Source organism: Crocodylus siamensis, chromosome 6 (genome assembly GCF_052110815.1).
Source record: "Crocodylus siamensis isolate JL-2025a chromosome 6, ASM5211081v1, whole genome shotgun sequence".
Lineage (NCBI taxonomy): Eukaryota > Metazoa > Chordata > Crocodylia > Crocodylidae > Crocodylus > Crocodylus siamensis.
Window position 1 is genome coordinate 32668269 of NC_143400.1, and position 66331 is coordinate 32734599.

Here is a 66331-nt window from a genome sequence, read left to right on the forward strand (position 1 = left end):
AAGTGGCAGCAGCCCAGGAAAGCAGGTTCTGCCAAAGAAAAGCAGCAAGCCTGATTGCTGCCCCACCCCCACCACTCCCCAGAGCTTGCCTAAGCTGTGTGGAGGAGGCCTGGTGCTTCCCCCTGCAGCTGTGCTGCCCCTAGAAGTGCTCAAGCTGGGTGCCTGCAGGCACGTGCTGCAGGCGTGGGAGGCTGCTGCTGTTGCGGATGGAAGTACCAGCACACCCCGATTCCCCTCGCCCCGCAGCCCAGGGACTGCTTTGCCCGCTAGCAGCTCACCCTCCCCTCCCCAACAGAGGGGCGGGTTAGTCAGTGGGGTGTGTGATTAAACCCACCACTTCAATTTAGGCCCCCCATTTTCTCTACACACAGCATGTGACACTTTACTACAGAGCTAATTAGTCTACTCCGCAGTAAAGCACAAGTGAAGATGCATCCACTGACTGATGCACCTATGTTGCAAAATATTGCGGTTCATTTCTCGGGAGGCACGCGAAAAGAATCTCAGACACACACTTATTAGCAGCACAAAAGGTGTATTTGCAAATAGGGTCGGAGCAGAGTCAAAGGACTCAGATTACTCCGCTGCCCTGAGGAAATTCTCAGCTGGCATTTTATTTTTTTTTTCTTGGGCACGTGTGCAGAAACAGGAACTCTTACAGCTTATTTCTGGTTCATACAAACATGTATGTGATCACGTCACTTCATTTATTGTATGTATATTATAATTAATTACTTAAGAATGCGGGGTGGATAGGTGAATATGCATCAGCTAATTGCGCATGCTCAGAAAGTTCTTTAGGTCACCAAAAGTTTAAATCCCCCCCCCTTCCAAGGACACAGTCAGTTGAATTCCAGCTTCTGTAATCTGCATGAGAAGAACTAGGGGGAGGGGGAAGGATTGTGGGGGAGGGAGCGATTTAGCATAAGAAAAAACTGTAACAAGGCTAGCTAAGAAAGAAAAGTCCTTGGCAGTGTTTTTTTCTTATTAGGTACGAGATGCAAACTGTGCAGTTTTAACAACACTCTATTTTTAACAATATTATAACAATACTCTATTTACTGTGCATTTCTAACACCTATATGACATTTATAGTAAACTATAATCTAAACCTGCATAATGAGGGCTGGACAGGCAATGGAGTATGAATGCCAGGCAAAGAGGGTTTCAGTCACTCAGAATAGATGTTGGCATGCTAGCTCTCTCTAGTTCTGCACATTCTCTGTGAACAAAAACCTCCAACCACTGGAGCTGTCAGTTTATCCCTTTTCCCTAAGCATTAATTTGGAGAAAGCAAATAAGAAGAGAACCCTGAGCCACTTTGTTGTGCAACTTCCTTAGGGAACTGTCATTGTCTCCCTTTCGGCCCCCAGTCCCTTCTGATCTCAAGAAGTTTTAAAAAGACCTTTTCAATCCTGATCCTATCAGATGGCATTTGCAACATAAAGACAAGGAAGGAAGGTTTGCTAAATCTGTTTATGTAGAGACACGATGAGAAACATGTTAGTGGGGTTTTGTGCCTAGTATTAGGATTGGATAAATATATGGAAGGGATTTATATGATTGTGTTGCCTCTAAAACCAAGAAAACAGTTTCCGAAACACAGGATTGGGGGACTAGACTAGACCCCCAATCTGTATGTGTTTTTACTGGAATAGAAGGAGTTCATATCTGTGTGGGTTGTGTTAATGTTTAGTGGATTGGATTAACTGATTGATACGTCTATGCTAATAGCATTCACTCTTGTTAAGATCAGGAATTAGAAGGTATTTTTATTGAAAACTGAAATTCCATTACTTGATCACAAAACCAGGCTAGCTCAAATACAGTGTGTGACTTAAACTAGGAAATACTGGGAGAAATTCTTTGGTCTTTCAAATCTTCTGTTTTTTAAACCTGATAATCTGGAGTGTAAATCTCTTTGAGACAAGATCAGCCTTATATCTAGTTTGTGTACTTTCAGTCAATGTGGATCCAATATAGAGTAAGTACAGCAGATGATAGTTTCATGAGAAAAGAAAAGCATAAATGTTACTTTTATTTATTTTTCACTACTTAACTAGGAGAGAAGGCATCAGAAGAATTCTCATATTCCTTTAAAACAGAGAATCACTTTTATCTCTTCTGTTATTTGATTAGATTTAGTATATTTCACAGATATGTTTCAGATGCAAAGCTGGGCTCTCACAGAAGGCTTATGACATCCCTGGTTTTCCACAAATGATTTTATGCAGTAAGATTCAAGAATTTAACTGTAAAGGAAATGGTTGGTATGAGAGTTAAAGTGCATAACATGGTGCATCAGTTTAGGATTGAATTTTTAAGTCAACACAGAAAGAACAGTACTGGAACTGCTTTCCAACAGAGGCAAAAACATCATGAGTTTTAGAATGGTGCTTAATCAGTTTATGAAGTAATTGATATGTCATGTGGTTGCCTACAACAACAAGGGACTGGCAGTGTTGTGTGTGCTCAATGGTACTAAGGGGTCAGAGATTAGGCATCCCTTTCTCTGGTGCTCTTTTAAAGCTGGATTGCCTGGGCACAAGAAGGAGGTGTGTAAGAGAAAGCAGAGCCAAGGAAAAGGAGCAAGGTAGAGGGTCTATGACACAATGAGGTGGCTATGGGACTGTAGGAGAGAAGGTCATCTATCTAGATCATTGTTCCCAGCAAGGCACAAGTTTCCCTCCTTCACTTTTTGTAGTGAGTCTCTTAGTGGCTCAGCTTCAACCAGCTTGTTGGAGAAGGGAGAGGGTTATGTCTGACCTTCAGTGTGGTGCCTGGTCAGCTGTGCTGAGAAGTAAATGCAGCCTGGTTTAAGCCCCTGAAACCTTTCAGTTTCGTAGGCTAATGTCCCAGCCTGAACTGTGGTCAGAGTGCTGAGGGAATGGGAAACCCTGGTCTTCTAGTTGAGGGGGCACCTCGAACCTAAGACCACCAGTATCTCAAGGGAGTACCCTAGAAATTGGGCAAAAGAAGGACCCACTCGCCTTTTTCCCTTCCTGAGGCTAATCCTAGTAGTCTGCAGTTCTGGCAATGAACTAGGTCACTACTCAATCAATGCTAATATGTAGATGTTCACCTGCACAGAATACATATCCAGCAACAGTGACCACTTTGATGACCGTAAAATAATACAGTGCTATCATATGGTGCATTTGTGCAAGGTAGCCAGCTCCATTTAGTATATGCTAAATGTGTCCAAATAAAGAATTAGTGCAGAATAGTTAGTATGTTATAAATTCACATTCTAGTTGGACTTCCCCAGGCAGAGAAGCCTGTACCATCAGATCTTAGCATGAGATACCATGTTGACTGGTTGATTAAAAAAAAATATATATTTTTTGATTAAGAAAGTACTTCCTTAAATTTCACCAAAAAATGTAGAACATATATCTTTCATAGCTGACTATTTTTGGTAGGTTAGTCTTTCATAACAGTGTTTATAGATTGTGTTTGTATCTTTCTTGTCTGCAGATTTCTTAATCTCTTCAGAACTGCTACTTGGACGGGATGGGTACAGCTAACCAGACTTGTGTGAAGGAGATACTATTGCTAGGATTTTCAGATTTCCAAGAAATGCAGACCCTGCTCTTTGTTCTGGTGTCCATATCCTATGTGGCAGCCCTCACAGGGAACATGCTAATAGTATTCCTTATTCTCAGGGACCCTGCCCTTCACACCCCCATGTACTTCTTCCTCGGGAATTTATCCTTTCTGGAGGTCTGCTATACTTCTGTAATCCTCCCCAAGATGCTGATGGATCTACTGTCAGAGACCCCAACAATCACATTAATGGGCTGTGGGTTTCAGATGTTTTTCTTCAATATCTTGGCTTCTGCAGAATGTTTCCTCCTTTCTGTCATGGCGTATGATCGGTATGTTGCCATATGCAAGCCTCTACAATACACCCTTATAATGACTCGTAGAATCTGTGCTGAAATGTCTGCCTTTTCATGGAATATTAGCATTGTCATGGCTATTTGGCAATTTTATTCAATATTTACAAAGCCCTTTTGTGGGTCAAATCAAATTAGCCATTTCTTCTGTGACATTGTTCTTGTGATGCGGCTGCCTTCTACAGATACCTACATGAATGAAGTTTCTGTTATCATTCTTGCTGTGCCTAATGTAATGGTCCCATTCCTGCTCATCCTCTTGTCCTACATCTTCATCATATCCACTATTCTCAAGATGCCCTCAGTCAAAGGCAGGCGCAAAGCCTTCTCTACCTGCTCTTCACACCTTATCATGGTTTCTCTTTTCTATGGAACAGGAACAGTTGTTTATTTGCACCCTGGTTCAACCCATACTCAGGGGAATGCCCGGTTCTTTGCCTTGGTGTACACGGTGATGACACCCGTATGCAATCCCATTATTTACAGCCTACGGAACAAGGAAATTAAAAGTGCCTTCAAAAAATCAATAGGCAGGGAAATGTGTCCTCATATAAGGTCTTTAAAAGGATTCTGATAGTGAAACATAAAATAGTGTGATTTTAGGAGAGTACAGGGATCGAAAATGTTGAATTCTTATTTTCTCTGTAATAGAAAATATACAGTTGCTTGCAATTCCCTATATTTTTTGTTCTTACTGAAGGGAAATTAAGGAGTAACTTCAGGGTTAATTGTCTTGACACACACAGCAGTGTCAATGTATGAAACAGGTACCCAGGTTTCAAGTTAAATATCTCCTTGGCAGCTGGCAGGCTTCATGGCCTCAGCAGGGGCTAGCAGGTCTGCAGTTTTCACCCTGCTGCACCTTAACAGACACACTGTCACCCATGTCATGAGGTTTGCTTGTCTTCATCTTGAGGTACAGTTTCCCCCAAACCCCTGCACCTATCTCCTTGAAACTTGGCAGGCTTTGTGGCCTCGCCAGGGGCTACCATCCGTGAAGTTTTCACTGCACTATGGCTTAACACACACATGGACATGAGTTTTGCTTTCAGGAATTTGAGGTGTAGTTACACCAAACCCCCAACATCTATCACCTTGAAAATTGGAACGTGTCATGCCCTCAGCAGAAGCTACCATCTCAGCAGGTTTCATCATAATCGGCCAAATGACAATACCGTTATAGATACTTCATTGATTCCACCCTCAAAATATCGAGGGTGGAATTGTATCATGCTTCTAATGCTCCAAAGTATGAAAATAGCATTTTACTGTAACCTACCATACATGCTGAATCCTGTTTGCGTGCCTGAATTTCTTAGGTGTCACCCTCTTAGCCTAAAAAATTATCTCCAGCCTAAATTCACCATCGCATGCTCAGAAATAATACAAGGAGGCCACCAAAACACCAGAATCCATTTAACTTCCCCATTTCCTTCTTCACTTTCTTAAAGAAGGGCACTATATTTGCCTTTGTCCAGGACCTCCCCTGATCACGACAAGTTTTCAAAGATAATGATCAGTGGGTCTGCAGTCACATCAGCCAATCCCTCAGCACCATCAGATGCACTGCATCTGACCCCATGGACTTGTATACATACAGCTTTTCCAAATAGTCCCTACCCTATTCTTTCACCACTGGGCATGGCTTAACTTACCTTCTCCCCAAACTGTGCTGCTCAGTGCAGTAGTCTGGAGCTGACCTCACATGGGAAGATTGAGGTAAAATGGCATTGAGTACATCAGCCTTTTCCTTCTCATCTGTCACTAGGTTGTCTCCCCCATTCAGTAAGGAGGACACACTGTCCCTTATATACTTGTAGAAACCTTTCTTGCTACCCTTCATGTTCCTTGCTAGTTGCAACTCCAATTGCACTTTGACCTTCCTGACTTCATGCCCAAGCAATGCTCTTATACTCCTCCCAAGTTGTTTGTCCAAGCTTCCACTGCTTGTAAGGTCCCTTTTTGTGTTTAAGCTTATTGAAGAGCTCTTTGCTAAGCCAAGCTGGTCACCTGCCACATTTGCTATTCTTCCTGCACATTTGTTCTTGAACCCTCAGTAAGGTTTCTTTCAAGTACAGCCAGCTCTCCTGGACTCCCCTCTCCCATAGACTGGTTTCCCAGGGGATCCTGCCCATCAGTTTCCTGAAGGAGTCAAAGTCTGTTTTTCTGTAATCCACATTGCCATCCATTTCTACATCCCCCACAAATTTTTCCCTCTTTGTGAGCAGTAGGTAAAGAAGATGACAGCCCTTTCTTTGTCTCTCCAACACTTGCACCAGGAAGTTGTTGTCTCCAGAAACTTTCTGGATTGCCTGTGCACTCCTGTATTGTCTGCTCAGAAGATGTCAGGGTGATTGAAGTTCCCCATAAGAACCAGGGCCGCTGATCTGTAAACTTCTGTTGGTTGTCTGAAGAAAGCTTCATGTACCTCATGAAATGGCAGCCACTTTCCTAGTATTGGGTACAAAAAGGTGCCTCTTCTCTCAGAAGCTCAGAAGGTTTTAATGATACAAGTCTTTACAGACTGCCAACCTCCAAAAAAATCCCCCCAAAAAACAAATTTTTACTTATTTTTGAGCTGCAGAGCCCCCCTTCAAGGAGTACAGTACATTTCCTCACCTTCTCACTGCCTCCCTACTTCCACCATCACAGGTTTAGGCATGGTGACTGCAGGACCACAGCCAATCACATTAGCACCTGGGAGGGTGAGTTTATGGGGCTTCATCATACCGAACCCCCTCCATGTAGGGTGCCAGGAGAGTTGGCTGGCCTGGCTGCATGCCCTTTGACTCTCTGGGCATTCTGGTCTATGTCCAAGGCCTTCCAGGGCCAGGAGACTTCTTCATCCCTTAGGGCAGTCATCTTATGCTTCTCCTGTATTGCCCCACATCTCTGACAATGAAAAACATGGCCAAAAGGCTGTGGAGGAAATGAACCATTTCATGCCTATTTGCCCATTCTTGTAGTGGAAGGTCCTGAGCATCTTGACCACTGTCTCAAAGATGTTGGAAATCATGCATACGCAGGCCAGGCCCAGCCACCGGCATTAGTGCAGGCCATTAGAGGGACAAAGGGAGCCCCTGAATCTCCCTCTTTCTCATTGGCACCAGCCTTCAACCATAGCCAACAACGGAAGTTCCCGATGGCAACAGAACATATCGAACCTCTGTCTTCCCTTAAGGACCCCCACATCCGGACCTAGGAAGAGAAGAGAACCACCTGGAACTCCTGTTCAGTGAATAACTGATTACTATGTTTTTCATCATAATGATACATTTCAGGCTTCTAATCTGTTAGTATGTGACAGGTTTAACTACTCACCCCATTTTGGACATATGCTTCAAATAGTTGGTAATTGTAAAGGCGTTTAAATGTTTTCATATCAGTCATCAGAAAATTGGTTAATCAAGTTTTAGCCAAGTCTGCTGAAATGTCCCTCAGGAACCCAGGAAAAAAAGAAGAAAAATATATTAATTCACAGCTACCCAGAGCAGCTTGAAAGAGCATGACCTCTAGGGTTCTTCTGAAAGACTGTAGGGTTCAATATTGTTAGCTGGGGGCAATGTAGAGACCCCTAAGTCCACTGTGCTCTCAGGTTCCCTCTGGAGACAGGAGCCTGCTGACTTGTGTCTCCCCTTATCTGAGTTTGACCCACAAAAGCTGGTATGACCCGCAAAAGGCTAGTGGGAGCTGGTGCAACCCACAGGTGGGTAGGGGGGCAGGTATGACCTATAAGTGGGGTGGAACGCAGACATGACCTGTGTTGGCGTAGGAGGCATGGGTAGGGTGGGGTGGGGTGAGGTGAGGCGGGGGTGTCCCCAGCACACACACACCACCATACCCCCTACCCCCCCCCCCATAATGGTACTTTCTTGCTTGGACCCAGCAGCAGTGAATGCTGATAAAAGCAGCTGCACCTAGAGCAGTTGTAGGATGGTGGTTGAGAGGGCTAGCTGGGGTGGGGAGCAAGGGGTGGGGTAGGGTGGGGGTGGTCAGAAAGAGCTCAGTTCAGGGGAAGCGGGGAGTGAAAAGAGCAGCCCTGGGGCTGGGCCCAGTGGCTGGCTTTTCCCAGCCGTGGCTTAGTTAGGGAAAGCCTACAGAAGTTCCATGCACCGGTTTGACCTAAAACAAATAAACCTGGATATATGTAGCATCAGATATATCTTAAACCGGGTTCTGCAATTTTTAGACTAGTTTGTGTGCATGGAACTTCTGTACAGTTACAGGTCTAGACTGATTGCTGGCCACTGTGACCATGTCTCTAAGTGTAAGGTCGGCGCCAAGACAAGCTAAGCTTCAATTGGGTGGCCATTTTTAATCAGATTTAATCTTCCAAATGTCTGTATTTATCCCAGCTGTTTTTCACTGCTTTGCCTGGCATCCCATGATCAGATACCTGATGAAGAATGGCTTACATCTGAAAATTTGTCTAACTTTAAAAAGAATGAGAGGAGAATAAAATGTGAAAATGCCTAGTTTTGATTGAAAATTGTTGAAATATCTTTTGGTTCTTTCTGGAATCTAAATTGCATTGCTTTTATTTATTGATCTGACCTTAAAACTACACCATTATACTGTTCAATACTTAGCAATTCATTGAGATTGTTCCCATTATATCAGCCACTGAGGATGTTTGCAATAAGAGAAGATACATATTATGTTTGCTATCATTTTGCAGAAGGTACAGGTGGCTGAAATGTCCTGGGTTGCACAATCAGGGTCAGGGAGGCCTTCATGTAGATAAACACAGTTTTCCTGTGCTTTCAGTGGATCACTAGCATGCAGTTCATATGACTCAGGATGTAAACTCTACTTTGGCTTGCAGAGTCCCACAGCATTTAGATGGCTCCATGGTTAGGGCTTCAGTTACCTGGGAGGAACATGTCCTTCTATCCATTCCAACAGGGAATTTAAGCTTTAGGAAAATGCCTACTTTGAGCTGACTGTATAAGACATTTCCATCTTAGTGGCATTTATGACCTGAGCAGATAAAACACGCTCAGCCAAAAGCATACATTTTCTCCTCCATATACAGCCTACCAGTTACAGTATTTGCCCAGGAGGTGGGAGGCCTGAGTACCCATCCTAGCATAAAGGATTTTGAGTCTACAACTTTCACTTTATAGAAAAATGTCTGGCTACCAAGCAGGAGGACGCACGTGGAGGCCAAAGGGCAGCCAAGAGGGAAACAATGTCATAGAGCTAGGAAAGAAGCCACCAGTCTAAGCTACAGAATCAGGAGCCCTTTGTTTATCCTCTTCCTTTTGTCAGGAGGCTTTCCCTCCTGGATGTTTAATGTCCTAGGCACATTTTTGGGTCTGAGAAGTGCAATAGATTCTTTCCTTGAGTGACCACACTGCCACAAGTTATAAGCCCATAGATGACCTCATATGTCTGAGCAAAGAGACATAGTTGGTAGGCCTGTGCAAAGTGGCTACTTTTCACTTTCGATTCAGATTTGGCTGATTTAGGGAATAGTGATTCCATTTTGTGATTCAAGTTGCTGATCTGAATCTGTTTGGCTGAACTTGATTCAGAGGTTCGGCTACTGCCAAATCTCCAAATCTCTGAATCAGCCAGGCTCTCCCAGTCAGGCAATGGTTGCCCCACCAAGCCCAGCTCCTGGCACTATGATAAAAAAAAGCCCTGGCTCGCCAGGTGTTGCCAGGTGGGGAGGGCGGTCCCCATTTTCCCCCACTGCCCCTCGCTGGGTGGGGGACTCTGCATGAACACCCTGACTCTCTCCCCTCTGTCCCAGCCCCTTCATGGCTGCCATGCCCACCCCAGCTTTACCCCTGGTGGCCTCAGGGACCCTTTCTGAGGGATAGGAACAGGGCTGGTGACCCCTCTGAAGGAAGAGAAGGAGGGACAGAGATGAATGAGAAGGAACAGGAAGGGATGGGACAAAAGGAGGGACAGCAAGGAGGGACAGGGAGGGATGGGACAAAGGGAGGAGGGACACTTGGTTACTCTCAAGTCTCTGCTTTTGTATTCTCCTTCCCCTTTATGACTCCTGATGACACTTCATTCATGGCTATGTCTGGTTGGTTGTCTCTCTGTGGTCACACATGAATTTAGCCTTCTGGGCCTTCTCCTAATATGGTCTGGTCCCCCAAAACTGGAACTCAGACCCCGTGCTTCTCTGGGCCATGGTACCATTGTCACTTATCTTGTGTTATGGGACAGTATGGTACATACTTCTTTGGATCCCAGGCTCTGTGTCCTTGTGTTAACATGAGATCACTGCCTTCAAGGCAGACACATTGTCTATGGCATGCCCCCCTCAGTTCTCAGGCTCTTTCCATCTGCTGGCCTTGTCATGCTAGACAGCCCATTTATTTTCAGAGCCATTAGTAGCTGCGATTGTATCTTCCAAGCTCTTTAGAAATCCATTTAACCCCTGCTGCCCATCTTGAACCCATAGAATGCATATATCGATACCTATCAGCCAATCCCCCGCAAAACAGACCTTTAAATACCATTTCTAAGCCAACAGATAGCATCCCCCCAGAATGTTATGTAAATGCGTTTGTGTGTAGATAATATATTAAGCACTGGTGTGGTGGAAAGAATGAATGATGTATAAATAAATACGTATAAATAAACTAAATTCCTATATATAGGATAGATCCTAGGCTATCACTAACCCTATGAAATATAAGCGTAAACTAATATAAAAAGTAGTTATAAAATAAAAGCACCAAGTTCTCAGAAATCCCTGTTGCTGCAGTTGCAAGCAGGGAATCTGTTGAAGATCAGGGCTTCCAGCCATCGTGCTCTGACGCAGAGGTGCTGGAGAACACCAGCAGCTCAGAAGCTGACCCCCAAGGCAGAAAGCAGGGGAGCTGAAAAACTGCTGCCTTTTATGCATTTTCTCTGGCCCTCCCCCAGAACACTGCGATTGGAAGGGACCTCAGAGAATGCTGAAAGCTCACTGGCCAGCCACACATGTCAGTCATGCAAGCACTCCTTCCCCCCTCCCCCCCACAGGGAATCCAGTATAGGCAAGTCGAATATTCGACTCACACTGTTAATATTCGGCTTCCGGTATTCTATTTGAGAGCTATTCAACGAGCTGCTATTTGACTCGACTTTCACTTTTCAAGGTTGAATATGTCAAATATTTGCGCAGCCCTAGAGGCTATTGAGAAATACAAAGACATGCACAAAAAAAATCACCAGATCCATTGTGCCTCCTAAATAAATTTATGTTGTTTCTAATATAGTCTAGGCATAGTGTTATCCTGCTCTGAAGAAGGAGAGTGGTATTCTCATGGCAGGTTGCATCTTTCATAACAAAGCCATGCCATATATAATTCCTCAGGGTAAGGATGTGGACATGGCCAAGAAAGTAGAGGCGTTAACCCCAGAGGAGGTGGAGGAAGAGGTGAGTTTCAAGAATGGGCACACTCGAAACACAAGCTCTAAGGAATTGAATAAGGTGGGTGAGAAGAAAGTAAAAGGGTGACACATCACTGAGGTCCATCTGCTGTGGCTCATGTAGAAGGGAATAGTGAGGGTGAAAGGGGAAAGAGTAGTGGAGGATAATCCAAGCCATACTGATCCCAAATAAGTTAAAGGAGTGAGTGGAAACTGCCTAGAGAAACTCTGCTTGGAGACATGTATGAATGAAGGGCAAGAAGAAAGCCCCACTGTCACTGAGGGGCCTCCTGGCCAAGGCTTCCTTCCTGGTCAGGTCGATGGCTACCTTTGGTAGGTCCAGGAAGAAGCTGACAAGGAGATCCCAGGATTTGGTGGAGCCACAGATGGGAAGTGCATAAACCAAAACTTGTGGGGAGTAGTGCAGCCAGAACTGCAGCAGGAGGTTCCTGAAGAGGAGCTAAAGGGGCTGACACTGGCACATTCAAGATTAGTGTACACCAGAGTTTCCCTCTGCTGACATGGAGGGGAAAGGTCTTAAAACGCACCTGATACACATCCATGGAGTCGGAACCACCGGCTGAGGGCCCCAGTGGCTCATGGGATAAGGGAGGAAGGATTCTTGCTCACTGTCCCTGCTTGGGGCTCTCATTGTTAACCTTCGACCTCCACTTTCAGTCCTGTTTTTTCTTTTCATTGTCCAAAATATGACGCTGTTGCATGCTTAATAGCTCCCTCTAACGAAAAAGGGAGCTAGCAGTTTGTGTGTGGGCCTAGAAACGGAGTCATTTTGGAGCTACATTGCCCTCTTTCTGAGCTTTTGCCCTCTGGGCTGCAGAAATTTTAAGGGACCTCATAGATTTTTCTTCCTATCCACCTCTCTTACAGTAACAGGGCTTGAGTTTAAATTCCTAGGTGCCGATTTTTATTTTTGCCAGGGTGGGACCTAAGAAGATGGACATGTTGAAAGTTTTATGCATTATAGGTGAAAGCCCTCTTCCTTATGCGGGACATGGACCTCAGGCCTCTATGTCTTTGGCAGCTCTGCTCGAATCCCATCTAGCTCCATCCTCTTTGGAACCCCGCTTCAGGTGGTTGAAGGCTAAGTTGAATTTTTAAGATTTTCATTTATATTTTGCTATGCATTTAATTAGATTTGTTAGTGAAGTGAAATGATAAATGTGAACATTTAAAAATTCTTCATTATAAATATGAGATAAATTGAATGCCAAGTACCCCACACCAGATGCTGCTGGTATATTTATATGTATATCTAGAATATATATAAATATCTATATACACCCCCTCCATATACACACACACATATTCATACACACACACACACCCCTACAGTGATCCTAGTGTGGTTGTGCACTTAATATGACATAATCCCTTTACAGTCACAGGAACCTCCAAGTTTCAGAGCATCAAATTCTGCCCTGAACCATTTTAGGGTATCATGGGTTTCACATTTACTAGGGCTGTGCGAGGCTTTGGACAAAGCTTTGGCTCTGCAGAAGCTTCGGAGACTTTGGGATCCAAAGCAGCACATCCAGGTCGAAGCACTGGCCTCGTTCTGCTTCCGGAAGGGGTTTGGAGCCGCCTCAGAGTCACCTCCGAGATCCGGCCCTAGAGTATAATGGGGAAACAATAAAATACCTATAACTTTGTACATTTTTTTCCTATTTGGATGAAATTTTCAGGGTTCGTATACTATTCAGAAAGGATGAAGCCTGCCAAGATTCAAGAAGATCGGTACAGGGATTTGGTGGGAAAAGAATCCCAAATTCTTGAAAGCAAAACTTATGTAACATCTAGGTGTTGCAGCATAGTGGGGTGAAAGCTGTAGGAGTGGTAGCCCATGCTAGGACCATGAAGCCTGACAAATTTCAAGAAGAGTGGAGCAGGGGTTTTGGGGCAAATGTACCCCAAATTCTTGAAAGCAAAACTCCTGTCACGTCCATGTGTTACAATACAAGGGGGGTGGACATAACTGCCGGGGTGGTAGCTCTTACTAAGGCCACCAAGTCTACCAAGTTTTAAGAAGATTGGTGCAGGAGTTTGGGGGGAAATGAACTGAAGTTATCCAGTTGTACATTCATGTATTTGAGGGGAAAGCAACACCAAACTAAATCTTTTCTTTCCTCTAAATATCTATATCCAGTACCCAGGTAACCTCTCTTGAAAGGTACTAAAGAAGGTAGAATGAAAAGAAAATATAAGAAGCATGTATGGAAAGAAGAACAGAAGGTGCAGGGAAAATAAATAGAAACAATAAATAGTAAAACAAAAATATATTGTCACTCCCTTATTTTCTTCTTATTGTTATTATCATCATTATTGTAGAGACATAGCAATGGGACCTAGCCATACAGATTACATTAGTATTTGTTAGCACTAGAAAGCTGCTCTTGGAAGGAGACACTCAAAAAGAATCTTTCCAAGAATATCCACAAACCTCACCTAGTGGCTGTTACTGAACTGATGGAACTGAAGATTGAGAGCACCAGTGTTGACTTTTTCTGGAAGGACTCCTCCCTTTTTCAGCAAATGCTTGTGTCATGGCAAGGTTACACTAATATCATTACACTAATTTTAGAACGAGTATAACTGTCATGAAAAACAATCATCTGTATCAGAGCAGGGGCTGGACCTGCATAAATGTCCTAGTTAGAAAGGTGGAGCTGAGCTTGAGACATGTACAGGGAATCCCTCCCTTTATTCAAGCATTCCTCCTTTTCCCGAGCACTCTCCAGAAGGCACCTTTCACCTCTTTATTTCTCAAAGTATAAATGATAGGGTTTAGTGTGGGAGTGAGGAATGTGTATAACAAAGAAAGAAACTTGATTGTATCTGGAGAGTAGTCTGCCTTGGGGTTCAGATATATAACACAGCCAGAGACATAGAATAATATCACCACAATAAGGTGCGAAGAGCAGGTGGAGAAGGCTTTCTTTCTACCCTCATGTGAGGCAATCTTCAGGAGAGTGGAGACAATGCGTACATATGACATGAAGATCAGCACAAAGGGGAAGGCAATAAAAATCATAGCCAACAAGAATACACAAAGCTCAATGAGGGAAGTGTCCCCACAGGCCAGCTTCAGCAGTGGGGGGATGTCACAGAAGTAATGGTTGATTGTAGTGGATCTGCAGAAGGGTAAAGTAAACACCATGCTTGTGAGACCAAAGGTCACAACTATCCCACTGAGCCAGGATGCTGCAGCGAGTGCATTGCATGTCTTCTTGTTCAGAAGTACAGGGTAATGCAGGGGATTGCAGATAGCGACATTACGATCATAAGCCATTGCAGCCAGGAGAAAGCACTCTGAGCCTCCAAAAGAAAAGGAGAAATAGGTTTGTGTAGCACAGCCAAGGAAAGACGTTCTTTTGTCCTCTGTAAGGAGACTGGCCAACATTTTAGGGATGTTTACAGTTGTGTAGCAGATCTCCAGGAAGGACAGGTTCCCGAGGAAGAAATACATGGGGGTCTGCAAGGCAGCATCCACATGGGTAAGGAAAATGATGAGAAGGTTTCCAGCTAAGGTGAACAAATAAGTAGACAAGAACACAGAAAAAAGCAAGTACTGGAGACGTGGAAAGTTGGAAAAACCTAGGAGAATGAATTCACTCAACGCAGAGTGGTTTCCTTCTGGTGTTCTTTCCATTTTTCTTATCTAGAATACAGGAAGTAGGAATCAAACAAAGACATCAGGAAAGAATCAAGCAAACAATGAGGAACATCAGTGAAAGTTCTTTTTTCCCCATTGCTTTTCTTTTCTCTTATACTGAAATGATATCTTTAGCAGCAGTTAAGTATCATCCACATGAATGGGAAATACCGGCAGTACTCGGACATCTGACACAATTGGTTCCTGAAAGTTCGTTCTTTAAGTCGAAACGTAACTCGGAACCAATTTTCCCATAGACAACAATGTTATAAATGGGGGATTGGTTTCTCAACCAATGCCCAATACACTATTTTCACTATACAGCACCCCTGTATTACAGATAACAGCATGCTGAGCTATTCTATGACTGGCAACACATCTGGCCACCTCAGATTTCCCCCCTGACGAGAGCAAGTACCCACTAAGACTTGTGTGGACTGCAGATATCTACTGGCAGTCTCTAGGACAGGGAATGAACACATATGTCTAGAAAAATAACAAGGAATTCTAAGGGTTCTCTTGCAGCATGTGAACTGCATTTGTAGCTCTGAGTAGTGTCATGACTCTGGCACTTACTGTTAAAAATCAGAGGTGGCCAGAACATTTATGCTTAAAAGACATTTTGCCAAATTAATGGACTTTGGAAAGTTGTCATGTATGGTACTGACCTCACTCTAGGGAGCTTTGATGATCAGAAAGGGAAAGAGAATCAGTGGGAAGCAGTCTCAATATAGGGAGACCTGAGGTGTCTTTTAACTAGCCCGGTCCCTGGGAGCAGTATGCCCAAGCCAGGACAAATCTCAGCATAGGCATATTTACGCAGTTTCCCAGGCAGGCTTTGCAGCTTGACCTGACCTCCTGGATGCTGCAAGCACACTGACAGAATTTCCCTGCATACCTTGAAGATGGTTACACATGCATCACTAGCTGCAGTCATTTCAGGGGTAGCAGTGAAGACACACATACTCAGAGACAGGTATACACTGAATTTAGGATCTGAGGGGCTTTCTTTCTGAAAATAATCATTTGGAGATCGATTCACTATGCAGAGGTTTCAGTATGTTTCCATGGAGAGCAGATCAAACAACTATTAAGGGGATGATGAAATCTGCTTTTGCAATAGAATTTTCAGCTTCTGCATACCGCTACTGCAGACCAGAGTAGCAAGTCCAACTTTGTGTAAATAAAGGCAACTCCAAAAATAATGTCACATGCCTTGTTTTGGGGTTTTTGGGGGGGTTTTTTGGCATTTCAGACCATAGTTTCATAGTTTCTAGGTTCGGAAGGGACCTGAATAGATCATCTAGTCTGACCCCCTGCCATGGCAGGAAAGGGTACTGGGGTCAAATGACCCCAGCAAGGTGTACATCTAAAGTCCCTAATAATGCAATTCCACGATCAACAAGTGGGATGCAAAAGAACACAAGACAGAATGTAATTGTACTTACAGAAATATTGGAGTATTGTCTCCTACAGCTTCAGTTTCTTTAAATTCCCCATGAAGCAGAGAATCCACTCTTGTGTAGAGAACATCTTTGCAGACTCCATGTGGAGCCTCCGTTCATTTGTGGAGCTGGCAGTAAATGTTTATTTGTATCTCCTTAGAGGGATGATCTTATTAGTATTTCTCAGTGTTAATCTTTACTAAACAAGTAAGCATGGCAGCTGAAAAATAATTATGTTTGTTTAATCCAATGGGTGAAACCACGAACTAGATGCATACTTTAGTTTCTTATTGATTGTTATTTATCATGCCAAAGTAAGCTAATTGAATTTGTTTCTATTTGTGTGTAAGAAATAAGAACATAAAACTTACTAGAGGTACATCAGAGTGGGGTGGACTCTCTGCCATATCCAGCCCTCTCTGATCCTATATAGGCAACCTAACAATATTTCAAGAATGTGTGTGTGTGTGTGGGGGGGGGTGAGGTTAAATATAAATCACAGGTGAGGTATGAAGGAAGATTGTCCCAGGGTTAATCATTTAAATTTCCCTGCATGTTCCACAGTCAAGGTTAAAGTTATGTTGCTGGTAAAACAATGGTGGGTTTCCTTTTTGTAAATCCTGAAGTGTTTGATTTTGAGGATTAGAAAATGATGCCTTTTGGATCACCATTTCCTATAAACCTTTATTGGTATTTATAAAATATTTTAGGAGGTAAAACAAAACAAATTGGTTAACAAAAAAAAATTTCCTATAGTTTTCCTTTTTAAAAAAAATCTGCAAAGTATTTAATGGTGCCTACAGATGTTCAGGGCTCTGCACAGCCCCCTAACTCTCCCCCCCAACCCAACAGATGTTCATCCTGGCTGGAGTACAGGCAGTCCTTGGACTTAAGACATGGTTTTCAGGAATCAATTGTGCTGATTTGTAAACACTTGTTCAAGGTGACTTTGATGGACTTTTTGAAAGATGTTGTAACTTGGAACCAATTTTCTCATAAGAAACAATGTTATAAATAGGGGATTGGTTCCTGAACCAAGTCCTGATACCCTATTTTCACTAAAAATAACCCCAAATTTTGTACTCAATCAATTATTGATGACTAATATGCTACACTAATGTAGTTATATTGTCAATACCAATCATATTGATTTGTAAAGTCATGTTTGAGGTGACTTCGATGGACTTTTTGAAAGGCTCTTGGTTGGACTTTTTGAAGGGTTCTTGGCTGGACTCTTCTCTGGAGTCTTGGCTGTAGGTTTTTCTGGAGTCTTGTCTGCTTTCTTCAAGAACGTGTCCAAGGAAGTTGGACAGATGTTCTCCAGGGAGATGAGCAATGCAGCCAACTTGTTTGCTGGTGTGGCATCACATCGGATCAAGTGTTGTGAAGTTGAAACTAATGTCAGAAAGTTGAAATGGTGTGAATCTGTAAACATTGTAAGTGCAAAACATTGTAACTTGCAGCATTGTAAATCAAGGACTGGCTGTATTGGGGTGAGCCAGGGACATTGGAGGAGGGCTCCATTCCCTCACCCCACACCCGGGCCTCTTGACAGTGGCAGCACAGAGCTCCCAGCTTTTCTTGCATAGCCAGATCTGCACAGGGCCACTTTTAGCTCATACTCAATGTTTTTTACATCCAATTGTGTTGCTGTTAAGCCAAAAATGTATATCTGTTTTACCCCAGCTGTTAATCATATGGCATAAACTAGTCCATTAAAAATGAAGAATAGTTTAACCTCAGCTGGAAGCCAGCCTTAAGACACAAGACACAGATACATGTTGTACTTGGAATTTAGGCAGGTCCAAATTGTCCTGAAACCCATACCTCTGAAATAAGGATTGAGACTGTCTCCCAACACTTTCTATGTCTCTTGAAACTGGTCAAACCAGGTTATTCAGCCTATTGAGAGAACAGAGAGAATTCAGTAGGTCACCTTTTCCATCTCTGTACTCTGAGACAGGATGAAACCATCCCTGATGAACAGTTCATGTAACCCCAGAAAAGGCAATTAGTTGGTCCAAAGGGCCACTTAGGGAGCTTCAGTGGCTTTAGTGGGCTGGGGCAGCCCCTCCCAACACTTTACCCCCCCCAGGTCTCCAAAATTCCCTAAGTTTCCCCCACATGTGACTAAGTGGCTGGTGTGGGGCCATGGGCAGGTGGGAAGCATCTTGGAGGAGGGTGGGTTGGCAGCTCCAGAGCTGGGGATAGGGATCATGATAGTGATTGCGATGACAGTACAAGGCAGGGGCTGCGGCAGAATCATGTTTTGCTGCCTTATCAAATCTACTACTTATATCTTGCTCCCTAGAGGGCTTTGACCCTATCAAACAAGGAGATGAGATTGGTTCAACATGATGTATTTGCTATCTTCTTATTTTCTGTGCATTTACAAATCTTCAGTTAATATTTTTCCCTGCATATCTCATATTTCCAGGTAGCATCGTTTGTCATATATTCACCAAGTCCTCATTTCTACATAAATATTAAACAAAAGAAATAAAAACAATTACAGAAAGATGCACATATACTATTACACATTGCAAACCTGCCTCTTGTCCTCCATCCCCACATTTTCCCAAATCTTTCACTTCCTCAGTATTGAAAATAGAGAAGAGACTGAACTTGTATATAAAGAGTGTAAAGACAAGCTTTTATGGAGACTAGTGGATAGGCATTGCAGGTATCTCTATACATTCCTGTCCAAAATATCCTCTTTGACTTATTCCTTAAAGAATCAGAAAAGAAAAATATAACTTTGCTTTCATGTTTGTGAAAGATTGTTGTTTGGTTTCGGAGTTTGTTGGGGAATGAAAATAAGCAAAAAAACCTGAAAACCTAAAACCATATTTTGGGAGGATTTGGAAAAAAATATATACTAGCTAATGAAAAGGAGACTTATTTGATGACCCATGTCTTAAATACAGAAATGTTTTCAGATTGTGTGGTTTTTACTAAGAGAGTAAACATCTAGCATTTCCAATTTAGCATGGGGCTAAAAGCAATCCTAATCAAAATGCCATTTTTAATAGACACCCCCCCCCGCAAACTAAAAAAATTAAAATGTTCAAATGTCCTGGCTTTTGATCAGTCCCCTGATTTGTACAATTGTTATCACTCTGAATTCAGAAAGCACTTTCTGGCTATCACCCTTTTCAAAGCACTCTTCACTTCCTTGTTCCTCAGGCTGTATATGATAGGGTTTAACATGGGGGTAATGGCTGTGTAGAAGAGAGAGAGCAGTTTGTCTATATCTGGGGCATATGCAGATTTAGGGCGCAGATACATAATAATGCCAGTCCCATAGAACAGTGTCACCACCACAACGTGTGAGGAGCAGGTGGAAAAGGCTTTATGCCTGCCCTCAGCTGAGGGCATCTTTATGATGGTAGTGATGATAAGAAGGTAGGAAACCAGAATCAAGACAAAGGGAAAAGTTATGAATATCAGGGCAACCACAAGGACTACCATTTCACTCAGACAGGTGTCTCCACAGGCCAACTTCAGGACTGGGGGGACATCACAGAAAAAATGATTGATTTCATGGGAACCACAAAAAGGGAAGATAAATATGACTGAGGTTTCACCAAAGGACATGAATATACCACTGAGTCATTATGCAGCAGCCATCACTGTGCATCTTGTGTTGTTCATGATGCATGAATAGCGTAAGGGATGGCATATAGCGGCGTAGCGGTCATATGCCGTGACACCCAGAAGGAAACATTCTGTTCCCCCAAGAAGGAGAAGGAAATACGTCTGTGTGGCACAGCCAATGAGTGAGATGGTTTTATCCTCTGAGATGAGGTTGGCCAGCATCTTTGGGAGGGTTACAGAGGTATAAGAGATCTCCAGGAAGGACAAATTCCAAAGAAAAAAATACATGGGTGTGTGGAGGGCAGGATCTGCCAATGACAAGCTAAAGATGAAAAAGTTTCCCATCAGTGCAGTTATGTAGCTCATTAGGAATACAAGAAACAGTAAAGCCTGTAGTTCTGGAAGGCCAGACAGTCCCAGGAGAACAAATTCTGGAATAACCGTCTGATTCTCTTTTTCCATGTAGGCGTTGACTTCCTGAGGGCAATATTTGTTCCTAAAAAAAAAAGAGAAGCAAATAAAAGATAGATTTTATGATACTGTAAGTAGTAGAGACTGGTAGGGAGAGCTGCTCAGGCTGACCCATTCTAAAGGCCCAGACTCAGAAAGGTGTCATTCTATCCCTTTCCTTCCAATCCCCAATGGCCTCTTCTGTCTCCTTCCTCTCAGGAGCTGGATATACATTGTCTTTTTTGGCTCTGAATTTCTCTGTCCATCATGGATCACTTTTGGTCTTTCTGGTCCTCTTCTTTGATGGTCATGTAACTGAATATGAGATTATCTAATACAAGAAAACAGACATATGTACTGTGGTCATATTTTTTGAGACCCATGAAGTTATAGGTGGCCCCCCTGAGTGGGAGCAGCTCAGAGCTTTTGTGTTATGAAAAATAACAAGTGATATTTGGGAATAAAGAAAGATATGTTTAAACATTTTATACTTGTCTAAATATATACCAGAAGAGTACTGTTTATCATCACTTAACTTCAGAATCATATGGGAAAATTCTTTTTTTGCCAGTAATGGTACATTTCTGCTCCACCTGTCAGTCTCAGTGAGGTGCCCTAATAATTCGGGCCATATCTACATATTGCCCAGAGGAATCTTCTTGACTCCTCTTAGACTGTACCACTTAGAAAGAAACATGGGAAAATATGTAGTACCAAAAGAAGAGGAAGCCAAAGGAAACATGATTCAGTGCAATGAACATTGATTGTCCTGTACTGTGAAAGAAGGACTAAGCTTGGCTCCTGTTCCAAATGGCTTTTCTGCAAGTTAGATTTAATAGTATTTGAATAAAATGGGTAGACCATGATGGGATAACATTTTGCTCCACTGGAGCAGGCTGAAGTGTAAAGAAATGGAAAAACACCAGCTCCACACTACCAAGACATACAAGTCTCCCACATTTCTCTCAGAAGTGTTGCCACCCCCCGGAAAAACAGACCACCATGCGATAGAGTATTTAACAACTGCTGGCTGTCACTCTCATTTGTAAGAACTGTCCATATTGCATTCAAATAATAAATATTCCTTAAAGCAGGTCTGCAAGATGGACGACCCTTTTGAGTAGTCTCAGCATCAACTCTAGAGTAATTCACATTTTATCGTTTAGGATTTAATTATTTTATACAAAGTGGAACAGCATCAAACAAGGTTGACAGTAATCTATTCCACAATTTGCCTTAGTATGAATTTACTGTAAGTCAGTTTGCATAGCAGATGCAGAATCTAGGTATACACACCCACCAGACAGAGGAGGGGACTGGACCCCCAGCCATACAACATATGTCCTACTAAACAATATTAGTTGAGGAAAAAAAGAGGCTGAAGCTCTCTGACACATTGTGTCTTTAACTCTACTCATTACCTTAAGTTAAAAAAGGAAGAAACATTTGAGGGAGTTCTGATTGAATAGAGTGAGAACATGCAACCAGCATAACCCTTTTCATGCATAGTTTATCCCTAGAATTAATGGGGTTTTGCTTAAATTATCCAGGATTGTCCTAGGAAAAAGTGTTATCTCCAATATTTCACAGGTACTAAAAGTGGGACAACAAGTTTGTATATGTGTAGTATATCAGATTAAAAGGCTTTACCCTGGGAGAAATCTGACATCTGTTTTTATCCTTAAGAGTAGCTTGGATGTCTCCAAACTACACTACAATATTTTTTGTGACTAGAGGGCAAACAAAACCAGTGTCACTTAAAAGAGGAATGACAGTTTAATGGAGATAGTAAAATGGAAGCAACACAACAACCAAAATGAAACGTCCAAAACTTTACAACAGCTTATAAATCATTGTAAAGCATTGAATAGTTTCTATCCATTGAAACATCTATGAAGGTAGTTACCTAACTCCCTTAGTTAATTTTGAAAAGTTCCATCATGGCTAACACTGGCTTCAACATGCCTGAAATGAAAAATCCCTTACCTGTTCCTGGTGCACAGACTGGTATCTTCTTGGACTATGAACAGCCCCACTTTGTATGGGCAACATTATAATAATAATAATAGATGAACCCTTGGGATGCGATATCACATGCAAGACACTGTGAAATTTGCTCAGTAACAGTGAATAACTGGTCATTTTGTTTTTTATCACAGCATTACCTTTCAGGCTTTCAGCCCCTTAATGTCTGGGGTTTCACTATATAGCCTGCCTTTGATAGAATATAATGCAGTTAAAATATCCATTTATCTGAAGCAGGTTTTTTTCATTGAATGAAATGGATTCACTAGATAATACGGTAATCAAGTTCCATCTTGTGATGTTCTCAGTACCGCTTCAGCAGAGCTTGAACATTAGACTTTCAGGTCCTCCACATGGATTGCCACGATTCAAGCTAACGTTTTAACTTGCTGCTCCTTTTGTGCACCAGATACTAAGAGCAGAACTTTATTTCACTTTATATTCCCCAATGGCAGTTGTTCAAGTATATTCATGCTAATTTTTGTAATTATGGATAAATGATATTCCTCCTTACGTGTAGTGTAGATACATAAACATTTATGCGACTACTGAGCAAGTTTATTATGTTGAAACTCCCCTGGGCGGAACAGGTATGTGAGCCCATATGAATGTATCTGAGTGAGCATGACTCCAGAAATTGTGACCAAGCAGTTTCCCACCCCTACATCTCCAGGTCATCAGCAACATCAAATATCCCATGCTCCCAAGTTGGGTATAATTCTTATAAAATGATGGCAAGTGTACAGTCTTCTCAAGGGCCCACCTCAGATATCTGGAGGAAAAAACAATGTTTTCCTTTTACTTCATAACCACCCAGTCCAGCTTGGGGAAGCATGTCTTTTCAGTTCTTGGCCAGCTCTGCTAACATGCAGCTTCCTCACTGACACTTTGGAAGATGTTCCAACACAGCCTACATAATCAGATCTAGGGAGATAAACTATCTGGGGCCCTCACCTTATTGCATAGTCCTCCAGACAGTGCTCCAGGCAAAGCAGCTGGCCTGGCCATGTGCCCTTAGAGTCCTTCATGCCTTCCAAGTGCTCCAGTCCATAGCCAGGGTCCTTGAGGGCTTGGATGGCACTCCTTGCCTCAGGGTATCTACCCCAAGATAGATATAAGCAGAGTGGGCACACCTACACATCGCCCTATGGTGATGTATCAATGTACTACTTTACTGCATGGTGTGCTATAGTGACATAGCAATTGCATGGGTCTACACATGACTGCTAGCTATATCGTCTTAGTGGTGCACTCCCCACTTACATTTCCCCACTACATTGTCATAGCGATGTGCTGTAAGTGTGTGCTACCCACATGGTGCAGTATGGGAGGTTACTGTGCCATGCTTAAGTACTTCCAACATGAAGTACTAAAGCAGAATGCCATAGCAAAGTCACCATGTGGTGACATATAGATGTGCTTCTTGAGTATTCAGTGCATTACTGTGGCTATCCAGATGTGGGCAGAGAGTAGAAAGGTGATATCGCTGATACAGATTAGGCCTGTGCGAGTAGGCAGCTATTCAATCCAGCTTTGGATCCAGCCTTTCAGATGCCAGGAATCTGATCCAGAGCTCTGGACGAAGTTCCTGCTTCGATCTGGCCGAAGTTGCTCTGAAGCTTTGGAGCCGCCTCAGAGATCCATCCATAGGGTATAATGGAGAATCAATGAAATATCTATAACTTTGTTGTTTTTTTGTCTGATTAGTATTAAACATACGTGGATGGTAGCCCCTTATGACAGCATGAAGCCTATCAAGCTTCAAGAGGATCAATAAAGCGGTTTGGGGGGAACTGTACCCCAAATTCATGAAAGCAAAACTCATGTCACATGTGTTATACCACAGAGGGGTGAAAGCTGCAGAGGTAGTAGCCCTTGCTGAGGCCAGAAAGCCTGCCAAGTTTCAAAAAGATTGGTGCAGGGGTTTGGGGGAAATTGTACCTCAAGCTGCTGACAGGCAAAACTCGTGACATGGCTGACACTGTGGCACAGCAGGCTGGGCGCTGCAGGGATGGTGGCCCCTGCTGTGGCCACAAAGCCTACCAGCTGCTAAGGAGATGGGTGCAGGGGTTCTGGAGCCCTGCACCCCTGGCTGCTGACAGACAAAACTCATGACATGGGTACTTGTGCAACCGACTGTCTCTGTCTTGGGGCAGCTGATTGTCTGTATTGAGTCTTTCCTCTGCCTGGTCTCTGGCTTTGTAGGTGTTAATTGTTGCTAATTAACTGGTTACATTAGCTAGCAACAGTGTATTGAGCTGGTCCCTGAGTGAATCATGATTGACTGGTGACTGGTAATACAGCCAGGCCTGCCATAGCTACCCCGCACCGACCGCCCCAAGACAGACACATTTGCACAAGCACCCATGACATAAGTTTTGTCTGTCAGCAGCTAGGGGTGAAGGGCCCCAGAACCCCTACACCGATCTCCTTGACACCTGGCAAGTTTTGTGACTGCAGCAGGGGCTACCATCCCTGCAGCTTTCATAATGCTGCACCTTAACACACACAATATCACCCATGTCACAAGTTTTGCTTATCCGCAGCTTGAGGTGCAGTTTCCCCCAAACCTCTGCACTTATCTCCTTAAAACTTTGGAGGCTTCATGGCCTGAGCAGGGGTCACCACACATGCAGTTTTCAGTCCACTGTGCCTTAACACACACAAAATTATCTATGTCATGGGTTTTGCCTGTCATCAGCTTGAGGTGCAGTTTCCCCCAAACCCCTTCACCTATCAACTTGAAACACGGTAGGCTTTGTGATCTCACCAGGGGCTAACACCCCTGAAGTTTTTACCCCCCTGTGTTGTAATATGTAGATAGCACACAAGATTTCTTTCAAGAATTTGGGGGGCTGTTCTGGGATGGTACTCTTTTTTTGGTCAATTATCAAAAACAAAATCCAATCAAAAATTCTCTTTTCATCTTGGTAATCATTTGAAACAAAATCTGAAACCACAACATTCTTTCAGAAATTCAAATTTTATTTCCCTACCATGTCTGTAACATCAATTCGTATTTCCTACATGTTCTGTAGATTTGTGGGGACAAAAACTGGTCACAGTAGGCATCCTTACACATTCTCCAGGTAATTTTGAAATGCAGCAGCACTGAATACATGTGATGCTGGGACTTCTGGGGTGTGCCTAAGTTCTCGTTTTGGGGGACCAGACCATATTAGGAGAAGGCCCAGAAGGCTACATGGACATGTGACCATAGAGAGACAACCATTCAGTTCTTGTACATCCATTCAGTTCTTGAAAGGGGCTGGAACCACCACTTCCATTGGTTTAATGTGATGTTTTGTTTGAAAATTGCAGCCTTATAGAGCAGTGTGCATTTCTGAGAGGCTTCTTAAACAAAATGATGTGGCTAAAAGTGACTGCTCAGCTGGCAGCATCCTTTGCAGGGATATTGAACATTAGACGAGAAATTACAGAGTCTTAAATATCTTTTTTTCCCCCACTCTGCCTCTTTTATAATTCCAGAATTCAAGGGTGGCACTTCTTATCAAACAACAATTAACTCTCCATGTTACTATTACTGCTAATATATTTACTGCCTGATATGTGTGGACCAAGAACTATGTCAAGTGCTTACTGTGTGTTAGAACTATAATAGTCTTTCCCTGTTACAACACGTTAAGATAGCATCTTCTCAGCTTGCCTCTGCTTAGCATCTGTCTCATAGGTACTTGTGGCCATTTTCTCAGGCACCTGCTGATAATAATGATAAAAAGTGTACTTCAATTTTAAGTCTGAGGTGCTCGGTATTCCAAGCCCTTTACTTTCATGTAGCATCCGGCAGAACATTGCAGGCATCCTCCACATTTGCAGCACTGCTTGATGAAGAACCTATTTGAATCATACATTTCCTCCTGGGCCTGACAAGTGTACGCCATTAAGTACTGAGGCTGCTCAGTATTTAACAATGGCAAATATCATTGTATCTTTCCAATCGCATTTGCATTTTTGGCCAGCTGTACTAAGAATTTTCCCTGGCCACAAAAGTCACACCATGAAGTTAGCTGATCCATGAAAACATGGAACAAATTCCTGAAACAGCTGGCTTTCTTCCCAGATATGCACTGGAGGCTGGTGGAGAGGACATCTTGTGCACAATGATAGGTGATTAGTTTGGGATTTACATGCTAATCATAAAAAGCAGGCTATCAAGGGGTCAAGAACACCTACTTAAAAAAACAGTGGCACACACCGTGGCAGCATGTGCTGCCCAAAGCCAGAGCCTGACGGCCAGAAGTACGCTCTGCTGCCAGCCAGGCTCCGCGTTGCAGGAGTGATGTAGTTGCAGCCCTGAGAGATCCCCTAGCATTCCAAGTTAGACTGCTGGCCACAGCCTCTGTTCCCCGACCTGAGGTTACCATGCACGCTGTGGCACACAGCAAGTTGAGGCATTTCCAGCACACGTGGTAGAGGTAGGTGCCCTGATGCTTGTTGTCCCTGGGGTACCATGTATAAATGAGTGTGATATACTCTTTCATTCCAGAAAGATAATTTGTCACTTTTAAAGCACTGACTGTATTTTCTAGTAGATCAACCAATAAAGAGCATGTGCAGAAAGATGTTCAATACTTGTTACCATTCAAAACACTGAGGATGGAATTCTATCGTGCTTCTAATGCTCCAAAGCCTGGAAATAGCATTTTACTGTAACCTACAAAACACTCTGAATCCTTTTGGGATGACTAAATTTCTTAGGTGTCACAGAGGTGCCTCCATCTTAGCCTGAAAAATCATCTCCAACCTAAACATACCATCCCAAGCACGCTCAGAAGTAATATAAGGAGGCCACCAAGATACCGGGATCCATTTGACTCCTTTCAGATCCCATTATTCCAGAGAAGATGCATACATTTTAGGCCAAGGAAAAAGCCACCATTCTAAGCTACAGAATCAGGAGCCCGTTGTTTATCCTCCTTCTTTTGCCAGGATGCTTTCCTCCTGGATGCCTGATGGCCTAGCCACATTTTGGGTCTGAGAAGTGCAATAGCTTGTGACCATACTGCCCAAGCTATAAGCCATTAGGACACAGCTGACCTCATATGTCTGAGCAGAGAGACATAGTCTGCTGTGTTGTCTCAAGTCAAGTAAAAGAAAAGTTAGATTTGCACTTTATAGACTAACCAAAATAGATATAGATATAAAGCATACACTTTCATGACCTGCATTTGATGAAGTGAGCTACAGCTCCCAAAAGCTTGTGCTATATAGCTATATCAACTCTGGCTAGTCTAGAAAGTGCAATTTGACCTTGCCTCTTATTTCTGGTAAAACAAAATACATGTGATATTTTCCCGATGATAGAGAAGCAATTTGTCTTCCTCCCAGCTAATGCTCAGTGAGTGAATCTACACGTGCAATTAATGCAACACAAGAAACTCCAAAGGAGTTTGAGACAGAGTCAACTGCTCCTGAGAACAGCATTTACACATGATCCTGGGACAGCAGCAGTTTGAGCCAGGGCATAGTGGGCCCCTGGCTGGCTGGGCTGACCTGGTACAATGTGTATCTGCCATCAGCATCAGCACGTGGGTTTTAGCATAGTAAAATACTCTGCCATAGGCTTGTACTGTCCCTGACAGTGTTATCTTTGGCAGAGATAAGAAGTTTACTATGCCCTAACACCAGTGCACATGTAGACTGGGGCCACCTGTAGACGAAACAAGAGGCATGTGTGCACAATGCTTTAAACTGGGCTAAATGCTTTTGCATGGCTTTAACTGTGTTGGTGTTTGCACGCCTCAGTGACATATTGTGCATAAATTCTGACCACCGTAGGAAATTGGCCAGTGTATGACCCTTAAATGACTTGGGGCACAGCAAACAAAGACTCTTTTGAGGAGTTTTAGTTTGCTGCCCCTAAAGCTGCAGAGCGAAGAACTGGGCTCCATGCAGCTCCATGGCTCTGCAGGAAGCCCTGCAGGCAGTGTGGCAGCAGCCCAGGAAAGCAGGTTCTACCAAAGAAAAGCAGCAAGCCTGATTGCTGCCCCACCCCCACCACTCCCCAGAGCCTGCCTAAGCTGCATGGAGGAGGCCTGGTGCTTCCCCCTGCAGCTGCGCTGCCCCTAGAAGTGCTCAAGCTGGGTGCCTGCAGGCATGTGCTGCCGGGCGTGGGAGGCTGCTGCTGTTGCGGATGGAAGTACCAGCACACCCCGCTTCCCCTCGCCCCGCAGCCCAGGGACCGCTCTGCCTGCTAGCAGCTCACCCTCCCCTCCCCACCAGAGGGGCAGGTTAGTCAGTGGGGTGTGTGATTAAACCTACCACTTCAATTTAGGCCCCCCGTTTTGTCTACACACAGCATGTGACACTTTACTACAGAGCTAATTAGTCTACTCCGCAGTAAAGCAGAGGTGAGGATGCACCCGCTGACTGATGCACCCATATGACATTTATAGTAAACTATAATCTAAACCTGCATAATGAGGGCTGGACAGGCAATGGAGTATGAATGCCATGCAAAGAGGGTTTCAGTCACTCAGAACAAATGTTGGCATGCTAGCTCTCTCTAGTTCTGCACATTGTCTGTGAACAAAAACCTCCAACCACTGGAGCTGTCAGTTTATTCCTTTTCCCTAAGCATTGATTTGGAGAAAGCAAATAAGAAGAGAACCCTGAGCCACTTTGTTGTGCAACTTCCTTAGGGAACTGTCATTGTCTCCCTTTCGGCCCCCAGTCCCTTCTGATCTCAAGAAGTTTTAAAAAGACCTTTTCAATCCTGATCCTATTAGATGGCATTTGCAACATAAAGACAAGGAAGGAAGGTTTGCTAACTCTGCTTATGTAGAGACACGCTGAGAAACATGTTAGTGGGGTTTTGTGCCAGTATTAGGATTCAATAAATATATATATGGAAGGGATTTATATGATAGTTGCCTCTAAACCTCCTGGGTTTCTGAGCACTATTTTCTCATTTTTAGTCTAGTCCCCCACTCCTGTATGTGTTTTTACTGGAATAGAAGGAGTTCATATCTGTGTGGGTTGTGTTAATGTTTAGTGGATTGGATTAACAGATTGATACGTCTATGCTAATAGCATTCACTCTTGTTAAGATCAGGAATTAGAAGATATTTTTATTGAAAACTGAAATTCCATTACTTGATCACAAACCAGGCTAGCTTAAATACAGTGTGTGACTTAGAAGATTTGAAAGGCCAAAGAATTTCTCCCAGTATTTCCGAGTTTGTTTTTTAAACCTGATAATCTGGAGTGTAAATCTCTTTGAGACAGGATCTGCCTCATATCTAGTTTGTGTACATTCAGTATCAATGTGCATCAGAAGAAGAATTCTCATATTCCTTTAAAACAGAGAATCACTTTTATCTCTTCTGTTATTTGATTAAATTAAGTACATTTTGCAGATATGTTTCAGATGCAAAGCTGGGCTTATGACATCCCTGGGTTTTCACAAATTACTTTATGCAGTAAGATTCAAGAATTTAACTGTAAAGGAAATGGTTGGTATGAGAGTTAAAGTGCATGAACGTCGCATCAGTTTAGGATTGAATTTTTAAGTCAGCACAGAAAGAACAGTACTGGAACTGCTTTCCAACAGAGGCAAAAACATCATGAGTTTTAGAATGGTGCTTAATCAGTATATGAAGTAATTGATATGTCATGTGGTTGCCTACAACAACAAGGGACTGGCCTCAATGGTACTAAGGGGTCAGATATTAGGCATCCCTTTCTCTCATGCTCTTTTGAAGCTGGATTGCCTGGGCACAAGAAGGAGGTGTGTAAGAAAAAGCAGAGCCAGGGAGAAGGAGCAAGGTGGAGGGTGTATGACACAGTGTATGGGACTGCAGGAGAGAAGGTCCTATACATAGACCCTTGTTCCCAGCAAGGCACAAGTTTCCCTCCTTCACTTTTTGTAGTGAGTCTCTTAGTGGCTCAGCTTCAACCAGCTTGTTGGAGAAGGTAAAGGGTTATGTCTGACCTTCAGTGTGGTGCCTGGAGTGCTGTGCTGAGAAGTAAATGCAGCCTGGTTTAAGCCCCTGAAACCTTTCAGTGTTGTAGGCGAATGCCCCAGTCTGATCTGTGGTCAGAGTGCTGAGCTGGGAAGCAAGGGAAACCCTGGTTCCACCCCACTCTTGTTGAGGGGGCACCTCGAACCTGAGACCACCAGTATTTCAAGGGAGTACCCTAGAAATTGGGCAAAAGAAGGACCCACTCGCCTTTTGTATGACCACTTTGATGAGCATAAAATAATCCAGTGATATCATATGGTGCATTTCTGCAAGGTAGCCCACTCCATTTAGTATATGCTAAATGTTTCCAAATAAAGAATTAGTGCAGAATAGTTAGTATGTTATAAATTCACATTCTAGTTGGACTTCCCCAGGCAGAGAAGCCTGTACGATCAGATCTTAGCATGAGATACCATGTTGACTGGTTGATTAAAAAAAAATATATATTTCTTGATTAAGAAAGTACTTCCTGAAATTTCACCAAAAAATGTAGAACATATATCTTTCAGAGCTGACTATTTTTGGTAGGTTAGTCTTTCATAACAGTGTTTATAGATTGTGTTTGTATCTTTCTTGTCTGCAGATTTCTTAATCTCTTCAGAACTCTGCTACTTGGACGGGATGGGTACAGCTAACCAGACTTGTATGAAGGAGATACTATTGCTAGGATTTTCAGATTTCCAAAAAATGCAGACCCTGCTCTTCGTTCTGGTGTCCATATCCTATGTGGCAGCCCTCACAGGGAACATGCTAATAGTATTCCTTATTCTCAGGGACCCTGCCCTTCACACCCCCATGTACTTCTTCCTCGGGAATTTATCCTTTCTGGAGGTCTGCTATACTTCTGTAATCCTCCCCAAGATGCTGATGGATCTACTGTCAGAGACCCCAACAATCACATTAATGGGCTGTGGGTTTCAGATGTTTTTCTTCAATATCTTGGCTTCTGCAGAATGTTTCCTCCTTTCTGTCATGGCGTATGATCGGTATGTTGCCATATGCAAGCCTCTACAATACACCCTTATAATGACTCGTAGAATCTGTGCTGAAATGTCTGCCTTTTCATGGAATATTAGCATTGTCATGGCTATTTGGCAATTTTATTCAATATTTACAAAGCCCTTTTGTGGGTCAAATCAAATCAGCCATTTCTTCTGTGACATTGTTCTTGTGATGCGGCTGCCTTCTACAGATACCTACATGAATGAAGTTTCTGTTATCATTCTTGCTGTGCCTAATGTAATGGTCCCATTCCTGCTCATCCTCTTGTCCTACATCTTCATCATATCCACTATTCTCAAGATGCCCTCAGTCAAAGGCAGGCGCAAAGCCTTCTCTACCTGCTCTTCACACCTTATCATGGTTTCTCTTTTCTATGGAACAGGAACAGTTGTTTATTTGCATCCTAGTGCAACCCATACTCAGGGGAATGCCCGGTTCTTTGCCTTGGTGTACACAGTGATGACTCCTGTATGCAATCCCATTATTTATAGCCTACGCAACAAGGGAATTAAAAGTGCTTTAAAAAAATCAATAGGCAGGGAAATGTGTCCTCATATAAGGTTTTTAAAAGGATTCTGATAGTGAAATATGAAATAGTCTGATTTTAGGAGAGTACAGGGATCAAAAATGTTGAATTCTTATTTTCTCTGTAATAAAAAACATACTGTTGCTTGCAATTCCCTATATTTTTTGTTCTTACTGAAGGGAAATTAAGGAGTAACGTTAGGGTTAATTGTCTCGACACACACAGCAGTGTCAATGTATGAAATATTTAACTTAAATCCTGGGTACCTATCTCCTTGTTAGCCCCTGCTGAGGCCATGAAGCCTGCCAGCTAGCAGGTCTTCAGTTTTCACCCTGCTGCACCTTAACAGACACACTGTCACCCATGTCATGAGTTTTGCTTGTCTGCATCCTGAGGTACAGTTTTCCCCAAACTCCTGCACCTGTCTCGTTGAAACTTGGCCGGCTTTGTGGCCTCACCAGGGGCTACCATCCCTGCAGTTTTCACTGCACTGTGGCTTAATACACACGCATGCAACACGAGTTTTGCTTTCAGGAATTTGGGGTGCAGTTTCACCAAACCCCCTGCATCTATCACCTTGAAAATTGGCATGTGTCATGCCCACAGCAGAGGCTACCAGCTCAGCACTTCTTACCAAAGAACAATTAACTCTCAATGTTACTACTACTGCTAATATGACTCTGTCAGGTGCTTACTATGTGTTGGAGCTACAGTAGTCTCTCCGTCTCTCCATATTACAATGCTTTGTTCTGATAGCATCTTCTCAGCTTGCATCTGCTGAGTATCTGTCTCATCGGTACTTGTGGCCATTTCCTCAAGTACCTGCTGAAATTGATGATAAAAAAAAGTATTTCAGTTTTAAGTCTGAAGTGCTCAGTATTCCAAGCCCTTTACTTTCATGTAGCAGCTGGCAGAACATCACAGACATCTTCCTTGTTTATAGCATGGTTGATGAAGGCTCTGTATGACTTCCACCTTTATACTTTTCATCCTGCAACTGACAAGTGTACACCATCAGGTGCTGAGGCTGCTCAGTCTTTCACAGTGGCAAATAACATTGTATCTTACCGAGGACATGCACACTTTTGGCCAGCTGTGCTAGGAATTATCCATGGCTTTGAAAGTCACAACATGAAGTTAGCTTGCCTCTAAAAGTGTGGAAACTTTCCTGAAACAGCTGGCTTTCTCACCAGATCTACAATGGAGGATGGAGAAGAGGAGAACATCTTGTGCACAATGATGGATGATTAGTTTGGAATTTATGATTGTTTTCTTGAGTGACCATGCTGCCACAAGGTATAATCCATTCGCCCATAGCTGATCTTGTATGTCTGAGCAAAGAGACGTAGTTAGTAGGCCTGTGCAAAGTGGCTAGTATTCACTTTTGATTCAGATTCGGCCGGTTTGGAGGACAGTGATTCGATCTGGTGATTCAAATCACTGTCCTGAATCAATTTGGCCAAACTTGAGAGTCTTAAATCTCTGAATCAGCCAGGCTCTCCCAGTCTGGCAATGGCTGCCCCACCCAGTCCAGCTCCTGGCACTTTGATAAAAAAAAGGCCCTGGCTCACCTGGTGCTGCCAGGTGGGGAGGGCAATCCCCATTTTCCCCCACTACCCCTCGCTGTGTGCAGGGCTCTGCATGAACCCCCTGAGTCTCTCCCTCTGTGCCAGCCCCTTCATGGCTGCCCTGCCCACCGCAGCTCTAGCTTTGGTGGCCTCAGGGACCCTTTCTGAGGGATGGGGACAGGGCTGGTGACCCTTCTGAAGGAAGAGAAGGAGGGACAGGGATGAATGAGAAGGAACAGGAAGGGATGGGACAAAGGGAGGGACAGCAAGGAGGGACAGGGAGGGATGGAACAAAGGGAGGAGGGACACTTGGTTACTCTCAAGTCTCTGCTTTTGTATTCTCCTTCCCCTTTATGACTCCCGATGACACTTCATTCATGGCTATCTCTGGTTGGTTGTCTCTCTGTGGTCACAGGTGCATTTAGCCTTCTGGGCCTTCTCCTAATATGGTCTGGTCCCCCAAAACTGGAACTCAGGCCCCCTGCTTCTCTGGGCCCTGGTACCGGTGTCACTTATCATGTGTTATGGGACAGTATGGTACATACTAGTTTGGTTCCCAGGCTGTGTGTCCTTGTTGTGTTAGACAATGTGTCATGAAGGCAGTGATCTCATGTTATGGCATGCCCCCCTCAGTTCTCAGGCTCTCTCCATCCATTGGCCTTGTCGTGCTAGACAGCCCATTTATTTTCACGGCCATGAGTAGCTGTGCTTGTATCTTTGAAGCTCTTTAGAAATCCATTTAACCCCTGCTGCCCATCTTGAACCCATATAATGCATATATTGATACCTATAAGCCAATCCCCCCAAAACAGACCTTTAAATACCATTTCTAAGCCAACAGTTAGCACCCCCCAGAATGTTATGTAAATGTGTTTGTGTGTGTAAATAATATATTGAGAAGCATTGGTGTGGTGGAAAGAATGAATAATGATAGTAGCCCTAGACTTCAAGAAAGCCAACTTGAAAGAGTTGAGGAGAGTAGTAGGAAAAGCACTGGGGTTCTGAAAGGGAGAAGTCAGTGCCCAAGATGAGTGGTCGTTCCTTAAGGAGATGATACTCAGGGCCCAAGGGGTGACCATCCCAGCAAAAAGCAAGTGGGGGCAGGAGTGCCCGAAAGCTCCCCTGGCTCACCAAGGGCATCCGGGAATGCCCGATCACCAAAAAGGCAGCATACACCCGGTGGAAGGGGGGTGCTATCTCCAAAAAGGAGTATACCTCCTCTGTTTGGGCCTGTGGGGGGGCTGTCAGGAAAGCTAAGGCGGACATAGAGCTAGGACCTGCATCCAAAATCAAAGATAACAGAAAGTCCTTTTTCAAATATATGGGGAGAATGGAGAAAGGACCGGGAAATGTGGGCCCCTGCAAGATCCTCTGGGCAATCTGGTGGTTGCGCCAGAGGAGAAAGCAGACCTTTTTAACCAATTCTTCACCTCTGGTTTCTTGTGCAGGGACTGGGACTTCCCCGCTGTGATGCCAGATGGACTCAAGGGGAACTCCTCCAGACCTCAGGTTGGGGAGGACGGGTTAGAGAGCTTCTGGAGGGGCTGGACATGTTCAAATCAGTGGGTCCAGATGCTCTCCACCCCAGGGTATTGAGGGAGCTAGCAGGGGTTATTGCAGGGCCCTTGGCACGGCTGTACGAGCGCTCGTGGTGCTCGGGCCAGGTTCCGGATGATTGGAAGGTAGCCAACGTGGTCCCCATCTTTAAAAAAGGGCGGAGGGAGGACCTGGGCAACTATAGGCCTGTCAGTCTTACCTCAATCCTAGGGAAAGTCTTTGAGAAGATCATCATGGAGCACTTCTGTGATGGGCCGGCCTCAGAGATGATGTTCCAGGGCAACCAGCACGGTTTCATTAGGGGCAGGTCATGTCAGACCAACCTGATTGCATTTTATGATCAGGTCACAAAAGCCTTGGATGCAGGTGTTGCTGTGGATGTAGTCTTCCTGGACTTCAGCAAAGCCTTTGACACTGTCTCCCACCCCATCCCCATTAAGAAATTGGGTGACTGTGGCATTGATGCCTACACAGTCAGATAGATTGCAGATTAGCTGAAGGGTCGCACTCAGAGGGTGGTGGTGGATGGGTCATATTCAACCTGGGGAGAAGTGGGCAGCGGAGTCCCCCAGGGCTCAGTCTTTGGGCCCGTGTTGTTCAATCTCTTTATCAGTGAGTTGGACAACGGGGTGAAAAGCACCCTGTTTAAATTCGTTGATGATACCAAAATTTGGGGCAAGGTGACCACAAGATTTGGGTAGGTTACAGGGGTGGGCTAGCAAAAACAGTATGCGCTTCAACACTGACAAGTGCAGGGTGCTGCACTTTGGCACTAGTAACCAGCAGCACACTTATAAGATGGGAAACTCCCTTCTTGAGAGTACAGAGGCAGAAAGGGATCTTGGAGTCATTACTGACTCCAAGATAAACATGGGCCGACAATGTGAGGTCACGGTTGGTAGGGCTAACCAGACCTTGTTGTGCATCCACAGGTGCATTTCTATCAGGGACAAGGAGGTGATCCTCCCCCTCTCTGCAACACTGGTCAGGCCACAGCTGGAGTACTGTGTCCAGTTCTGTGCGCCCCACTTCAGGAGGGATGTGGACAACATTGAGAGGGTCCAGAGGAGGGCCACCTGCTTGATCTGGGGACTACAGGGCAGACCCTACAATGAGAGACTGCGGGACCTGAACCTGTTCAGCATTCACAAGAGAAGGCTGAGGGGGGACCTGGTGACCATCTATAAACTCACTAGGGGGGATCACAAGGGTTTGGGAGAGACCTTGTTTTCCCTAGCACCCCCTGGCATAACAAGGAATAACGGCCACAAGTTGTTGGAGAGTAGGTTTAGATTAGACATCCAAGGTAAGTGGTGCTGGCTTCTACCCTGGGGGTCTTTACCGCTTGATGCCTACCTAGCTGGGATCATTTAAGCCCAGTTTTTTCTCCTTCCCTGGCAGGGGGTCGGACTTGAAGATCTATAAAGCCCTTCCAACCCTACTTCTATGATTCTACTATTAACCCTATACAATATAAGCATAAACTAATATGAAAAGTAGTTATTAAATAAAAGCACCAAGTTCTCAGAAATCCCTGTTGCTAGTGTTGCAAGCAGGGAATCTGTTGAAGATCAGGGCTTCCAGCCATTGTGGTCTGATGCAGAGGTGCTGGAGACCACCAGCAGCTCAGAAACTGACCCCCCAAGGCAGAAAGCAGGAGAGCTGAAAAACTGGTGCCTTTTATGCATTTTCTCTGGCCCTCCTGCAGAGTGCTGGGATTGGAAGGGACCTCAGAAAATGCTGACAGCTCACTGGCCAGCCACACATGTCAGTCATGAAAGCACTCCTTCCCCCTCCCTTCCCCCTCCCTCCCCTTACTTTCCTTCCACCCCACCCCCACCGGGAATCCAGTATAGGCAAGTCAAATATTTGGCTCGCACTGTTAATATTCGGCTTCCGGTATTCAATTCAACAGCTTTTAAATCAACTGCTATTCGACTTGACTTTCACTTTTCAAGGTTGAATGTTTAAAAAATTTGTAGAATCAAAAATTAAGTGGAAGCTTTGCGCAGCCCTAGAGGCCATTGAAATAAAAAGACATGCACAGGAAAACCCACCAGATACATTCTGCCTCCTAAATAAATTTATATTGTTTCTGTTATAGTCTAGGCATACTGTTATCCTGCTCTGAAGCAGAAGAATGGTATTCTCATGGCAGGTTGCATCTTTCATAACAAAGCCATGGCATACATCATTCCTCAGCATAAGATGTGGACATGGCCAAGAAAGTAGAGGCATTAACCACAGAGGAGGTGGAGGAAAGAAGAGGTGATTTCAAGATTGGGCGCACTCAAAACACAAGCTCTACGGAACTGAAGAAGGTGGGTGAGAAAAAAATAAGAGGGTGTCGCATCACTGAGGCCCATCTGCTGTGGCTCATGTAGAAGGGAATAGTGAGGGTGAAAGTGGAAAGAGTAGGGGAGAATAATCCAAGCCACACTGATCCAAAATAAGTTCCTCAGTGCACAAGCTAAATCTATTCCAACACGGAGGAAAGGCAGCAAGAAGGCACAGCAGCCCCCCTGGCTCTCCAGAGACCTAGCGGACATACTGTGGCTGAAAAGGAAAGCCTACAAAGAATGGAGGACGGGATTCACCTCCAAGGAGGATTACTCCACGCTGGTCCGGTCCTGCAGGGACCAAGCCAGGAAAGCTAAGGCTGCAACTGAACTCCAACTAGCTTCAGGCATCAAGGACAACAAAAAGTCCTTTTTCAGATATGTGGGGAGCCGGAGGAAAAGCAAGGGCAATGTTGGACCCCTGCTAAACCAGATGGGCCAACTGACAACTGACGCCCAGGAAAAAGCCCACCTATTAAATAGGTACTTTGCGTCAGTCTTTCATCAGTCACACGGGATGCCCATACCTGCTATGGGACAGGGAAATCTGGGTGAGGGGAATCCCCTACCCTCCATAAATGCTGACCTCATGAAGGAACACCTTGAGAAGCTGGATACCTTCAAGTCAGCTGGCCCTGACAACCTGCACCCCAGGGTACTCAAGGAGCTGGCGAGCGTCATAGCCCAGCCCCTGGCACGGATCTTTGAAAACTCCTGGCGCTCTGGTGTAGTGCCCGAAGACTGGAAGAAGGCCAATGTGGTGCCGATCTTCAAGAAAGGGAGGAGAGTGGATCCGGCTAACTACAGGCCCATTAGCCTGACTTCTATCCTGGGGAAGATATTAGAAAAGTTTATTAAGGAGGCCATCCTTGAGGGACTGGCCCAGGCTAACATTCTAAGGGACAGCCAGCATGGGTTTGTTGCGGGTAGGTCTGTTTGACCAATCTCATTTCCTTCTATGACCAGGTGACCTATCACCTGGACAAGGGAGAAGAGATTGATGTCATATATCTTGACTTCAAAAAAGCTTTTGATCTGGTATCCTATGATCACCTCTTGGCCAAACTGCCCAGTTGTGGCCTTGGCTCCACCACGATCCGCCTGCTGGGAAATTGGCTCCGTGGTCGGACCCAGAGGGTTGTGATTGATGGCAGTCACTCATCATGGTGCCCTGTGACCAGTGGGGTCCCTCAAGGCTCTGTCCTGGGACCCATACTGTTCAACATCTTCATTAACGATGTGGACATTGAAGTCAGGAGTGGACTGGCCAAGTTCGCCGATGACACCAAACTTTGGGGCAAAGCATCCATGCCAGAAGATAGGCGGGTGATCCAGGCTGACCTGGACAAGCTCAGCAAATGGGCAGACGAGAACCTCATGGTGTTTAACACCGATAAATGCAAGGTTCTCCACCTTGGGAGGAAAAACCTGCAGCACCCTTATAGGCTCGGCAGTGCTCCGTTGGTTAGCACTACAGAAGAAAAAGACTTGGGGGTCATGATTGACCACAAGATGAACATGAGCCTCCAATGCGATGCTGCGGCTAGTAAAGCAACCAAAATGCTGGCTTGCATCCATAGATGCTTCTCGAGCAAATCCCAGGACGTCATTCTCCCCTTGTACTCGGCCTTGGTGAGGCCGCAGCTGGAGTACTGTGTCCAAGTTTTGGGCTCCACAATTCAAAAAGGATGTGGAGAAGCTTGAGAGAGTCCAGAGGAGAGCCACGCGCATGATCAGAGGTCAGGAAAACAGATCTTACGATGACAGGCTGCGAGCCATGGGACTCTTTAGCCTGGAAAAGCGCAGGCTCAGGGGTGATCTGATGGCCACCTATAAGTTTATCAGGGGTGACCACCAGAATCTGGGGGAACGTTTGTTCACCAGAGCGCCCCAAAGGATGACGAGGTCGAACGGTCACAAACTCCTGCAAGACCATTTCAGGCTGGACATAAGGAAGAATTTCTTTACTGTCCGAGCCCCCAAGGTCTGGAACAGTATGCTAGCGGGCGTGGTTCAAGCACCTACATTGAACACCTTCAAGAGTAAATTGGATGCTTATCTTGCTGGGATCCTATGACCCCAGCTAACTTCCTGCCCTTTGGGCAGGGGGCTGGACTCGATGATCTCCCGAGATCCCTTCCAGCCCTAATGTCTATGAAATCTATGAAAGTTAAAGGAGTGAGTGGAAACTGCCTAGAGAAACTCTGCTTGGAGACATATGAATGTAGGGCAGGAAGACAGCCCCACTGTCACTGAGGGTCCTCCTGGCCAAGGCCTCCTTCCTGGTCAGGTCGATGGCTAACTTTGGTAGGTCCAGGATGAGGTTGACCAGGAGGTTCCAGGATTTGGTGGAGCCACAGATGGGAAGTGCATAAACCAAAACTTGTGGGGAGTAGTGCAGCCAGAACTGCAGCAGGAGTAAAGGGGCTGACACTGGCACATTCAAGATTAGTGTACACCAGGGTTTCCTTCTGCTGACAAGGAGGGGGAACGTCTTAAAATGCACCTGATACACATCCATGGAGTCAGAACCACCAGCTGAAGGCCACAGTGGCTCATGGGATAAGGGTGGAAGGATTCTTGCTCACTGTCCCTGCTTGGGGCTCTCATTGTTAACCTTTGACCTCCACTTTCAGTCCTGGTTTTTATTTTAATTGTCCAAAATATGAGCTGTTGCTCGCTCCCTTTTCCGTTAGAAAGAGCTATTAAGCATGCAGTTTGTGTGTGGGCCTGGGAACGGAGTCATTTTGGAGCTACATTGCCCTCTTTCTGAGCTTGTGCGCTCTGGGCTACAGAAATCCTCTTCCTTAAGGGACCGCATAGATTTTTTTTCCTATCCACCTCTCTTACAGTAACAGGGCTTGAGTTTAAATTCCTAGGTGCCAATTTTTATTTTTGCCAGGGTGGGACATAAGAGGATGGACATGTGGAAAGTCTTATGCATTATAGGTGACAGCCCTCTTCCCGATGTGTGGCATGGACTTCAGGCCTCTATGTCTTTGGCACCTCTGCTGGAATCCCATCTAGCTCCATCCTCCTTGGAACCCCGCTTCAGGTGGTTGAAGGCTAAGTTGAATTTTTAAGATTTTCATTTATAGTTGCTATGCATTTAATTAGATTTGTTAGTGAAGTGAAATGATTAACGTGAACATTTAAAAATTCTTTATTATACATTTGAGATAAATTGATTGCCAAGAACACCACACCAGATGCTGCTGGTATATTTATATCTATATCTAGAATATATATAAATATCTATATACACACACACACCCCAACAGTGATCCTAGTGTGGCTGTGTGCTTAATATGACATAATCCCTTTACAGTCACAGGAACCTCCAAGTTTCAGTGCATCTAATTCTGCCCTGGACCATTTTAGGGTATCATGGCTTTCATGTTTACTAGGGCTGTGCGAGGCTTTGGACAGAGCTTTGGATCTGGAAAAGCTTCAGAAACTTTGGGGTCCAAAGCAGCATATCCAGGTCGAAGCGCTGGCGTTGTTCGGCTTCCTGAAGCAGTTTGGAGCCTCCTCAGAGCCATCTCCGAGATCCGGCCATAGGGTATAATGGGGAAACAATAAAATACCTATAACTTTGTTGCTTTTTTCGATTAAATTTTCAGGCATGGTATACTATTCAGAAATAATGAAGCCTGCCAAGTTTCAAGACGATCGGTACAGAGGTTTGGTGGGAAAAGAATCCCAAACTCTCAAAAGCAAATCTCATGTCACGTCTAGGTGTTACAACACAGAAGGGTGAAAGCTGCAGGAGCACAAAGCCTGACAAGTTTCAAGAAGATCAGTGCAGAGGTTTGGGGGCAACTGTACCCCAAATTCTTCAAAGCAAAACTCCTGTCGCATTCTTGTGTTACAATACAAGGGGGGTGGTCAAAACTGCAGCGGTGGTAGCTCTTACTAAGGCCACACAGCCTACCAAGTTTTAAGAAGATTGGTGCAGGGGTTTGGGGGGAAATGTACTGAAGTTATCCAGTTGTACATTCATGTATTTGAGGGGAAAGCAACACCAAACTAAATCTTTTCTTTCATCTAAATATCTGCATTCAGTACCCAGGTAACCTTTCCTGAAAGGTACTAAAGAAAATAGAATGAAAAGAAAATATAAGAAGTATGTATGGAAAGAAGAACAGAAGGTGCAGGGAAAATAAATATAAACAATAAATAGTCAAACAAAAATATATATTCACCTCCTTAATTTCTTATTATTATTATCATCATTATTGTAGAGACATAGCAATGGGACCTAGCCATTGAGATTACGTTAGTATTTGTTAGCACTAGAAAGCTGCTCTTGGAAGGAGAAACTAAAAAAAATCTTTCCAAAAATATCCACAAACCTCACCTAGTGGCTGTTACTGAACTGATGGAACTGAAGATTGAGAGCACCAGTGTTGACTTTTTCTGGAAGGACTCCTCCCTTTTTCAGCAAATGCTTGTGTCATGGCGAGGTTATACTAATATCATTACACTAATTGTAGAACGAGCACTACTCTCATAAAGCACAATCATCTGAATTTGAGAATGGGCTGGACCTGCATAAATGTCCTAGTTAAAAAGGTAACACTGAGCTTGAGACACGTACAGGGAATCCCTCCCTTTATTCAAGCATTCCTCCTTTTCCTGAGCACTCTCCAGAAAGCACCTTTCACCTTTTTATTTCTCAAAGTATAAATGATAGGGTTTAGTGTGGGTGTGAGGAATGTGTATAACAAAGAAAGAAACTTGATTGTATCTGGAGAGTAGTCTGCCTTGGGGTTCAGATATATAACACAGCCAGAGACATAGAATAATATCACCACAATAAGGTGAGAGGAGCAGGTGGAGAAGGCTTTCTTTCTGCCCTCAGTTGAGGCAATCTTCAGGAGAGTGAAGACAATGCGTACATATGACAGGAAGATCAGCACAAAGGGGAAGGCAATAAAAATCATTGCCAACAAGAATACACAAAACTCAATGAGGGAAGTGTCCCCACAGGCCAGCTTCAGCAGTGGGGGGATGTCACAGATGTAGTGGTTGATTGTAGTGGATCTGCAGAAGGGTAAAGTAAACACCATGCTAGTGAGACCAAGGGACATAACTAACCCACTGAGCCAGGATGCTGCAGCGAGTGCATTGCATGTCTTCTTGTTCAGAAGTACAGGGTAATGCAGGGGATTGCAGATAGCAACATAACGATCATAAGCCATTGCAGCCAAGAGAAAGCACTCTGATCCTCCAAAAGAAAAGGAGAAATAGATTTGTGTAGCACAGCCAAGGAAAGACGTTCTTTTGTCCTCTGTAAGGAGACTGGCCAACATTTTAGGGATGTTCACAGCTGTGTAGCAGATTTCCAGGAAGGACAGGTTCCTGAGGAAGAAATACATGGGGATCTGCAAGGTAGCATCCACACGGGTAAGAAAAATGATGAGAAGGTTTCCAGCTAAGGTGAACAAATAAGTAGAAAAGAACACAGAAAAAAGCAGGTACTGGAAACGTGGAAAGTTGGAAAAACCTAGGAGAATGAATTCACTCAACACAGAGTGGTTTCCTTCTGGTGTTCTCTCCATTTTTCTTATCTAGAGTAAAGGAAGTAGGAATCAAACAAAGACATCAGGAAAGAATCAAGCAAACAATGAGGAACATCAGTGAAAGTTCTTTTTTCCCCATTGCTTTTCTTTTCTCTTAATTGCTGGCAAAGATATCATTTCAGTAGAAGTATCATCCACATGAATGGGAAATACAGGCAGTCCTGGGACTCACGACACAATGCGTTCTTGAAAATTGGTTCCTTAAGTCGAAATGTAACTCGGAACCAATTTTCCCATAGACAACAATGTTGTAAATGGGGGATTGGTTCCTGAACCAATGCCCAATACCCTATTTTCACCAAAAATAACCCAGAATTTAGGACTCAGTCAATTATAAATGAGTAATATAGCTACACTAATGTATTTATATCATAAATTGCCATCATATTGATTTCAGGACTTGTTTGAGGTGACTTTGCTGGACTTTGTGAAGGGTTCTTGGCTGGAGTCTTCTCGGGAGTGTTGGTTGCAGGTTTTTCTGGAGTCTTGTCTTTAAGAATTTCTTAAAGAAAGTGTCCAAGGAAGTTTGGACAGATGTTCTCCAGGGAGGTGGGTGATGCTGTGAACTTGTTTGCTGGCATGGCATGGTGTTGGGTTGCATCAAGCATTGTAAAGTCAAAACTTATATCAGGAAGTTGAAACAGTGTGTCAATTTATAAACGTTGTAAGTGCAAAACATTGTAACTCAAAATGTTGCAAGTCGAGGACTGCCTGTGAAATCACCAGTTTTCATTTTGCTCAAAAATATCTTATGTACCTCTATTTCCCTCTTTCTCTTTGTTTCTTACTTTCATTCTTTCCCCCAAAAAGAACATGAAAAATGTAAATATTTCAGGTCAGACCAGCTGGTTTAATTCTGCTGAACTTATGTAGGTCGTTCAACAAAAGATAACACCCTAATAAGTTCTTTGGCTCTCTCAATGTTTTAAGAGAAATCTTTATACTCTGGCCAAAAGTGCACCCAAGCCTGGCATCCTTTTGGGATTGTGGTAAAGAGCACCCCTGTATTACAGATAACAGCATGCTGAGCTATTCTATGACTGGCAACACATCTGGCCACCTCAGATTTCCCCCCTGATGGGAGCAGGTGCCCACTAAGACTTGTGTGGAGTGCAGATATCTACTGGCAGTCCCTGGGACAGGGAATGAACACATATGCCTGGAAAAATAACAAGCAATTCTAATGGTTCTCTTGCAGCATATGAACTGCATTTGTAGCTCTGACTAGTTTCATGACTCTGGGACTTACTGTTAAAAATCAGAGGTGGCCAGAACATTTATACTTAAAAGGTATTTTCCCAAGTTAAGGGACTTTGTAAAGTTGTCATGTAAATGGTGTTGAGCTCACTCCAGGGGGCTTTGATGATTTCTGATCAGAAAGGGAAAGAGAATCAGTGAGAAGCAGGAAGGATACACTTCAGTCTTAATATAGGGAGACCTGAGGTGTCTATAAATTAGCCTGGTCCCTGGGAGCAGTATGCCCATGCCAGGACAGATCTCAGCATAGGCATATTTACACAGTTTCCCAGGCAGGCTTTGCAGCTTGACCTGACCTCCTGGATCAGTAGCTGCAGTCATTTCAGGGGTAGCAGTGAAGACACACATACTCAGAGACAGGTACACACTGAATTTAGGATCTGAGGGGCTTTCTTTCTGAAAATAGTCATTTGGAGATCGGTTCACTTTGCAGAGGTTTCAGTATGTTTCCATGGAGAGCAGATCAAACAACTATTAAGGGGATGGCGAAATCTGCTTTTGCAATAGAATTTTCAGCTTCTGCATACCGCTACTGCAGACCAGCATAGCAAGTCCAACTTTGTGTAAATAAAGGCAACTCCAAAAATAATGTCACATGCCTTGTTTTGCGGGTTTTTGGGTTGTGTTTTTTTTTTGCCATTTCATACTATAGTTTCATAGTTTCTAGGGTCGGAAGGGATCTGAGTAGATCCTCTAGCCCAACCCCGTGCCATGGCAGGAAAGTGTACTGGGGTCAGACAACCAGCAAGGTGTACATCTAAAGTCCCTAATAATGCAATTGCAGGATCAACAAGTGGGATGGAAAAGAACACTAGACAGAATGCAATTGTACTTACAGAAATATTGGAGTATTGTCTCCTACAGCTTCAGTTTCTTCAAATTCCCCATGAAGCAGAGAATCCACTCTTGTGTAGAGAACATCTTTGCAGACTCCAGGTGGAGCCTCCGTTCATTTGTGGAGCTGGCAGTAAATGTTTATTTGTATCTCCTTAGAGGGATGATCTTATTAGCATTTCTCAGTGTTAATCTTTCCTAAACAAGTAGGCAGGGCAGCTGAAAAATAATTATGTTTGTTTAATCCAATGGGTGAAACCACGAACTAGATGCATACTTTAGTTTCTTATTGATTGTTATTTATCATGCCAAAGTAAGCTAATTGAATTTGTTTCTATTTGTGTGTGAGAAATAAGAACATAAAACTTACTAGAGGTACATCAGAGTGGGGTGGACTCTCTGCCATATCCAGCCCTCTCTGATCCTATATAGGCAACCTAACAATATTTCAAGAATGTGTGTGTGTGTGTGTGGGGGGGGGGGGTGAGGTTAAATATAAATCACAGGTGAGGTGTGAAGGAAGATTGTCCCAGGGTTAATCATTTAAATATCCCTGCACGTTCCATAGCCAAGGTTAAAGTTATGTTGCTGGTAAAACAATAGTGGGTTTCCTTTTTGTAAATCCTGAAGTGTTTGATTTTGACAATTAGAAAATGATGCCTTTGGGCTCACCATTTCCTATAAACCTTTATTTGTATATAGAAAATATTTTAGGTGGTAAAACAAAACGAATTGGTTAACAAAAAAAATTTTCCTATAGTTTTCCTTTTTAAAAAAAATCTGCAAAGTATTTAATGGTGCCTATAGATGTTCAGGGCTCTGCACAACCCCCTTAACTCTCCCCCCCAGCCCAACAGATGTTCATCCTGGCTGGAGTACAGGCAGTCCTTGGACTTAAGATGTGGTTTTCAGGAACCAATTGTGTTGATTTCTAAAGACTTGTTTGAGGTGATTTTGATGGACTTTTTGAAAGTTGTAAGTGAAGATGTTGTAACTTGGAACCAATTTTCTCATAAGAAACAATGTTATAAACAGGTGATTCATTCCTGAACTGAGGCCTGGTACCCTATATTCACTAAAAATGACCAAAATTTTTGTACTCAATCAATTATTGATCACTAATGACTAATATAGCTACACTGATGTATTTATATTGTCAATACCAATTATATTGATTTGTAAAGATGTTTGAGGTGACTTTGATGGACTTTTTGAAGGGTTCTTGGCTGTAGTCTTCTCGGGACTGTTGGCTGCAGGTTTGTCTGGAGTCTTGTCTGCTTTCTTCAAGAAAGTGTCCAAGAAAGTTTGGGCAGATGTTCTCCAGGGTGATAAGCAATGCAGCCAACTTGTTTGCTGGTGTGGCATCACATTGGATCAAGTGTTGTAAAGTTGAAACTAACGTCAGAAAGTTGAAACGGTGTCAATTTATAAACATTGTAAGTGCAAGACATTGTAACTTGCAGCATTGTAAATCAAGGACTGGCTGTATTGGGGTGAGCCGGGGACGTTGGGGGAGGGCTCCATTTCCTGACCCCACACCCAGGCCTCTTGACAGTGGCAGCACGGAGCTCCCAGCTTTTCTTGCATAGACAGATCTGCGCGGGGCCACTTTTAGCTCACACTCAATATTTTTTACATCCAATTGTGTTGCTGTTAAGCCAAAAATATATATCTGTTTAACCCCAGCTGTTAATCATATGGCATAAACTAGTCTATTAAAAACAAAGAATAGTTTAACTTCAGGTGGAAGCCAGCCTTAAAACACAAGACACAGATACATGTTGTACTTGGAATTTAGGCAGGTCCAAATTGTCCTGAAACCCATACCTCTGAAATGAGGATTTAGTCTGTCTCCCAACACTTTCTATGTCTCTTCAACCTGATCAAACGAGGTTATTCAGCCAATTAAGAGAACAGAGAGAATTCAGTAGGTCACCTCTTCCATCTCTGTACTCTGAGACAGGATGAAACCATCCCTGATGAACAGCTCATGTAACCCCAGAAAAGGCAATTAGTTTGTCCAAAGAGCCACTTAGGGAGCTTCAGTGGCTTTAGAGGGCTGGGGCAGCCCCTCCCCACACTTATCCCCCCACTTCTCCAAAATGCCCTAAGTGTCCCCCACACGTGACTAAGTGGCTGGTGTGGGGCCATGGGCAGGTGGGGAGCACCTGGGAGGAGGGTGGGTTGGCAGCTCCAGGACTGGGGTTGGGATCATGATAGTGATTGCGATGACAGTACAAGGCAGGGCCTGGGGCACAATCATGTTCTGCTGCCTTCATGCCCCTGCAATGGGTGTCATTTTCTTGGGCAGGGTCATGCAGGGAGTGGATCACAACTCTTCCCTGTTCTCTGGCCCAAACTCAGGGCCTGGTTCCACACTGTCACGGCCCAGAGATCCTGGGGTATCCATGGAGACCAGCTGGGACCCACACAGCTAGGGCACAAAGCCGGGCAGACAGGACGGGTCTGCGGGAAGGTACGCTGTATCAATCTACTACTTATATCTTGCTCCCTAGAGGGCTTTGACCCTGTCAGACAAGGAGATGAGATTGGTTTGACATGATGTATTTGCTATCTTCTAATTTTATGTGCATTTACACATCTTCAGCTAATATTATTCCCTGCATATCTCGTATTTACAGGTAGCATCGTTTGTCATATATTCACCAAGTCCTCATTTCTACATAAATATTAAACAAACAACATAAAAAGAATTACAGAAAGATGCACATATACTAACTATTACACATTGCAAACCTGCCTCTTGTCCTCCATCCCCACGTTTTCCCAAATCTTTCGCTTCCTCAGTAGTCAAAATAGAGAAGAGACTGAACTTGTATATAAAGAGTATAAAGACAAGCCATTATGGAGACTAGTGGATAGGCATTGCAGGTATCTGTATACATTCCTGTCCAAAATATCCTATTTGACTTTTTCCTTAAAAAATCTGACAAGAAAAATATACCTTTGCTTTCATGTTTGTGAAAGATTGCTTTTTCGTAAAGGATTTTGTTGAGGAGTGAAAATAAGCAAAAAAAAATTGCAAACCTAAAACTACATTTTCAGCGGATTTGGAAAAATATATACATTGGCTAATGAAAAGGAGACCTATTTGATGACCCATGTCTTAAATACAGAAATGTTTTCAGATTTTACAGTTTTTACTAACGAATAAACATCTACCATTTCCAATTTAGCATGGGGGAAAAAGCAATCTTAAGAAAAATGCCATTTTTAATAGACACCCCCCCCCCCCTGCAAACTAAAAAAATTAAAATGTTCAAATGTCCTGGCTTTTGATCAGTCTCCTGATTTGTACAATTGTTATCACCCTGAGTTCAGAAAGCACTTTCTGGCTATCACCCTTCTTAAAGCATCCTTCACTTCCTTGTTCCTCAGGCTGTATATAATAGGGTTTAACATGGGGGGTAATGACTGTGTAGAAGAGAGAGAGCAGTTTGTCTATATCTGGGGCATATGCAGATTTAGGGCGCAGATACATAATAATGCCAGTCCCATAGAACAGTGTCACCACCACAACGTGTGAGGAGCAGGTGGAAAAGGCTTTATGCTTGCCCTCAGCTGAGGGCATCTTCATGATGGTAGTGATGACAAGAAGGTAGAAAACCAGAATCAAGACAAAGGGAAAAGTTATGAATATCAGGGCAATCACAAGGACTACCATTTCACTCAGACAGGTGTCTCCACAGGCCAACTTCAGGACTGGGGGCACGTCACAGAAAAAATGATTGATTTCATGGGAGCCACAAAAAGGGAAGATAAATATGACTGAGGTTTCACCAAAGGACATGAATATACCACTGAGCCATGATGCAGCAGCCATCACTGTGCACCTTGTGTTGTTCATGATGCATGAATAGTGTAAGGGATAGCATATAGCAGCATAGCGGTCATATGCCGTGACACCCAGAAGGAAACATTCTGTTCCCCCAAGAAAGAGAAGGAAATACATCTGTGTGGCACAGCCAATGAGTGAGAGGGTTTTATCCTCTGAGATGAGGTTGGCCAGCATCTTTGGAAAGGTTACAGAGGTGTAAGACATCTCCAGGAAGGACAAATTCCTAAGAAAAAAATACATGGGTGTGTGGAGGGCAAGATCTGCCAATGACAAGATAAAGATGAAAAAGTTTCCCATCAGTGCAGTTATGTAGCTCATTAGGAATACAAGAAACAGTAAAGCCTGTAGTTCTGGAAGGCCAGACAGTCCCAGGAGAACAAATTCTGGGATAACCGTCTGATTCTCTTTTTCCACGTAGGTGTTGACCTCCTGAGGGCAATATTTGTTCCTGTCCCTGGCCTCACGCCACCTGTGGTCTCCACCTGCTCCATGATGGGCCGTCAGACTCCTTCCCCGCTGGTATAGATGTCCCTATAACTGTATAATTCCCACCACCAATCCATCACCCTACACCATCAGAAGCGTACTTCCTCAAAGTGATCCTTCTATAAGGCCTACCTCCCTGACCTACCACCAGCGCCCCTATGGTTTGGCCCCGGGAGTAAACATCTTCTGGATGAATATGTATATATAACGCTGTCCCCATATCCTTTGATCGCTGCCTTCTATTCTAGGCGGCGATCCCACCCTGATCTTTCTCTCCCGCCGAGTGAGCCTTCAGCCTCACGCACCTTTTCGGTGCTTCCCGCACCCACTGCCACGGCACTTACTTCCTGCGGCTTGGGATCTTCCTGGGTGGTCTTGATCCTCCGCTGCTCACCCAATCTGGCGCTGCAGGCTTTCTCTGACGGTGATCTCGCCGTTCCGCCTCTTCTCCCAGCTACCAGACTCTCCAGCACTTCAGCTCGACAGCTCTTGTCACGCTGGGCTGTCGTCGGGGATGGCTTTGCCAGCCGTTTGTTCCCCTCTCCATTTGCCGCTGCCAGTGCAGCGGCCGCCATTTTTAAATCTTCTAGCCGCAGCTGTACATAGACGCGGCTAACGAGCCGTGCGGGCTCTCCCTCCACTGCGGCGTACTGCTCTCCCAGTAAGTCTTCCGAGCCCCTTCGCGTCCCGGGACAGTGCCTAAAAAAAAACCAGAGAAGCAAATTAAAGATAGATTTTATGATACTGTAAGTAGTAGAAACTAGTAGGGAGAGCTGCTCAGGCTGACCCATTCTGAAGACCAAGACTCAGAAAGGCGTCATTGTATCCCTTTCCTTCCAATCCCCATGCCCTCTTCTGTCTCCTTCTTCTCAGGAGCTGGATATACATAGTCTTTTTTGGCTCTGAATATCTCTGTCCATCATGGATCAATTTTGGTCTTTCTGGTCCTCTTCTTTGATGGCCATGTAACTGAATATGAGATTATCTAATACAAGAAAACAGACTTATGTACTGTGGTCATATTTTTGGAGAGACATGAAGTTATAGGTGACCCCCCGAGCGGGAGCAGCTCAGACCTTTAGGGTTATTAAAAATAACCAGTGACATTTGGGAAGAAAGAAAGATATGTTTAACCGTTTTATACTTTCATAGATTTCATAGACATTAGGGCTGAAAGGGATCTCGGGAGATCATCGAGTCCAGCCCCCTGCCCAAAGGGCAGGAAGTCAGCTGGGGTCATAGGATCCCAGCAAGATAAGCATCCAATTTACTCTTGAAGGTGTTCAATGTAGGTGCTTGAACCCCCTCCGATGGGAGACTGTTCCAGACCTTGGGGGTCGGACAGTAAAGAAATTCTTCCTTATGTCCAGCCTGAAACGGTCTTGCAGGAGTTTGTGACCGTTCGACCTCGTCATCCCTTGGGGCGCTCTGGTGAACAAACGTTCCCCCAGATCCTGGTGGTCACCCCTGATAAACTTATAGGTGGCCATCAGATCACCCCTGAGCCTGCGCTTTTCCAGGCTAAAGAGTCCCATGGCTCTCAGCCTGTCATCGTAAGATCTGTTTTCCTGACCTCTGATCATGTGCATGGCTCTCCACTGGGCTCTCTCAAGCTTCTCCACATCCTTTTTGAATTGTGGAGCCCAAAACTGGATGCAGTACTCCAGCTGCGGCCTCACCAAGGCCGAGTACAAGGGGAGAATGACGTCCCGGGATTTGCTCGAGAAGCATCTATGGATGCAAGCCAGCGTTTTGATCGCTTTATTAGCCGCAGCATTGCATTGCAGGCTCATGTTCATCTTGTGGTCAATGATGACCCCCAAGTCTCTTTCTTCTGTAGTGCTAACCAACGGAGCACTGCCGAGCCTATAAGGGTGCTGTAGGTTTTTCCTCCCAAGGTGGAGAACCTTGCATTTTTCAGTGTTAAACACCATGAGGTTCTCGTCTGCCCATTTGCTGAGCTTGTCCAGGTCAGCCTGGATCACCCGCCTATCTTCTGGTGTGGATGCTTTGCCCCAAAGTTTGGTGTCATCAGCGAACTTGGCCAGTCCACTCCTGACTTCAACGTCCACATCATTAATGAAGATGTTGAACAGTATGGGTCCCAGGACAGAGCCTTGAGGGACCCCACTGGTCACAGGGCACCATGATGAGTGACTGCCATCAATCACAACCCTCTGGGTCCGACCACGGAGCCAATTTCCCAGCAGGCGGATCGTGGTGGAGCCAAGGCCACAACTGGGCAGTTTGGCCAAGAGGTGATCATAGGATACCAGATCAAAAGCTTTTTTGAAGTCAAGATATATGACATCAATCTCTTCTCCCTTGTCCAGGTGATAGGTCACCTGGTCATAGAAGGAAATGAGATTGGTCAAACAAGACCTACCCGCAACAAACCCGTGCTGGCTGTCCCTTAGGATGTTAGCCTGGGCCAGTCCCTCAAGGATGGCCTCCTTAATAAACTTTTCTAAGATCTTCCCCAGGATAGAAGTCAGGCTAATGGGCCTGTAGTTAGCCGGATCCACTCTCCTTCCTTTCTTGAAGATCGGCACCACATTGGCCTTCTTTCAGTCTTCGGGCACTACACCAGAGCGCCAGGAGTTTTCAAAGATCCGTGCCAGGGGCTGGGCTATGACGCTCGCCAGCTCCTTGAGTACCCTGGGGTGCAGATTGTCAGGGCCAGCTGACTTGAAGGTATCCAGCTTCTCAAGGTGTTCCTTCATGAGGTCAGCATTGATGGAGGGTAGGGGATCCCCCTCACCCAGATTTCCCTGTCCCATAGCAGGCATGGGCATCCCATGTGACTGATGAAAGACTGATGCAAAGTATCTATTTAATAGGTTCGCTTTTTCCTGGGTGTCAGTTGCCAGTTGCCCCATCTGGTTTAGCAGGGGTCCAACGTTGCCCTTGCTTTTCCTCTGGTTCCCCACATATCTGAAAAAGGACTTTTTGTTGTCCTTGATGCCTGAAGCTAGTTGGAGTTCAGCTGCAGCCTTGGCTTTCCTGGTTTGCTCCCTGCAGGACCGGACCAGTACGGAGTAATCCTCCTTGGAGGTGAATCCCGTCCTCCATTCTTTGTAGGCTTTCCTTTTCAGCCACAGGAGGTCTGCTAGGTCCCTGGAGAGCCAGGGGGGCTGCTGTGCCTTCTTGATGCCTTTCCTCCATGTTCGAATAGATATAGCTTGTGCATTGAGGATTGCTTCCTTGAGGAGCAACCCCTTTTCTTGAACTCCCATCACCCTGGGGTCATGGTCCCTGAGGGCCTGACCGACTAGCCTCTTGAGCTTGTCAAAGTCGACTTTTCTGAAGTCAAGGACTGCTGTGTTGCTGACTGACTCGCCAGCTTTACGGTGGATGGTGAAGGTGATCAGCTCGTGGTCGCTGTCACCCAGCTTCCCATCAATCACTAGGTCGCCGATTACTTCGTCCCCCGTAGCCAGTACCAGGTCGAGCAGCGCTTTGCCTCTCGTTGGCCCATAGACTTCTTGAGTCAGGTACAGGTCATCCACACATGAGAGAAAGCTTTGCGACCGCTCGGATTTTGCTGAGTGATCTTTCCACGAGATGTCTGGGTAATTGAAGTCACCTGTGACAACCAAGGTCCTGGAGCAAGCGGCCTCAGTCAGTTCCCGGGCGAACTCCTGGTCAAGCTCAGGACTTTGAGTGGGAGGTCTGTAGTAGACTCCCACTGTTGTGTCCCCTGTGCCGTATTCCCCACGAATTTTTACCCAGAGGGTCTCTAGCTGTCCATGCCGGTCGCCAACATCAGCTTGCAGGGACAGGTAGCTTTCCTTCACATAGAGAGCTACACCCCTGCCCCTTTTGTCAACACGATCCCTCCTGTACAGGGTATAGCCCTATATACCCATGGTCCAGTCATGGGTGGAGTCCCACCAGGTCTCTGTTATCCCAATGACATCGTATTTCTTTGCACTGAGCAGGAGGACGAGCTCATCCTGCTTGTTGCCCAGGCTCCTGGCATTACTGTACAGGCAGGCAAGTGTCCCCTTGGGGGCTCTTGCCTTGCCCACAGATTGTGCCAGGGCTGAGGCAGGGGTGGGATCCCTTAAGTGCCTTGGTCCGCTGGCTTTGCAAGGGTCGCTCAGTGGGCCAGCAGTGGCAGTAGTCCCCCCATCCCCCAGCGGGCTTAGTTTAAAGCCCGGTGGAGCAGGTCAGCCAGCCTGGCTGAGAAGAGCCTCCTCCCCAGGGGAGAGAGGCGGAGGCCATCTCTTCCCAGCAGCTCGCTGCCTCTCTCGCCAAAGAGCGGGCTGTGGTCATGGAAGCCAAAGCCTTCCCGATGACACCAGCACCGCAGTCTTTGGTTCACTGCGTGGATCCTCTCCTCCCTCCTCAGCCCATAGCCCGAGCCTGGGAGGATCGACGAAAACACCACCTGGGCTCCCAGAAGGGTACTATTTATCATCACTTAACGTCACAATCATATGGGAAAGCCTTTCTTGCCAGTAAGGGCACATTTCTGCTCCACCTGTCAGTCTCAGCGAGGTGCCCTAATAATTGGGGCCATACCTAGATGTTGCCCAGAGGAATCTTCTTGACTCCTCTTAGACTGTGCCACTTAGAAAGAAATGTCAGAAAATATGTAGTACCAAAAGAAAAGGAAGCCAAACGAAGCATGATTCAATGCAATGAACATTGTCCTGTACTGGGAAAGAAGGACTTAGCTTGGCTCCTGTTCCTAATGGCTTTTCTGCAAGTTAGATTTAATAGTCTTTGGATAAAATGGGTAGACCATGACGGGATAACATTTTGCTCCACTGGAGCAGGCTGAAGTGTAAAGAAATGGAAAAACACCAGCTCCACACTTACCAAGATGTACAAATCTCCCACATTTCTCTCAGAAGTCCTGCCTCCCCCCCAAAAAACCCAAAACACCATGCTATAGAGTATTTAACAACTGCTGGCTGTCACTCTCATTTGTAAGAACTGTCCATTTAGCATTCAAATCAGAAATATTCATTAAAGCAGGTCCTAAGGATGCACAAACCTTTTGAATAGTCTCAGCATCAACTCTAGAGTAATTCATATTCTATCTTTTAGGATTTAATTATTTTATACAAAGTGGAACAGCACCAAACAGGATTAATAGTAATCTATTTCACAGTTTGCCTTAGTATGAATTTACTGTAAGTTGGTTTGCATAGTAGGTGGATAATCTAGGTATACATACCCACCAGACAGAGGAGGGGATTGGACCCCCAGCCATACAACATATGTCTTACTAACCGATATTAGTTGAGGAAAAAAAGAGGCTGAAACTGTCTGACACATTATGTCTTTAACTGTAGCTCAAGCTGCTGACAGGCAAAACTCGTGACATGGCTGACACTGTGGCACAGCAGGATGAAAGCTGCGGGGATGGTGGCCTCTGGTGTGGGCACAAAGCCTACCAGCTGCCAAGGAGATTGGTGACTGGGTTCTGGAGCCCTGCACCCCTGGCTGCTGGCAGACAAAACTCATGACATGGGTACTTGTGCAACTTTCTTGGGGCAGCTGATTGTCTGTATTGATTCTTTCCTCTACTTAGTCTCTGGTTTGGTAGGTGTTAATTGTTGCTAATTAACTGGTTACATTAGCTAGCAACAGTGTATTGAGCTGGTCCCTGAGTGAATCATGATTGATTGGTAACTGGTAATACAGCCAGGCCTGCAGTAGTTCTCCCCACCCCCCGCCCCAAGACACAAAACTTATGTCATGGGTGTTTGTGCAACTGTGTCTATGTCAGCAGCTAGGGGTGAAGGGCCCCAGAACCCCTGCACCTATCTCCTTGACGCCAGGCAGGCTTTGTGGACACAGCAGGGGCTACCATCCCTGCAGCTTTCATAATGCTGTACCTTAACACACACAATGTCACCCATGTCACAAGCTTTGCTTATCTGCAGCTTGAGGTGCAGTTTCCCCCAAACCTCTGCATTTATCTCCTTGAAACTTTGGAGGCTTCATGGCCTGAGCAGGGGTCACCACACATGCAGTTTTCAGTCCACTGTCCCTTAACAAACACAAAGTTATCTATGTCATAGATTTTGCCTGTCATCAGCTTGAGGTGCAGTTTCCCCCAAACCCCTGCACCTATCACTTTGAAACTTGGTAGGGTTTGTGATCTCCCACTACCTCTGGTGGCCACAGATGCAGAGGGCAGTACAGGCTTTGTGCACTTCTGTGATGTATGCAACCATACCAACAGGCTTCATCAGGAGCCTAGGAGGCTCCTCAAATGTCTTCCTACCTCTCCTCAGCTATTGGCAGCTATTGACCTACATTTCACTGTGGAGAGTCACATCTCAAGGTTTTTTTCATGATCTTTCCATGACAAAATTGGCACAGTTTCATCCCACGTGCTGCTGGCTTCTTTGCTAAAGACAAAGCCTGGCTGTGGGTTGACCATGTGATTTGAATCAGCAGACTCCCAGGATACATCTTATCTGACCAGGGAGCCAATTCATCTCTCATTTCTGGCAGGAAGCCTTTCAGCTGTTGGCAGTCTAAAACCACCTCTCATCTGCCAACCATCCTCAGACTAATGACCAAGCTGAAAGGACTAATCAGATCCTTGAATAGTACTTCCATTCCTACCTGAAACTCCAAGCAAGATAACTGGTCCTCTCTTTTGTAACTTCACAAGGCAAAGTTCTTTCTTTGCAAATTATGGTTCCAATCCACTTCTCCTGCCCCTACCTCCCAGTTCCACTTGGTACTAACAGATCCACCAACCCCACACCTGCATACTGGGTACAGCATATCCATCACATTCAAGAACAACTGACATACCACTTTGAAAAGGCCAAAGGAGATTATAAAACACAGGGTGACCTACACTGCTGGCCAGGATTTTCCCACTCCACTGGCCAGAAGGTATGACTCTCTGCTCAAAACCTTCATACAGGCTGGCCCTAGTAAAACATGGACCATTGTGTCCTAGGAGCCGACTGTGTTAGCCAGCAGATGAACTCCATGACCTAAAATAACCTTTAAGCCTAAAGGCCCAACAAGTATTCCACGTATCTCATCTCAGATGATATATAGAAAATTCCTTGCTGCACCAGACCCAATCTCTCCCACCTCTTGTGAAATTCTTGGACCCAAAATGGAGACTGGGGAAGCTCTGGTACCTCCGTGGTTGAGAGGAATATGGGCCTTAAAACTGCACATGAGAACCTGAAGAAAATGTCCGTGACCTTTAACTAAAGGCATTCCACTAAAACCACCTCAATAAATCAGGACCGGCACCATCTAGGGGCTTATCTTAAGTGGGGAGACAGGGATAATATCAGGCCTGAAACTTTGAACCTGACCAACACAGTAGCCTATATTTGATGCTGTTTCCAGAGTCAAGATGGGGCTCATGGAAGACCATGTGCAGTGCCCAAGACTATGCCACCTCCCTTGTACCCAAGTGGCTGGCTCCTACTACCTGACCTCCAACTTTCCTTATTTAAGACCATGAAGAAGAACAGGAAATGTCTGGGTAAAAGGGCTTTCCCTGATCCTAAACTGCACTCTGAAGAATCTGTGTACTCAACTCTTGATTTCCTGGTTCTCTGACTTAGCTCACCTGTGGACTCCACTCTCCTTTAGCCCTTTTGTTTCCTAACACAGCTTGCCTCTGGATACTGCTTTCTCTCTCCAGCTTGTCTTCTCTCCATTCCAACACTAATTGATTTTCAGGTCTGGACACCAACATCTTGTCACTAGCACATTCGAACATAGACAGGAACTGTGTTCAGGAATCTAATATGTATCATGTAAAATGGATGAACAGCAATCAGATAATTTTTGCTACACTGGGGAATGGAGCAGTTTTGAAAGCACATTAGAAGATAAAAGCCAATTGTACTTATTTATTTACTGTACTCTTCTTAAATGGGAGAAATATCACCTTCACTTATTAAAATCATCAAAACATTCACTGCAGGACACCATTGTTTTAAATGCTTCCTTTGACCTGCTGGCAAGACACCTGACAATGCAGCCCAGGATGCTGCTAACTTTCTTTCAACAAGGGCACACTGTTGGCTCATATTCAGCTTATTGTCCACTGTAACCCCCAGGTCCTTTTCTGCAGAGCTGCTGCCCAGCCAGTCAGCCCCCAGACTGTATCGCTGCATGGGATTGTTCCATCCTAAGTGGAGGACTTTGCAATTCTCCTTGTTGAACCTCATGAGATTTCTTTTGGCCCAATCCTCCAATTTGGCTAGGTGTATTTAATGATATGGTGTACTCAATGATATTTCTAAAGAAGTAAGCAAGGCTAAAGATGCTTTTTATATAACTGTATTTACCCATATCTAAGATGATTTCAAATTTCAGATATACTCCCCATGCCCAATAATAGACCCTAGACCTGGAAAACAATAAATACTTCATGATTTGCCATGTCTAGAATATTATTATTTGAGGGTTTTATTTGAATTGTTTTCCCCACCACTGTGGCAGGAAAACAGAGGTGGGGGAAAGAGTTGGTGGAAACCGTGGCAGAGAGCGCAGGCAGTGGGGAAGCCAGGGTAGGGGGAGGCATTGGGGAAAGTAGAAGTAGGAAGAAGCAGCCAGGGAGAAAACAGAGGCAAGGGGAGAAGAGGTGGGGAAACCAATGGGGGGCAGGCAGCATTGGAAAGCAGGTATCCTGCCCCCACCCCTTGCCTCCCTGGTGTCTGCCTCTAAACCACTTGCCTCCTTGCCTATCCTTCTACTTCCTGCCTTCCCCTTCTGCTGCTTTCTCCAGCTGATCCCAAAATAAGAGGAACCCCAGATCCAGAACTGCTTCTCAGTGCAGGGAGCATCTGTGTGAGCAGCACAGCTAGGCAACATGCAGATTTCTCCACCCCTTGCTGTCTCTCTCCCCTCTGCCTGTATCCTCCACCGGTGAAGAGAGGGCCCAGAGAAGGAACCTGATTGCTGCCACAGCTGCTTTCTGCAGCATGGGGTAACAGTGAGGCAGAAGCAGTTCTAGGGCTGCTCCCATGATTTAGGCAGAAAGCAGTTGGAGGAAAAGCTGTGGTGAGTGGCTGTGCAGGGAGCCTGGCTCAGCTGGGGACAGCAGCAGTGGTATGCAGACTCTTCCTTGCCTGAGTGGATGCCTGATAGCAAGGGAGATGTGGGGTGACAAGCGAGGCAGAGAACAGATGTTGAAAGCAAGAACCTGTGTACTGCTGATGCTGTCCCTGGCCAAGCTTGTCTTCTCCCAAAGCTCTTTGCTGGAACTGTCTCATATTCAATTCTAAGATGAGGCTTTGTTTTCCCCATGGTAAGTGTGTGTGTGTGTCGGGGGGGAAATCTCATCTTGGAATAGAGTAAATGCAATGTGAAATCTCTGTGTATTACCTTACCTTGTACAAGGTCAAATGTCTGCAGAATGAAATACATTCTCCTGCTTGACTCTGGTGTGGGGAAAGGAAATTCATTGCCTAGTTGTAGAAAGCATTTTTACACCAGACCCTGAAGTGATAGGCATTGTAAAGGTTGGTTAGACAGACAGACAGGTGAATTCTCCAACAAATGGTTATTAAAACAAAAAACAGAAATGTGTTATTCTTTTTGTTGTTTGTGATGATTATGTGCTGCTCACAGAAATTCTCCTGACACATTCTGAGGCCAAACTTGGTTTTCAAAGGCATGAAAAACTGAATATATGGACTGTGATTTCCACATCTCCTCCTGCATTTTTTCATCAGAAATACTGACAACTAACATTTTTGGGGACAAACTGAAATCATCTTTCATCTTCTGCAGAGTGCACCTTACAATTCCTTGTTTTCTGGCAGTTTTTTGATGTAAAATATTTAGGCATTTTTAAGTGAAAACACACAAGGAAATACATAAGAAAATTACCTGTGGCATGGTGTTCCTTGATGGAAATGGAAATGCATTCTTGCAACCTTTACCATTCTAATCACTAGTGTTTGCAAGAATGTTTTCAGGCTTAAAGAAAAAGATTCAGATTTCTAACACAGATTCTTGTAATAATTAGAATAGAATAGAACACAATAGAAATATTACAGCTTGGAAATATGCTTTTTCACATTCACCTGAAATAGCGTGGCTTAGTTTGATTACTTTTAGGACTACTTATATTATCGTTCTCTTTCCCTATTCATTTCAAAACTAGATGACAGTAAGCAGAAAAAGGGGAAAAAAAGAATCTTAAACCTACATATCTGTGACTGTATTGTAGAAATACTTGAGGTTGCTTTTCAGACCTGATGACCTCTGTTAGTTAGTTTAGTATCAATACCTAAATTGATTTACTTAAAGTCAGCTTGCGTATCTCTAAACTACATTGTGGTCAATATTTTTATTCACCGCTACCAAGACCAGCTTCAAAGAGCATGACCTCTAGGGTTCTTCTGAAAGACTGTAGGGTTCAATATTGTTAACTAGGGGCAATGCAGAGACCCCTAAGTCCACTGTGTTCTCAGGTTCCCCCTAAAGAGAGGACCCTGCTGACTTTTGTCTGCCCTTATCTGAGTGTGACTCACAAAGGCTGGTATGACCCACAATGGGTAGGGGGAGCTGGCGCAACCCAGTGGTGGGTAGGGGGCAGGTATGGTCTGCGAGTGGGGTGGAAGGCAGGCATGACCTATTGGGGGGTAGGAGGAATGGGTGGGGTGGGGTGAGGTAAGGTGAGAGTCTCCCCCAGCAAATGCACACCACCACCCTCCATTCCCCTCCCCACACTGGTACTTACTTGCTTGGACTCAGCAGCGGTGAATGCTGATAAAAGCAGCTGCACCCAGAGCAACTGTAGGATGGTGGTTGAGAGGGCTAGCTGGGATGGGGAGCAAGAGGTGGGGTAGGGTGGGAGTGGTCAGAAATAGTTCAGTTCAGGGGAAGCGGGGAGTGAACAGCCCCGGGGCTGGGCCTAGTGGCTGGCTTTTCCCAGCCATGGCTTATGTAGGTAAAGCATAGAAAAGTTCCATGCACTGGTGTGACCTAAAACAAATATATCTGATGCTACATATATCCAGGTTTATCTTAAACCCGGTTCTGCAATTTTTAGACCAGTTTGTGTGCGTGAAACTTCTGTACAGTTACAGGTCTAGACTGATTGCTGGCCACTGTGACCGTGTCTCTAAGTGTAAGGTTGGTGCCAGGACAAGCTAAGTTTCAATTGGGTGGCCATTTTTAATCAGATTTAATCTCCCAACTGTCTGTACTTATCCCACCTGTTTTTTCACTGCTGTGCCTGGCATCCTATGATTAGATACCTGATGAAGAATGGCTTATGTCTGAAAGCTTGTCTAACTTTAAAAACATTGAGAAGACAGTAAACTGTCAAAATGGCTAGTTTTCATTGAAATTGTTGAAACAAATCTTTTGGATCTTTCTGGAATCCAAATTGCTTTGCTTTTATTTATTGACCTGACCTTAAAACTACACCCTTGTACTGTTCAATACTTAGCAATTCATTGAGATTGTTCAATGATAGCCATTGAGGATTTTGCAATAATAGAAGATACATACTATGTTTGCTGTCATTTTGAAGAAGGTACAGTTGGCTGAAATGTCCTGGGTTGCACAATCAGGGTCAGGGAGGCCTTCATGTAGATAAACACAGTTTTCCTGTGCTTTCAGTGGATCACTAGCATGAAGTTCATATAACTCAGGATGTGAACTCTGCTTTGGCTTGCAAAGCCACACAGCATTTAGATGGCTCCATGGATAGGGCCTCAGTTACCCGGGAGGAACATGTCCTTCTATCCATTGCAATATGGAATTTAAGCTATAGGAAAATGCCTATTCTGAGCTGACTGTGTAAGACATTTCCATCTTAGGGGCATTTATGACCTGAGCAGATAAAACATGCTCAGACATAGACATCAATTTCCTCCTCCATATACAGCCTAGCATACAGCATTTGCCCAGGAGGTGGGAGGCCTGAGTACCCATGCTAGCCTAAGGGATTTTGAGCCTACAACTTTCACATTATAGAAAACCATCTGGCTACCAAGCAGGAGGATACAAGTTGAGGAAAAGGGGTAGCCAAGAGGGAAACCATGTCATAGAGCTAGGAAAGAAGCCAGCATTCTTAGCTACAGAATCAGGAGCCCTTTGTTTATCCTCTTTCTTTTGTCAGGAGGTTTTCCCTCCTGGATGTTTAATGTCCTAGCCACATTTTTGGGTCTGGGAAGTGCAATAGATTGTTTTCTTCAGTGACCATGCTGCCACAAGCTATAAACCATTAACTCATAGCTGACCTCGTATGTCTGAGGAAAGAGACATAGTTGGTAGGCCTGTGCAAAGTGGCTAGTTTTCACTTTCGATTCAGATTTGCCTGATTTGGGGAACAGTGATTCCATTTCGTGATTCCAGTCACTGATCTGAATCAATTTGGCTGAACTTGATTCAGAGGTTTCGCTATTGCCAAATCTCCAAATGTCTGAATCAGCCAGGCTCTCCCAGTCTGGCAATGGCTGCCCCACCCAGCCCAGCTCCTGGCACTATGATTAAAAAAAAGCCCTGGATCACCAGGTGCTGCCAGGTGGGGAGGGTGATCCCTGTTGTCCCCTACTGCCCCTAACTGTGTGGGGGCTCTGCATGAACCCCCTGACCCTCCCCCTGCTGTACCAGCCCCTTCATGGCTGCCATGCACACCCCAGCTCCAGCCCTGGTAGTCTTGGGGACCCTTTCTGAGGGATGGGGACAGGGATGGTGACCCCTCTGAAGGAAGAGAAGGAGGGACAGGGATGAACGAGAAGGAACAGGAAGGGATGGACAAAGGGAGAGACAGCACAGAGGGACAGGGAGGGATGGGACAAAAGGAGGAGGGACACTTGGTTACTCTCAAGTCTCTGCTCTTGTGGTCTCCTTCCCCTTTATGACTCCTGATGACAATTCATTCATGGCTATCTCTGGTTGGTTGTCTCTCTGTGGTCACACGTCCATGTAGCCTTCTGGGCCTTCTCCTAATATGGTCTGGTCCCCCAAAACTGGAACTCAGGCCCCCTGCCTCTCTGGGCCCTGGTACTGGTGTCACTTATCATGTGTTATGGGACAGTATGGTACATACTAGTTTGGTTCCCAGGCTGTGTGTCCTTGTTGTGTTAGACAATGTCTCTGCCTTGAAGGCAGTAATCTCATGTTATGGCATGCCCCCCTCAGTTCTCAGGCTCTGTCCATCCATTGGCCTTGACGTGCTAGACAGCCTGTTTATTTTCAGGGCCATGAGTAGCTGTGATCATATCTTCGAAGCTCTTTAGAAATCCATTTAACCCCTGCTGCCCATCTTGAACCCATACAATGCATATATTGATACCTATAAGCCAATCCCCCCAGAACAAACTTTTCAATACCATTTCTAAGCCAACAGCTAGCACATCCCAGAAGTCCCAGCATCACATGTATTCAGTGTCCCTGCATTTCAAAATTACCTGGAGAATGTGTAAGGATGCCTACTGTGACCAGTTTTCATGCCCACAAATTTACAGAACATTTTGGAAATACGAATTGATGTTACAGACTTGGTAGGGGAATAAAATTTGAATTTCTGAAGGAATATTGTGGTTTCAAAATTTGTTGCAAATGATTACCATGATGAAAAGAGAATTTTTATTTGATTGGATTTTGTTTTTGATAATTGACCAAAAAAAAGAGTACTGTCCCAGAATTGCTATTAAACTGGTGCCTAAAGCACTCCCCTGGAAAGAATCAGGTCCAGTTATAAGAACCTGCTTCAATCCAGAGAAAACATCCATTCAGTTCTTGAAAGGGGCTGGAACCAGCACTTCCATTGGTTTAAAGGGATATTTTGTTTGAAAACTGCAGCCTTATAGAACAGTGTGCGTTTCTGAGAGGCTTCTTAAACAAAATGGTGTGGCTAGAAAGGAGCATGAGTGAATGTTCACGGATGCTGACCATTAGACGAGAAATTACAGAGTCTTAAATATCTTTTTATCCCCTGCTCTGCCTCTTTTATAATTCCAAAATTTAAGGGTGGCACTTCTTATCAAACAACAATTAACTCTCCATGTTATTATTACTGTTATTATTACTGCTAATATATGTACTGCCTGATATGTGTGGACCAAGAACTATGTCAAGTGCTTACTGTGTGTTAGAACTATAATAGCCTCTCCCTGTTGCAAGATGTTATGATAGCATCTTCTCAGCTTGCCTCTGCTTAGCATCTGTCCCATAGGTACTTGGGGCCATTTTCTCAGGCACCTGCTGATATTAATAATAAAAAATGTCCTTCCTCCAGGATCCCAGGTTAGACTGCTAGCCACAGCCTCTGGTACCCCACCTGAGGTAACTTGCTGTGTGCCACAGCGTGCATGGTAGAGGCATTTGCAGCACGTGTGGTAGAGGTAAGTGCCCTGATGCTTGTTGTCCCTGGGGAACCAAACATCCCTTCACGTGTGGCCCATGTGTCTAACTGGCATGTATATATGGGTGTGATATACTTCTGGAATGAAAGAGTATAATTTGTCACTTTTAAAGCACTGACTGTATTTTCTAGTAGGTCAACCAATAAAGAGCATGTGCAGAAGGATGTTCAATACTTGTTACCATTCAAAACACTGAGGATGGAATTCTATCGTGCTTCTAATGCTCCAAAGCCTGGAAATAGCATTTTACTGTAACCTACAAAACACTCTGAATCCTTTTCAGATGACTAAATTTCTTAGGTGTTACAGAGGTACATCCATCTTAGCCTGAAAAATTATCTCCAACTAGTCTCTATCTCTGGCTAGTCTATAACGTGCAATTTGACCTTGCCTCTTATTTCTGGTAATACAAAGTAGATGTGATATTTATCCCAATGGTAGAGAAGCATTTGTCTTACACCCAGCTAATGCTCAGTGAGTGAATCTACACGTGCAATTAATGCAACACAAGAAACTCCAGAGGAGTTTGAGACAGAGTCAATTGCTCCTGAGAACAGCATTTACACATGATCCTGGGACAGCAGCAGTTTGAGCCAGGGCATAGTGGGCCCCTGGCTGTCTGGGCTGACCTGGTCTCTGCCTTCAGCATCTGCACGTGGGTTTCAGCACAGTAAAGTACTCTACAGTAGGTTGTACTGTCCCTGACAGTGTTATCTATGGCAGAGATAAGAAGTTTATATGCCCTAGCACCAGTGCACGTGTAGCCTGGGGCCACATGTAGGAGAAACAAGAGACATGTGTGCACAACACTTTAAAGTCGGCTAAATGTTTTTGCAGAACTTTAATGGTATTGGTGTTTGCACGTCTCAGTGACATATTGTGCATAAATTCTGACCACCGTAGGAAATTTGCTAGTGTAATGAACCTTAAATGACTTGGGGCACAGCAAACAAAGACTCTTTTGAGGAGTTTTATTTTGCTGACTTTACAGCTGCAGAGGGAAGCACTGGGCTCCATGCAGCTCCATGGCTCTGCAGAAAGCCTTGCAGGCAGTGTGGCAGCAGCCCAGGAAAAGTTCTGCCAAAGAAAAGCAGCAAGCCTGATTGCTGCCCCACCCCCCACCACTCCCCAGAGCCTGCCTAAGCTGTGTGGAGGAGGCCTGGTGCTTCCCCCTGCAGCTGTGCTGCCCCTAGAAGTGCTCAAGCTGGGTGCCTGCAGGCATGTGCTGCCGGGCATGGGAGGCTGCTGCTGTTGCGGATGGAAGCACCAGTACACCCCGCTTCCCCTCGCCCCGCAGCCCAGGGACCGCTCTGCCCGCTAGCAGCTCACCCTCCCCTCCCCACCAGAGGGGCAGGTTGGTCAGTGGGGTGTGTGATTAAACCCACCACTTCAATTTAGGCCCCCCATTTTGTCTACACACAGCATGTGACACTTTACTACAGAGCTAATTAGTCTACTCCGCAGTAAAGCACAAGTGAAGATGTGCCTACTGACTCTTCATATATAGTAAACTATAATCTAAAACTGCATAATGAGGGCTGGACAGGCAATGGAGTATGAATGCCATGCAAAGAGGGTTTCAGTCACTCAGAATAGATGTTGGCATGCTAGCTCTCTCTAGTTCTGCATGTTCTCTGTGAACAAAAACCTCCAACCACTGGAGCTGTCAGTTTATCCCTTTTCCCTAAGCATTAATTTGGAGAAAGCAAATAAGAAGAGAACCCTGAGCCACTTTGTTGTGCAACTTCCTTAGGGAACTGTCATTGTCTCCCTTTCGGCCCCCAGTCCCTTCTGATCTCAAGAAGTTTTAAAAAGACCTTTTCAATCCTGATCCTATTAGATGGCATTTGCAACATAAAGACGAGGAAGGAAGGTTTGCTAACTCTGATTATGTAGAGACATGATGAGAAACATGTTAGTGGGTTTTTGTGCCTAGTTTTAGGATTGGATAAATATATGGAAGGGATTTATATGATTGTGTTGCCTCTAAAAACAAGAAAACAGTGCTCCGAAACCCAGGAGGTCTAGTCTAGTCCCCCACTCCTGTATGTGTTATTAGTGGAATGGAAGGAGTTCATAACTGTGTGGGTTGTGTTAATGTTTAGTGGGTTGGATTAACAGATTGATACATCTATGCTAATAGCATTCACTCTTGTTAAAATCAGGAATTAGAACATATTTTTACTGAAAACTGAAATTCCATAACTTAATCACAAAACCAGGCTAGCTCAAATACTGTGTGTGACTGAAACTAGGAAATACTGGGAGAAATTCTTTGGTTTTTCAAATCTTCTGTTTTTTAAGCCGGATAAACTGGAGTATAAATCTCTCTGAGACAGGATCTGTCTCATATGTGATTTGTGTACTTTCAGTGTAAATGTGGATCCAATATAGAATAAGTACAGCAGATGATAGTTTCATGAGAAAAGAAAAACATAAATGTTACTCTTATTTATTTTTCACTACTTAACTAGGAGGGAGGCATCAGAAGAATTCTCATATTCCTTTAAAACAGAGAATCACTTTTA

General features: G+C 44.5%; 6 protein-coding genes across 6 annotated transcripts; 2 read left to right on the plus strand and 4 right to left on the minus strand.

Annotated features, from left to right (window-relative positions):
- Window positions 1-3513: 3513 nt before the first annotated feature.
- Window positions 3514-4473, plus strand: LOC149862234 (olfactory receptor 10AG1-like). Its single transcript, XM_090053476.1, has one exon. It carries the CDS (start codon window positions 3514-3516, stop codon window positions 4471-4473), a length of 960 nt encoding a protein of 319 aa, XP_089909602.1.
- Window positions 4474-14001: 9528 nt separating this feature from the next.
- On the minus strand, window positions 14002-14946 carry LOC149862235 (olfactory receptor 10A7-like). The gene has a single exon (XM_090052001.1). The coding sequence runs from the start codon at window positions 14944-14946 to the stop codon at window positions 14002-14004; it is 945 nt and encodes a 314-aa protein (XP_089908127.1).
- A 4562-nt stretch (window positions 14947-19508) lies between these two features.
- Window positions 19509-20465, minus strand: LOC149862236 (olfactory receptor 10A4-like). The gene is given in 1 exon segment (XM_090053898.1): window positions 19509-20465. A coding segment is annotated over 1 exon segment (945 nt). The 5' UTR covers window positions 20454-20465.
- A 10607-nt stretch (window positions 20466-31072) lies between these two features.
- On the plus strand, window positions 31073-32032 carry LOC149862237 (olfactory receptor 10AG1-like). The gene has a single exon (XM_090053899.1). The coding sequence runs from the start codon at window positions 31073-31075 to the stop codon at window positions 32030-32032; it is 960 nt and encodes a 319-aa protein (XP_089910025.1).
- Window positions 32033-42062: 10030 nt separating this feature from the next.
- On the minus strand, window positions 42063-43007 carry LOC149862238 (olfactory receptor 10A7-like). The gene has a single exon (XM_090052111.1). The coding sequence runs from the start codon at window positions 43005-43007 to the stop codon at window positions 42063-42065; it is 945 nt and encodes a 314-aa protein (XP_089908237.1).
- A 5392-nt stretch (window positions 43008-48399) lies between these two features.
- LOC149862239 (olfactory receptor 10A7-like) lies at window positions 48400-49218 on the minus strand. Its single transcript, XM_090053900.1, has one exon. It carries the CDS (start codon window positions 49216-49218, stop codon window positions 48400-48402), a length of 819 nt encoding a protein of 272 aa, XP_089910026.1.
- Between the last annotated feature and the right edge of the window lie 17113 nt (window positions 49219-66331).

Bases quoted from the DNA above. Each gene is read 5' to 3' on its own strand.
- LOC149862235 (XM_090052001.1), bottom strand. From the start codon at position 14,946: ATGGAAAGAACACCAGAAGGAAACCACTCTGCGTTGAGTGAATTCATT.
- LOC149862234 (XM_090053476.1), top strand. From the start codon at position 3,514: ATGGGTACAGCTAACCAGACTTGTGTGAAGGAGATACTATTGCTAGGA.
- LOC149862237 (XM_090053899.1), top strand. From the start codon at position 31,073: ATGGGTACAGCTAACCAGACTTGTATGAAGGAGATACTATTGCTAGGA.
- LOC149862238 (XM_090052111.1), bottom strand. From the start codon at position 43,007: ATGGAGAGAACACCAGAAGGAAACCACTCTGTGTTGAGTGAATTCATT.
- LOC149862239 (XM_090053900.1), bottom strand. From the start codon at position 49,218: ATGTATTTTTTTCTTAGGAATTTGTCCTTCCTGGAGATGTCTTACACC.